The 59044-nt window shown below is 52.1% G+C and overlaps 3 protein-coding genes and 1 pseudogene across 5 annotated transcripts; 3 read left to right on the top strand and 1 right to left on the bottom strand.

Annotated features, from left to right (window-relative positions):
- Nucleotides 1-8475: 8475 nt before the first annotated feature.
- Nucleotides 8476-8888, bottom strand: LOC113881419 (annotated as a pseudogene).
- Nucleotides 8889-8936: 48 nt separating this feature from the next.
- CAPN11 (calpain 11) lies at nucleotides 8937-21817 on the top strand (the record flags this gene model as incomplete). Its single annotated transcript, XM_027524465.1, has 21 exons — nucleotides 8937-9176; nucleotides 9540-9609; nucleotides 10717-10835; nucleotides 11628-11761; nucleotides 11962-12130; nucleotides 15236-15319; nucleotides 15410-15495; nucleotides 15675-15749; nucleotides 15877-16037; nucleotides 16236-16405; nucleotides 18182-18193; nucleotides 18486-18697; nucleotides 19007-19046; nucleotides 19149-19217; nucleotides 19304-19361; nucleotides 19482-19546; nucleotides 19832-19900; nucleotides 20473-20551; nucleotides 20647-20763; nucleotides 21207-21265; nucleotides 21383-21817. Coding segments are annotated over 21 exons (2115 nt in total), but the record flags the coding sequence as incomplete, so codon positions are not given.
- A 20231-nt stretch (nucleotides 21818-42048) lies between these two features.
- MYMX (myomixer, myoblast fusion factor) lies at nucleotides 42049-45574 on the top strand. Of its 2 annotated transcripts, XM_027525105.1 has the most exons (3): nucleotides 42049-42772; nucleotides 43209-45174; nucleotides 45446-45574. In XM_027525105.1, exon 2 carries the CDS (start codon nucleotides 43267-43269, stop codon nucleotides 43519-43521), a length of 255 nt encoding a protein of 84 aa, XP_027380906.1. In that variant the 5' UTR covers nucleotides 42049-42772; nucleotides 43209-43266; the 3' UTR covers nucleotides 43522-45174; nucleotides 45446-45574. The 2 variants fall into 2 exon arrangements, with proteins under 2 accessions (XP_027380906.1, XP_027380907.1); XM_027525106.1 differs by lacking the exon at nucleotides 42049-42772 and having other exon boundaries at nucleotides 42796-45174.
- Nucleotides 45575-47577: 2003 nt separating this feature from the next.
- On the top strand, nucleotides 47578-57603 carry SLC29A1 (solute carrier family 29 member 1 (Augustine blood group)). Of its 2 annotated transcripts, none has more exons than XM_027524204.1 (14): nucleotides 47578-47776; nucleotides 50217-50326; nucleotides 51542-51624; nucleotides 53490-53571; nucleotides 53686-53888; nucleotides 53994-54133; nucleotides 54358-54492; nucleotides 54585-54682; nucleotides 54821-54899; nucleotides 55325-55422; nucleotides 55642-55750; nucleotides 56002-56087; nucleotides 56467-56666; nucleotides 56986-57603. In XM_027524204.1, the coding sequence occupies exons 3-14, from the start codon at nucleotides 51596-51598 to the stop codon at nucleotides 57095-57097; spliced, it is 1371 nt and encodes a 456-aa protein (XP_027380005.1). In that variant the 5' UTR covers nucleotides 47578-47776; nucleotides 50217-50326; nucleotides 51542-51595; the 3' UTR covers nucleotides 57098-57603. The 2 variants fall into 2 exon arrangements, with proteins under 2 accessions (XP_027380005.1, XP_027380006.1); XM_027524205.1 differs by lacking the exon at nucleotides 47578-47776 and adding an exon at nucleotides 47893-47993.
- The last annotated feature ends 1441 nt before the right edge of the window (nucleotides 57604-59044 follow it).

The raw sequence follows: 59044 nt of genomic DNA on the forward strand, positions 1-59044 counted from the left end.
GGGGAGAAAGGCCAGGGAGAGCCACAGATTCCACGCTGGTCCAGGAAGTCTTCCTGGAGGAGGAAGATTCCAGGACAGCTGCTTTCAAACAGAGATTCTTAGCGGGCTGCTCTGGTGGAGGAAAAGTAAGAAAATAGGGCCACGGGAAGGGACCAGATACTGTCATTCTTACTTGTCATTGTTGATGCCATTTACCAAGTGGTGGTTAATGTGCCTGAAATTAAACTGAGTTCTATGCTTCTTAAAGTATTTATTCAGAGCTTGCTGTGAGGTCAGCCGTGGGTTTGCTGTGAGAGTTGTATGAGATAATATATGTCAGGTGCCCACTTGGCCCAGTGCCTGGCACAAGGTAAACACCCCATAAATGTCAACTGTAATTAATACTATGCTCATTAATAGGACCTACAAAGCAGGTGTGGTTTTCCTTGTTTTATAGGGAAGGACGCAGGCGCAGAGAGGGTGTGGGGTTTGCCCAAGGATACCAGCCTGGGAGAGATCTTGGAAATGTTCTCCTGAGCATCTCAGTGAACTGGGCCCCAGCCCATCCGTCCCTTCCCCAGTAGTGCCCCCAACAGACCCTCCAGTTCAAAGCTGATCCATCCTCCTTAGAGGGTGAATCATTCATTCATTCACCTTAGAGGTGAATTTGAGATCCAACTCAAATTCACCTTCTCTAGCAAAGTTCCCATGAGCATTCTGCTCCACACCCCCTCCAGAGGCCCACAGTGGGCACAGCGTATACAACAGGAGCCAGAGGACCTGGACTCCAGTCCTGGTTCTGTCACTCACTCGCTGTGTGTCCCCAGGGGACCTGCCTCTCCTCTTTGAATCTGTTTCCTCATCAGTAAACTCAGGGAGCATGACCAGGTGACCCCAAAGGCCCTGAAGCATCCTCCTACACACCTGCCACCCACTGCCCACCAGCAGGACCTAGAAAGCAAGAAAGCAAGTCAAAGAACTCCCAGAGGGGAGAGGAGACCTCAGAGGAGGCGGAGAAGGAGGAAGAAATGAGTACCCCAAGGACCTGCAGACTGTCACCAAGAAATGGCCAACAGCGAGGACAGCAGACAGTGGAAAGCCTGATAAAGACTCCCTGTGTGTCCTGATTGTCAGACCTGCAAACCTGGGAAATGTATACCCCAGGGGTATCCCAAAGTCCTGAGGCTGGAGCTGCTGCTGGGCCAAGGGTTTGGGGAAACCAACCAGCCAGCTGCTGGATGAGCAGAAATTGGCTGAGTTTCCAGCAGGGGCACAGTTTCCAGTGGTCCCCTGAGGCTGCAAAGGGCGTCTCACCCTTGATTCTTCCATCACACCATCCTGAGGACCTACTATGCACCGGTGACAGTGAAGGGCAAGGCTGCCTCCTGGGCATCCACAACCCAGAGGACAAGACAGAGATGGGAGCACTCACTAGGTCTAGCACTGTTCTAGCACTTTCTATGAGTGACCGCAGAGATAACTGGGTTCCGTTCCAGGCCACCACAATAAAGCAAATATCACAGTAAATCAAGTCACAAATTTGGGTTCCCAGTGCACAGGCTATATATTGTCACCCTGCTTATTTAACTTATATGCAGAGTGCATCATGAGAAATTCCAGGGCTGGATGAAGCCCAAGCTGGAATCAAGATTGCCGTGAGAAATATCAATAACCTCAGATACACAGATGACACCACCCTTGTGCCAGAAAGCGAAGAGGAACTGAAGAGCCTCTTGATGAAAGTGAAAGAGGAGAGTGAAAAAGCTGGCTTAAAACTCAACATTCAAAAAACTGAGATCATGGCATCCAGTCCCATCACTTCATGGCAAATAGATGGGGAAACAACAGAAACAGTGACAGACTTTCTTTTCTTGGGCTCCAAAATCACTGCAGCCATAAAATTAAGACACTTGCTCCTTGGAAGAAAAGCTATGACCAATCTAGACAGCATATTAAAAAGCAGACATTACTTTGCCAACAAAGGTCCATCTAGTCAAAGCTATGATTTTTCCAGTTGTCATGTACAGATGTGAGAGCTGGACCAACAAGAAAGCTGAGCTCCAAAGAACTGATGCTTTTGAACTGTGGTGTTGGATAAGACTCTTCAGAGTCCCTTGGACTGCAAGGAGATCAGTCAATCCTAAAGGAAATAAGGCTTGAATATTCATTGGAAGGACTGATGCTGAAGCTGAAACTCCAATACTTTGGCCACCTGATGTGAAGAACTGACTCATTGGAAAAGACCGTGATGCTGGGAAGGATCGAAGGTAGGAGGAGAAGGGGATGACAGAGGATGAGATGGTTGGATGGCATCACCGACTCAATGGACTTGAGTTTGAGCAAGGTCCAGGAGTTGATGATGCACAGGGAAGCCTGGCGTGCTGCAGTCCAGGGGGTCGCAAAGAGTCGGCCATGACTGAGCGACTGAACTGAGTGCACAGAAAACTTACGTTTACATTGTAGTCTATTAAGTGTGCAATAGCACTATTTGTAAAAAAAAAATAATAAATCTACATACCTTAATTTAAAAATACTTTTTTGCTAAAAAATGTTAGGCATCATGTGAGCCTTCAACAAGTCGTAATGTTTTTGCTAGTGGAAAGTTCAAAATACCAAAATATGACAGAGTCACCGAAGGAGTAAATGCTGTTGGAAAAATGGCCCTGGTAGACTTGCTTGACCAAAGCAAGGTTGCCACAAATTTTCAATTTGTAAAAAATGTAATATCTTCAAACTTCAGTGAAATGAGATGGACCTGTCATTGAGTCCTCAGAGGAGCCCTATTCCAATTGATAGACGAGAAGCGTGAGGCCCATGGCCAGGATGTCCCTTGCCCCAGCTAACACAACCTGGACACAGTGGAGCTAAGGCAGGATGAAAAAAACCTTAGGATGCTATGGGAGCTTAAAGACAGGATATCTTGCTTCATTCAAACTTTTTACAGTTCAGCTGAGAAAACTGACATGGAAAGGAGAGTAATTAGTCAAGGACCCCAAAATAGGCCAAAATGACTGACGTGGTACCAGACTCTTTCCCCAGGGGTCATGGAGTTAAGCCAGGAACACCCCGTCGCCTGCTCAGAGGCATGCCAGTGGCCTAACCATGCCAAGAAGAATGTTACAGATTGAATGTCATCCCCCCAAAAGATATATGGAAGTCCTAATCCCCAATACCTCAGTATGTGGCTTTATGTGGAAATAGGGTCATTGCAGAAACAATTAGATAAGATGGGGTCGTGCTGGAAAAGGATGGGTCCCTAATTCAGTACAACTGGTGTCTTTATAAGAACAGGAGAGAGGCACAGTGAAGGCCACGTGAAGTCAGATGCACAGGGTGAATGCCATGTCAGTGGCTTCTGAAATCAAGGAGGCTTTCAAGATAAAAGACATCCGGTTGGGGTGTCAGGGACAGCCCCTACCTGGCAGTCTTGGACGGAAAAAGAGGAACTCAGACTTATCCTGAGATGACGCAGTGAGGACAGCCAGCCTGGTGGTGGCGCCCAGGGTGGGAGTGCTGGGTCTCCTGTCCCCGCAGGGAGATGGCCCTTGGACTGGTCGGTGGGGACCAGGCAGATAGAAAGGGGCCATTAGTACCAGCACCAGCCTGTGGGGGACAAGTGGGAAGGAGGCAGCTGTTAAAAATGTGCCACTGACTTAGGAATCCCAGGGGATTCTGGGAGAGTTCTGCGGGGGAGGGGTCCTCTACAAACCCCCCACCCCCAGAACCTTCAACTGTCAAGCGCCATGCAAGCTACCAGCATGCTGTACTCTCCAGGTAGGCGCTGATGGGGTTTGTCCCACTCGTGTACCTGGCAGACGAGGGCCTCCCCTGCCCCAGGAAGGGGCTGTGTGTCCTTGGGGGTGACTACTCCATCAGACTGGATGCTCCCGAGGCTCAGGAGTTGGGCCTCTTCCTCAGCCAGTCTGGGAAAGAACAGGCCACGGATGGTCAGACCCTCAGGAGAACAACTTCCTTGTCTCCGCCGAGTTGGGGAGAAGAGAGGGACCAGCCACACTGCTGTCATAGCTGCCTGGGGAACGGGCTTGTGTGAGGAGAGCCCCCTTGGCTGTGGCCATTAGGGAAATAAAAGGCACCCTAGACCCAGTCTCCAGGCTTCTTGGAAAGTGTAGACCAAGCCCAGTCTAGACATCTTCATTTACTTAATTTACTCTCTGCTCTGAGAATTAAGGTGGTGTCCCTAAATCTTCAGTCTTTCCCAACATCGGGGTCCCGTCCCAAAATTGAAGGCAAAGGGAGAAGGGGCTCGCAAAGGATAAGATGGTTAGACAGCATCGCTGACTCAATGGACATGAATCTGAGCAAACTCGGGGAGATAGTGAAGGTCAGAGGAGCCTGGACATGACCTAGCTCCTAAATCTACAAGTCCCCAGACTGATGGGAGAAACAAGACAAGCACCCAGGACAAAAATAATCCTATCTCTTCATGCCTTGCTTTCACATATTGCTCTGGCCATCTGCCTCGCCTTCCCCCAGCCAGCCTCGTCTGTCTGTCTGTCTGAGCTTGCCCATGCCTGGGCCTGAGACATTTGGGGGATAACTGTGGTGGAGTGTGTGTGTGTGTGTGTGTGTGTGTGTGTGTGTGTGTGTGTGTGCGCGCGTGCGTGTGTGTGTGTGCGCGCGTGTGTGTGAATCCTCCCTGCCAGCCCAGCTGCTGCGTCAGGAACGCAGACCAGGACAATGAGCGATGACCTCCCAGCTAGGTGATGAGCCGGAGGGAAGGCTCCAGGGAGATTAAGGAGATTCTTCACCTTGTTCTTCTCTGATGTTCTCCAGTTTTCTGGGACACCAGCACCTTCTGTGGTCCTCCCAGAACCCCCCCATCCCAAAAGCTCAGCACATCCACTTTGGGGCACCCACTTGCCACCACTTTGGGGGCAGCCCCATTGGAGGAAGGGCGCAGAGGCTTCCCTCACTACGTGGGGCTTTAGGCCTCTCACTTAACCCAGCTTTCTCACCCTCCACCCTCCTGACGTTTGGGGACAGGATAATGTTTTGTCGTAAGACCTGTCCTGTGCACCGTGGCATGTGGCAGCATCCCTGGCCTTTACCCACTGGACGCCAGCAGCCCCTGCCCCTGCTCCCCAGTTAAGGCAGCCGAAGCATCTCCTGACAGTGCCCCCGGGGAGAAGAGCTGAGTTACCTTCTCTGGGGGCCCTGGGTTCCACCCACCCAAGTCAGGGACAGCCTCTCCTGCCAGCGACAGCAACACGGTGAGGACCGGCCTGGCGGTGAAACGAGCTCGAATTCTGGGTTCGTCCTTCCTCTCAGGACACTCTTCATCTCTGGGCAAAAGAAAAAACACATCCTCCTCCTACACATATACTCCACAGATACACACATGACTCTTTACACACAGAGACACACACACAACACAGAAATACAGACACTGCATAGACACACACACACTCAACATAGACATACACACATACATTCTCCATGGAGACACACACACACACACACACACATGTACTCCACAGATACACGCATGCTCCACGTACACAGACACACCGCGTAAACACAAACGTACATTTTCCACACACACACACAATACTCCACAGATGCGCACACACACACACACACACCCCTTTCTTCGCTTTCCCCTAGTCAGAGGGAGGGAGAGGGAGCTTCCCGATCATCCCTAAGAGAAGCCCAGAGGGCTTAGGTTGGAAGAGAAAGGGCTGGAGGGGAAAGGGGTGAAGGGATAAGTCCCAGATTCTCACCCCACCCACCTACTCTCTCCCCTGCCCCCCACTCTGGTTTTCCCCAACCGGAAACCCCCCAGCCTCGGTGTCGGACACCAGGGCAATCCCAACTTTGCACAGGCCTGTCTGGGGGTGGCCTCACTGAGTGGGTGGCATTGAGCCAGGACTTTTCCCAGTGGACAGATGTGAGCATGGGGGCAGGAATGATTCCAAGCAGAGGCACCGAGGCAGCCTGTGCTCCAAGGTGCTGGGCTGGTCGGGGGCAGCCTGGGTGGGTTTGTCAGGCTAATAAGTGGAGAGAACAGGGGTCATTCCTGGACCCAGGGAAGTCCCAGGAGACACTGATGAGGGACTGAAGAATGGGTTTGCTTGCTTGGGGTGGTGAGTTAGGGGACATCAGGTAAGTTCAGCCACAAATGGCCTGTGACCTCCGTAGTTGACGAGGATGGGGAGGTGGTGCTGGGTCCCCAGGCCTTCCGGCCGGGGATACATGCCTCCCTCCAGGGCAGTGTGGTGCGAAGGTCACGAGCCTAGCCTGGTCTCTGCGGTCAGACTGAATCCACCTCAACCCTGACTCTGTGACCTTGCACCAACCCCCAACCTTGGCGCTGCGGCTTCCTGTTCTGGTAACTGTGGGTAATGCACAGCCCTCTCTTGGGCCTGGTGTGTCCTGCAGAGCAGGCGCTCAGGCCCGTCAGCTCAGCTGCTCTAACTCTTCTTGACCAGCTCGAGGGAGGAAGCACAGCTGAGCCCCCGGCTCCTGCCTCTGAGGAGCACAGCAGCCCTTTCGGGGCCCAATCCGGTCTCCCCTCTAGACAGCCCAGGACCCCCACCCCTCTCTGCAGCTGCCCCTTCTTTTCCTCACTCTGGGTTCCTCCCTCACCCCAGGCCCCACTGGGCTCTGTTTAACTTAGACCACATCCTTCCAGCCTCCCCGCTAAGTGCTTCCTTATTTCAGAAACAACTGAGAATATGGGGAGATGGGGGGACCGTCCCTGGGCGCCCAGGGGGCGGGGGGTAGGACTGCAGATTGAGAGTGGGTCTCGCGCTGTGGTCTCAGCTCCTCTTGCCCCTCCTCCATGCTCTGCCCTGGGGTTCACTGTTGGTGGCAGAAGGGAGTCAGTCCACAGTTAGGGAAGCCTCAGGAAGCGGGTAAGAGCCTGCAGTCCCAGTGCAGGAGGACGGATCCTGGGTCCCCCCACTGCTGCTGACCCAGGGTCTGTCAGCCGGCCTGACTTTTCCTCTCAGAGACTCAGCCGTGGGGCCATTCCCTAACTGACTCTCGCCGCTGAGACGCTCCTTTCCTTCTGCCCTCCTCCCCTTGACTCTCCATTATTTCCCCTCTCCCCAAAAGGCAGTGTCTGTTTGCACGGTCTAGAGATCATTTAAAAAAAAAAAAAAAACAGCTCTACTGAACTGTGATTCACACACCGTATAATTCACCCATTTAAAGTGTAGGAGTTGGTGGCTTTCAGTACATTCACAGAGTTTTGCAACCATCGCCACAATCAATTTCAGAACCTTCTCATTCTCCCCTTAAAGAAATCCCATACCCTGTAGCCATCAATTTCCAACCCCGCAACCCCCTAAGCCCCAGGCAACCATGATTATATTTCCTGTCTCTATATGAATTGGCCCATTTGGAGCACTTTGCATAATTGGAATCATATCATATGTAGTCCTTTGTGACCGCTCTCTTCACTTAGCCAAGTGTTTTTAAGGTTCATCTCAGTGCTTCATTTCTTTTCATTGTCCATGTATTCCTCATTTTGCTTGTCCATTCATCAGCTGATGGACATTTGGGTTTTTCCCCTCACGTTTCGGCTATTGTGACTAATCCTGCTTCTATTAACATTTGTGTACAGGTTTTTGTATGGACAGATGTTTTTAAATTTTATTTACTTATTTATTTTTGGCTGCGCTGAGTGTTGCTGCACGCAGGATTTCCCCAGTTGTGATGAGTGGGGCAGGTCTCTAGTTTCAGCGCACAGGCTTCTCACCGCAGTGGATTCTCTCGTTGCGGAGCGCGGGCTCGCTAGCCGTGCGGCACAGGCTTAGTTGCCCCGACTCATGTGGAGTCTTCCAGAACCAGGGATTGAACTCGTGTCCTCTGCGTTGGCAGGTGATTCTCAACCACCGGACCACCAGGGAAGTCCTGGACGTATTAACATACTTTCATCTCTCTTGGGTATATATACCTAGAGGCGAAATTTCTGGATCATGTGGTAATTCTGCGTTTAACTGAGGAGCTGCCAGACTATTTTCCGAAGTGGCTGCACCCTTTCACATCCCCCCCAGGAGAGTCTGAGAAGGCCAATTCCCCCACATCCTCACCAACACGTCTCGTTACCAATCTTTTGGAAGAGAGCTCTCCTAGCATCCTCACCAACACGTCTCGTTACCAATCTTTTGGATGAGAGCTGTCCTAGCAGGCTTCCCTGATAGCTGAGATGGTAAAGAATCCGCCTGCAATGTGGGAAACCCGGGTTCGATCCCAGGGTCGGAAAAATCCCCTGGAGAAGGGAATGGGAACCCACTCCAGTATTTTTGCCTATAGAATTCCATGGACAGAGGAGCCTGGCAGGTTATAGTCCATGGGGTTGCAAAGAGTCAGACATGACTGAGCGACTAACACTTAACTTTCAGTGGGTGTGAACTGACCTTGACTTGCATTTGTCTGGTGAATGATACCGAGCATTTTTCATGTGATTATTGGTCATTTGTATATCTTCTTCAGAGAGACTCCGATTCAGATCCTTTGTCCATTTTTTTTTCTCCCAAGGTTTATTGAGGGCATGGGGGTCTACAGGGAAGCCCAGTACCTGTGGGGAAGGCTTGCTGTCGGTCTGGAGGGCAGCGGCCTGGCAGGCAGCTGGAGAGAGGGGTCTCCAAAACCTGGGTTTACTTGAAAGTGTGGCCCTCGGCTCCACCATGCCCAAAACCTTTGGGTCTGAGCATGGCCACGTAGCAGGGCCTGCCTTCATGCTCCACCTGGTCCCTGCCCCGAGGTAGCATCTTCCCACATCTCTCACGCTTCAGGCAAGGCCAGTGCCAGTCCTTCCCCAGGGATGTCACCCGTTCAGCAAAGTACACCTCCTTGTTGCGCACAGGGCACCTGGGCACGGTGGCGCCGGATCCGCGGCAGGCAACTGGGCCGGAGCAGATGGGAGCACTGGACTCCTTTGTCCATTTTTAATGGGTTATTTGTCCTTTGATTGTTAAGCAGAGACCGTTTTTGACAGAGGGATTGCGGCCCGCATAAGCCAGAACCGACTCAAGGCCAAGGGCATGGGCCAGCACCACAACGCCCAGAACTACAACAACCAGAGCTTTGAGGAACTGCGAGCACTCTGCCTACGGAGGGGAGAGCTGTTCGAGGACCCCTTTTTCCCTGCAGAACCCACTTCACTAGGCTTCAAGGAACTGGCACCCAACTCCAAACACGTGCAGAACATCAGCTGGCAGCGGCCCAGTGTGGGCACCGGGAGGGGAGGCGTGGACTCCTGGGGGATGGGACATGTAGTGATGCCGCAGTCCCTTGCATGATTTCCAATCCCTCACCGCCCTCTCTTGGCTCTGCCCTGGATTCCACCTCCATTCGGGTTAAGGACAGTTCTGAAAGTGCTTAAGTAAAATCTCTCGGATGACCCTGGGAAGGTAACTCACTGACTTTTGCTGTCACAGCTTACACCTATGGCAGCTTCCCCCATCCGCCCCATCTCCCCCATCCACGTTTCCCCTAGAATCCAAGAGGCAGGCAGTATTCCCCGAGGAGGTAGGAGGGAGGTTAAGAGGGGATGGCTTGGGCTCTCTGAAACCTTTCTCCCTTCTCTGCAGCAAATCACAAGCAATCCTCAATTCATCGTGAATGGGGTCAGCCCAACCGACATCTGCCAGGGCGTGCTCGGTGAGTGGGGAGCGGGAAAGCCTGGGGTGTCTTCTGGGGCTGGGGAACTGGGACCCCAAGGCTCAGACAGCTCTTCTGTTTCCCTGCTTCTCCCCTAAGCCAGATGCCACCCCTACCTGCTGCCATCTGGGTCTGGGAATAAGCAGGGTGCTATATTAGTTATCGGGCTTTCCAGGTGGCTCAGCAGTAAAGAACCTGCCTGCAGAAGACCCAAGTTCAATCCCAGGTTGGGAAAAATCCCCTGGAGAAGGAAATGGCAACCCACTCCAGTTTTATTGCCTGGGAAATCCCATGGACAGAGGAGCCTGGTAGGCTACAGACCATGGGGTCACAGAGTCCAACATGACTTAGCAACTGAACAGCAACATATTAGTTATTAATTGCTCCAAGACTCAGTGACTTAAAGCAACAACAAACATCTATCATCTCACAGTTTCTCCGGGGCAGGAATTAGGAAGCAATAGAGCTGGGTGGGTCTGGCTCAGGGTCTCTCACGAGGTTTCACGGGAGCTGGAGGGTCCCCTTCCAAGATGGCACGCTCATGTGGCAGAAGGCCTCGGGTCCTTGCCATGTAGCTTCTCTGTAGGACACTCGAGCGTCCCCATATGGTAGCTGGCATCCCCCAGAGTGAGTGGCCTGAGACAGAACAAGGAGGAGGTTAGACTGACTTCACCAGCTGGTCTCAGGAGAAACAGGCGGTGACCTCCCCAGGTTCTGCTGTTAAAAGCAAACGAACCTGCAGGGACTTCCCTGGTGGTCCAGTGGTTAAGACTCTGTGATTGTCCTGTAGAGGGGCATGGGTTCGATCCCTGGTCCAGAAACTAAGATCTCACGTGCCACTCGGCCAGGAAAAAAAAAAAAAAGCATGCATGCATGCAATCCAAATCCCATGGAAGGAAAGGGGAACCAGCCTTCTGCTCTTGCGGGGAGGGTTGTAGAAGGACTTGTGGACACATTTTAAAGTCCCTGCAGGTACTCCGACTTCCTCAGTCTAAGGTATTAGGTGAAGGAGAGCTGCTCTCACGTGGGCTCTCACCACCGGTTCCCATCCTCGGCTTGGACTCTGGGGCACACACAGGGGAATGCGCAGTCCTGCTGTCTTTCCAGGAGACTGCTGGCTGCTGGCTGCCATTGGCTCTCTCACTGCGTACCCCAAACTGCTGTCCCGTGTGGTGCCCAAGGGGCAGAGCTTCAAGAAGAACTATGCTGGCATCTTCCATTTTCAGGTGAAGGACAGTTTGAAAGCCAGAGTTGATTTGTGTTTGAGGCGTGTGCATGTGTGTGCGGAGGCTGTGTGAGAGACAATTAGTACATGCTTTGAAGCTTACCTTTCCCCTTTCCTTTTGGAAAAAAAAAATGATATCTATTAGGGTAGATTTTTGCCTAATTATTAGAGAAATATCCTCTCACTAAAGAAATTGTGTAAGCTAAGCTTTTAAAGCCCCAAAAGAAAATAGTTGTATTGGTTTGTGATTCTCCTCTATCTCTTTCTCCTGCTTCTCGCTGTGTCGTGTCTTTCCTTCTCTCAGTAGAAACACACATATATGTATCAATATATGCATGTGTATGCGTGTGTTTGTCAACATCTATGACATGGGAGTTTCGCATAATTTTTGTAATCTGCTCTTTAAATTATGCAACATGTGGACAAATTCCTCGGGTCATAAAAATATTTCTGAAAGTCACGAGAGTTTTTCTGAATCACAAGACCTCAGAAATAAAAGACCAGCCAAGGTCCAAAGGCGGGTGGATCTAGACCACGGCAGAACCTGACTAGAGGCTGGAGGGCCTGTCAGATCTTTCAAGCTTTTCTGGAGGTGGGTGGGCTCTCTGTCACTGGTGTGTCATTGAATTGGCCACCAGGGGGCACTTGGGTAGCAGTCCTCCTGCAAGGAGAGGGGAATGTGTGTGTGTGTGTGTGTGTGTGTGTGTGTGTGTGCACGCGCGCTCACATTTGGAAGGGGGCCTGGGGCAGACAGACGCCCACACCCCGCTGACACCCACCTTGCTACCCCCAGATCTGGCAGTTTGGGGAGTGGATGGACGTTGTGGTGGATGACCGGCTGCCCACAAAGAATGGCAAGCTGGTGTTTGTGCACTCAGCGGAGCGCACTGAGTTCTGGAGCGCCCTGCTGGAGAAGGCATATGCCAAGTGAGTACCTAGCCAAGGGACTGGCCTGGCCTCCAAGCCTGCCCTGACCGTTGGCAGTGACGGAAGCATCTGGAATCAGGGGAAGAGGCAGGGGGACCGCGGGGCATCCCTCACTTCCCTCCCCGCCCCGTCTGAGGTCCAAGCTTACAACCAGCCGCCTCCCAGACAGAGCCCAGACAGTGCCTTATCTGTGCCCGCAGGCTGAACGGATCGTATGAAGCTCTGTCGGGGGGCAACACGGTGGAGGGCTTTGAGGACTTCACAGGGGGCGTGACGCAGAGCTTCCAACTCCAGAATCCCCCTAGGAACCTGCAGAGGATTCTTAGGAAGGCCGTGGAGCGATCTTCCCTCATGGGCTGCTCCATCGAGGTAAACCACGCTTGGTCTCGCTTCGGGGCATTTGCACCTGGTGTTGCTTTCACCTAGAAAGTTCTTTCTCCAGATACCTGCATAACTAGCCCCTTCTCATTCACATTTCCACTCCAGTGCCCCTCCCTCAGGCTTGTCTTCCCTGCCTTAGCTGTTCCTACTCCTGTTTTCCTCTCCACTTGGTTTTGATTTTTTTTCCCCAACATTTATCACAGTCAGAAACTGTCATACTTGTTAATGTGTATATTCATGACCAAACTTCTCCAGACAGTTTCCATATTCCACGAAGGCATGTCCAACTCTTTGCGACCCCATGCACTGTAGCCCGCCAGGCTCCTCTGTCCATGGGATTTCCCAGACACGAACACTGGAGTGGATACTGGAGTGGGGGATCAAACCCAGGTCTTCTGCCCTGCAGGGAAATTCTTTCCCATCTGAGCCACCAGGGAATCCCTTCCATGAAGGCAGTGACCTTATTTGTCTTTTTGACTGCTGATCCTGGGACTTCAGGTGGTGCTTGGCATACAATAGATTCCCAACACTATTTGTTCAAATAAATAAACCCAGAGTGCCACTGTGAGGCTTCCCTGATGGCTCAGCCATAAAGAATCTGCCTGCAAGGCAAGAGACGCAAAAGACTCAGTTCAATCCCTGGGTGGGGAAGATCCCTGGAGGGGGAAATGACAGCCCATTCCAGTATCCTTGCCGGGAAAACCCCATGGACAGAGGAGCCTGGCAGGCTACAGTCCAAAGTGTCACAAAGAGTCAGACATGACTGAGTGACTGAGCACAAGAGTGTCACTGTAAGACCCAGCAGTTGCATTCTTGGGCATTTATCCCAGAGAAATGAAAACTTAGGTCAGTCAGTTCAGTCTCTCAGTCGTGTCCCACTCTTTGCGACCCCATGAATCGCAGCATGTCAGGCCTCCCAGTCCATCACCAACTCCCAGAGTTCACTCAGACTCAACGTCCATCGAGTCAGTGATGCCATCCAACCATCTCATCCTCTGTCGTCCCCTTCTCCTTTTGCCCCCAATCCCTCCCAGCATCAGAGTCTTCTCCAATGAGTCAACTCTTCGCACGAGGTGCCCAAAGTACTGGAGTTTCAGCTTTAGCATCATTCCTTCCAAAGAAATCCCAGGGCTGATCTCCTTTAGAATGGACTGGTTGGATCTGCTTGCAGTCCAAGGGACTCTCAAGAGTCTTCTCCAACATCACAGTTCCAAAGCATCAATTCTTCGGTGCTCAGCCTTCTTTACAGTCCAACTCTCACATCCATACATGACCACAGGAAAAATGAAAACTTAGATCCACACAAAAGCCTGTGCCCAAATGTTTAAAGCAGATCTATTTGTAATAACCAGAACCTGGAAACGACTTAGATGTCTTTCAAAGGGTGAACAGTTGAACAGACTGCAATGAACGCATTTAGGGGATGCTGCTGCTAAGTCACTTCAGTTGTGTCCGACTCTGTGCGACCCCATAGACAGCAGCCCACCAGGCTCCCCCATCCCTGGGATTCTCCAGGCAAGAACACTGGAGTGGGTTGCCATTTCCTTCTCCAATGCATGAAAGTGAAAATGAAGTCTCTCAGTCGTGTCCAACTCTTAGCGACCCCATGGACTGCAGCCTACCAGGCTCCTCCATCCATGGGATTTTCCAGGTAAGAGTACTGGAGTGGGGTGCCATTGCCTTCTCCATGCTACTCAGCAATAAAAAGACATGAACTGTTGACACACACAATAACTTGGATGAGTCTCAAGGAAATTCTGCTGAATGAAAAAAGCCAATCCCCAAAGGTTCCATACTGTACGATTGCTTATATGACAGTGTTGAAATGACAAAATTATTTTTTTTAATCTATTTTTTTTTTTTGGCTGTGCTGGGTCTCCATTGCTGGGCAAGTTACTCTCTAGTTGCAGCAAGCAGGGGCTACTCACTAGTCCTCACTGCGGCTTTTCCTTGTTGTAGACAGGGCTCCCAGGCTTCAGTAGCTGCAGCTCTAGAGCACAGGCTTCAGAGTTGTGGCTGCGGGTTTAGTTCCCCCAAGGCATTTGGGATCTTCCCAGAACGGGGATGGGACCGTGTCTCCTGCATTGGCAGATGGATTCTTTACCACCGAACCACTTAGGGAAGGTCTTGAAATGACCAAATTCTTGAAAAACGGAGAACAGATTAGGAGTTGTCAGAGTTTAGGGAAGACAGTCATAAGAGATGATTGTTGGCTATAACAGGGCAACAATGGGATGTTAGCAGTGATGGAAATGTTCCATATTGTGATGATGGTGGTAGATACAGAACACTATACATATAATAACAATGCATAAAGCATACACAAGTGAATACTAGTAAAAGTGGAGGCAGCTGCATTAGATCAACAGACTGTGTCAACATATTCATTTTGGTTTTTATACTGTGCTATAGGGACTTCCACGCTTCCACTGCAGGGGACACAGGTTCAATCCCTGCTGGGGAACTAAGATCCTGTATGCTGTATGGCATAGCTAAAAAAATAAAACAGAACAAAAAACCTTGATATCATGCTATAGCTTTTTTTTTTTTTTTAGCAGTTTTTAAAAACTAATTACTTATTTTTATTTGGACAGCACTGGGTCTTCATTGTGGTGTGGGGGCTTAGTTGCCCCACAGTATGTGGGGTCTCAGTTCCACAACCAGGGTTTGAACCCTGGTCCCGGGCAGTGGAAGGCGGGTTTTTAACCACCAGACCATCAGGGAAGTCCCTGAGCTATAGTTTTGGAAGATGTTACTGATGTAGATCCTGTACACAGGATCTCTCTGTATCATTTCTTAAAATCGCTTGTGAGTCTGCAAGCATTTGAAAAGGCAAAGTTGAATTAAAAAAAAAAAAAGTGAACCCAGATCTAAATAAGAAGAAAGTCCTAAAAAGAGGGGATAATATATACACGTCTAACCGATTCACTTCACTGTACCTCTGAAACAAACACGACATTTATTGTAAAGCAAATCTTCTCCAATAAAAATAAGTTTTAAAACAGGGAGTTCAGAGAGTTGTCACCTGTCTTCAGGTACCCCCGTCTTCCTGACCAGCTCCTGAGTTCCTCTCAAGCCCTCTGTGTTCTGCAGGTCACCCACGAACATGAGCTGGAGTCCTTGACACAGGGTATGCTGGTGAGAGGACATGCTTACTCAGTGACCGGCCTCCAGGACGTGAGTCTGACCCCTGCAACCCCACCCAGAGGGGCGCGAGGAGAACTTCTTTGACCCTAAGCTCCTGACCTCTGCCCACAACCCACCCAGGTCTCCTACCAAGGCAGGACAGAAACACTGATCCGAGTCCGGAATCCCTGGGGCCGGATTGAGTGGAATGGAGCCTGGAGTGACAAGTAGGTGGCTCGCCAGCACTCTGGGGGTAGGGGCAGAGCACACCGCAGACCCCACCCCCACGGAGCAAAGCCAAGCCACCGAGAGATTCTCCATCTAACCAGGACTCTCAAGTGGCTCAGGGGTGAGGGGAGCCCCGGGGGAGGAACAAGCTCTGCTCCCCCACCTGTCTCTGCTCCAGCGCCAAGGAGTGGGAGGAGGTGGCCCCAGATGTCCAGAGGCAGCTGCTGCACAGGAAGGAGGACGGGGAGTTCTGGTCAGTCCCATGCCCGCCCCCTTCATCCTCCTGCCGCCCATCGCACCCGAGCTTTGGACGGGGAGGTTCTGGGGGGGTCCGTGGGTGTGGGTGTGCCACTGATGGCTCTGCGCACCCCCTACCACAGGATGTCCTACCAAGATTTCCTTGGCAACTTCACCCTCCTGGAAATCTGCAACGTGATACCCGACACGCTCTCCGGGGACTACAAGAGCTGTTGGCATACCACCTTCTACGAGGGCAGCTGGCGGAGGGGCAGCACCGCAGGGGGCTGCCGGAGCTACCTGGGTGGGCTGGGTGGGGTTGGGGGGTGGAACTCGGGGCAGGGAGTGGGTGATGGGCCACTGACTCACTGCACAACCAGGCTCAGGGGCCCGGGGCAAGGGCCATCAGATGCCACTGGGCCCTGTGAGGAGGCGGGCGTGTGGCCTGGAAGCCCATCCACCCTGGGAAGGGCAGGGCCATCCTGACCTGCTTCCTCCACAGACACATTCTGGACCAACCCCCAGTTTAAGATCTGTCTCCCCGAGAAGGATGACGACATAGAGGACGATGAAGCCGTCTGCACCTGCCTGGTGGCCCTGATGCAGAAGAACTGGAGGCGGACGAGGCCCCACGGAGCCCAGCTGGAGACCATTGGCTTCGTCATCTATTCGGTGGGTGCTCAGCTGGTCCCCTGGCCACTCTTGCTCCCGCAGTGGCCTCACCCCCTGGACCACTGCCCACCCCACAGCCCCAGGACTAGGACACCCTCCCTTCAACCACCTCCACACCCCTAGCTCGCTCTTTCTTCTCCGCTCCCCACAATGTTGTGTTAGTTTCAGGTGTACAAAAAAGTGGATCAGTGGTATTTAGACACATACCTACTCTCTTCCCACATAGGTCATTACATAGTACTGAGTAGAGTTCCCTGTGCTGAACAGGAGATCCTTATTGGTGGTGGTGTTTAGTTGCTAAGTCGTGTCTGACTCTTCAGTGACCCCGTGGACCGTCCATGTGATTTCCCAGGCAAGAGTACCGGCATGGGTTGCCATTTCCTTCTCCAGGGAATCTTCCCTGACCCAGGAATCCAACCCGTTACTCCTGCCTCCTTTCCGGCATTACCGGCAGGTTCTTTACTGATAAGGCCCTGGGGAAGCCAGGTCCTTATTAGTTACCTATTGTATTTACAGTACTGTGTGTATATCAATCCCAATCTCCCAGTTTATCCCTACCCGCCCAACCCCTTGCCCTGGCTTTTTCTTGAGTGGTGTGTTGAGCTTTTAAGGCAGGGCTGACAATTTTCTTTCCAAATATTTTAAATTGAAAACTCTTAAGGAGGGACTTCCCTAGTGGTCTAGCGCAGGGGGCATCTGCTCTATTCCCAGTTGGGAACAAAGATCCCGCATGCCACAAGGTGTAAACAAAAAGGAAAAAAAAAGAAAAGGAAAAAAAAAAAAAAACATTTAAGGAGCACTTCCTCTGTGCCAGGCATTGTTCCAAGGGCCTTTCAAATAGTAACGCCTTAATAAAAAGGAAGGAGACTGGGAGCCAGAGGCAAGGTCATGTCCAAACTCATACCGGTTTCGACACACTCAGAAATTTCCCCACAGCTCCCAAGCCTCCACAGAGTCACCCCACCAAGAACATGGAGTCTGGCCAGGAAAAACCCCTGACAAGTGTTTCCCAAGCTGTGCCTTGCAAAATCCTAGAAACGCCCATTTGTCCTTTCACTTACATAGTCAACAATATCCATGGAGCACCTTCTGTATGCTCAGGCATGAACAAAAGCAGACTTGAGCCCTGCCCTCCTCCTAGGCTGTGTGTCCCTCAGGTTAACAGACACACCCCAAGCCATTTCTAAGGTTAAATGCGACCCCTCCCAGAAAGGCTGCCTTCTCTACACCCACCCAGAGCTCCCCTGGGCCATTAGTATATTAAAGGTTCTGCAGGAACCTATATTTCTGCAGGAGAGCAATGTATTTATCTTGGTTTAAGTCACCTTTTTATAAAGCATCTTTTATAGAGCAACTTTTTAATGAGCACCTTCGTTCTCATTCCTGGGTTTCTATGAACTTCCTGGGGAAAATGAGCATTCCATGGAAAATGCTCTCCCCGTGTTTTTCCCCAGTTCTCCAACTGCTTAGCAGCGTTGAGACTGGGTGAGTTAGTTCACCACCTCTGGGGGATTTCCTTTCCATCCTTAACCTGAAGTGACAAAATATCCTCTTCGCAAAACTTGGTATAAACCATACTTGGCTGTCCAAAGCAAAAGGAAAGGTTATTAAAGCTGGAACTTAACAGCTCTTAGATCCCATGCGCCTCCCCACACTGGTGTCCCAGGGCCCTTATTAGCAGCCCCTCCCCTGCTCAACACACACAGCCTGACTTCCATGGACCTGAGCCCCTTAGCCATCCTGGGGATCTGACCTTCCTCGTTCTTCCCTTCCCAGATCCCAAAGGAGGTACCGAAGATGAGGGGCTTGACGTCCGGCAGACACCCACCCCATTCCCGGCTGCGTGCAGATGGGCCAGGGGTGGAATTCGGTGAAGGGTCTGGGGGCCACTGGGTCAGGGTTCCAGCCCCCTTGGGCCCTGGGTGGGAGTCAGGGAAGGAAACCACTTCCTTCCCTGGAGGGAAGCTACCTGCCAGCCACAGCATCCCCCTAACCTTGCCCAGCTGGGCCTCACTGTGGGGGTCCCTCTCTCCCTGCCCTCTCCCCGAGGACCCTGGACCCACCTGCAGGGCACATACAGTTTCAGAACCTCCAGGATGTCCACTTGAAAAAGGACTTCTTCGTCAAGTACCAAGACCTGGGTTTCTCGGAGATTTTCACCAACTCGCGGGAGGTGAGCAGCCAGTTCCAGCTGCCCCCAGGGGAATACATCATCATCCCCTCCACCTTCGAGCCGCACAAGGACGCCGACTTCCTGCTGCGGGTCTTCACAGAGAAGCACAGCGAGTCCTGGTGAGGGGCCCCACCTCACTACTCCAAGGCCACCTGCCCCCCACCCCGAGCTGTAGGATGTCATGCTCAGGGATCAGTCATCCGGTAGCCTCCCCCCGCCACCGACACTCTGTCCCTAATTTACAGTCAAGGAAACTGAGGCACGAGGCAGGGAAGTCCAAGGTAGTAGCAGAGTCAGAATTGGAACCCCAATCCCATGGCACCCATTCCCTATTGCTTCAGATACACATGACCTCTCCACCCTTCCCCCTGGAGTCCCTGTTTCCCTGAACCCCTGCTAACTCCACGCCTTCGTCCACTTCTGCCCAGGGAACTGGATGAAGCCAACTACGCTGAGCTTCTCCAAGAGGTGAGGGGAGGCCATGGGGTTGGGGGTTCAGGGCAGTATGTGTGGGTTGGGGTGTGAAGGAACGCTCTGGACCGTGTCCCTCTCCCACCCCTTTCCCTCCAGGAGAGCATCTCTGAGACCGACATAGACCAGGACTTCGTACGTTTGTTTCACATAGTGGCCGGTGGAGAGGTGAGAGGCAGAGGTCTGGGGGTGCTGAAAGGAGGTGACTGGGGGCTGAAGGGGCCAGACGGAGAGTTTACGGTCCCCCTTCCTAGGGCAAGGAGATAGGCATGTATGAGCTACAGAAGCTGCTCAACAAGGTGGTCTCCAGATGTGAGTCTTCCGCCCGCTACAATCCTTCCCTTAATCACCCTTAATCACCCCTGCCCTCCTCCCCATCCCAGCAACACTCAGCCACCCCTCCCCTTCTTTCTGCCCCTCCCTCCCTCACAGTCAAAAACTTCAAAACCAAGGGCTTCAGCCTGGACGTGTGCCGCTGCATGGTCAACCTCTTGGATGTATCTTCCCGTCCAGTGGGCCGTCCTGCCCAGTGCTATCCTGCCCCAGCCCCTACCCCTGAGCCTGGCCCCAAGGCGGCCACCTCTCTGGCCAGCCATGCCCTCCTTCTGGATGGGGATTAGGCTCTGGGGTGGCAAAAGACGCCAGTTCTTCTGGCCGTCACCACAGTTACCTACAGGGCCCTTTGGCCTTGGTCCCCACCTTAGTGAGCCGCTCTGCTTCCTAGCCCCTGGAATGTCCTCCCCACCCTCTCCTCTGATATCCTTGACTGCCTCTCCTCTCAGAAAGATGGCTCTGGCAAACTGGGGCTTCGGGAGTTTCAGGTCCTGTGGAGAAAAATCAAGAAATGGACGGTAAAGGGCATTGAGGGGGCAGTTTATGGGGGTGAGAGAGGTCCTTGTGAGGAATGAGGACTAGGAGGTCTAACAAAGATGAAACTGTAACAGGAGCCCCTGACTAGACATGCGCGTGTACACACACACACACACACACAAACACACCCTGGGACGGAGTTGTTGACATGCTGCCACATGAAATAGTCAAAATGTTCCCGGAACTTTCCTGACAGTCTCAGTGGTTGGGACTTCTTCCAATGTGGGGGGTGTGGATTGGATCCCTGGTCAAGAAACTAAGATCCCTACCCTGCAATGTGGCTAAAAAAAAATGAAAATAAAAATAAAATTCAATAACCAGCAGAGTCTAGGTATCAACTAACATAAAGGATACAGGCAGAGAGCCCTGAGCAAGGTGCCAGGAGCCAGCTCTGCAGTCACCAGGCGATAGGAATATGGGAGCTCAGGTGTAGGCCGGCGGGGGACGGGGCACGGGGGCTCCTGGGGGCTTGGGTGGTGGTTGTGAAGCATTTCACCCCTTGTGAAGCATTGTGCCCTGCACATGGCCCTACCACAACTGCCTGTCCCTTCAGGACATCTTCCGAGAGTGTGACCAGGACCAGTCAGGCACCTTGAATTCCTATGAGATGCGCTTGGCAGTTGAGAAAGCAGGTGGGCTAGGGGCGGGACAGGGTTTGGGGGCTGGGATGGGGGAGGCAGTGGCCAAAGGGCTGGACTCTCTCCTTCCACACCCCTCCCTCTCCCAGGCATCAAGCTGAACAACAAGGTCACGCAGGTGCTGGTGGCCAGGTACGCGAATGACAGCTTGATCATGGAGTTTGACAGCTTCATCAGCTGTTTCCTGAGGCTGAAGGCCATGTTCAGTGAGTCAGCCGGGCACCTGCCCACACCCCACCCCGGGCCATTGGCCCACCGGCCTTCTCCCGCATACCTGCGCGAGAAGCACTGCTCCAGAACCCTCCCCTCCACAGGGCGCAGACAATCTGGGTTCAAATTCCAGCCCCACCATTGCGGGCTCTGTTGCCTTGACCAAGTCACTGTATCTCTCTGTGCCTGTAAGTGTAGATAATAGTGCTGCCTACATAGGACCATGGTAGAGGTTAAATGAGATAGTATCTAGAGAGCACTCAGAACTGGCCGTGGTTCAGAGCAAGGCTTTAGGAAGGAGTCCTTATCATTAACTCCCTACTGGACTGGGGATGTAGCTGGAGAGAGGGATACCCTTTCTGACCTCTGCCCTAGTTGAAAATGGGTGACCACTGACTTACCTCCCAACCATCCTCCCTTTGCCTCCTCCCCGAAACAGCGTACTTTCTAACCATGGACCCTGAGAACACTGGCCAGATTTCCCTGGACCTGAACCAGGTACGTGGAAGGGATCTCAGGCACCCCCACCCATGGCTCCGCTAACCCTTCCCTCTCCATGGACATCATGCCCCATCCCCACCTCTCCCATCTTCTGATGTTCTTCTCACCTCACAGTGGCTGCAGATAACCATGTGGGGTTAGAGGCACTGCAGGATCCCGACTTCCTTCCACCACCAGCACCACCACCAGCCCCCACAGGGCTACTCCCTGTGGCACTCAGCTCTGCAGCCTCTGCTGATGGAATGGACCCTGGATGCCAGGCTCACTCCATCAGCGGGCCTCCGGGCCCACCCTCCCGGGCCCACCTTCCCCACTCAAAATGTTTTTCTTTTACCCCAACCAGGCTTCCAGTGGCTGGATTTACTCCACAGTTTCCTCCCTCTCCAAGTATATTTCACTACAGGTGAAGTTACACTTTCCCCAGTGTCCCCAGCTGGGGAGGTGGTCCACGCTTTCCACTCTGCTCAGGCTCCCCTGTTTCACGGCCCCTCCCTCCTCCCCCTCACTGGGTGTGGGGGGCATTAATATAATGACCAACACATGCCACTGGCTTCTGTGTCTCTGTGTTTCTACGTCAGGAAGAGGCTGGCGGGGGTGTAAGTCGTATCCTCAGCACCAAAAAGGAGGAACCCAGAGCTCTCCGTTGGGGTGGTACCACACCCCTGTCCTTGGGAGTGTTTCAGTTCAGTTCAGTTCAGTCGCTCAGTCTCAGTCGTGTCCGACTCTTTGCGACCCCATGAATCGCAGCATGTCAGGCCTCCCGGTCCATCACCAACTCCCGGAGTTCACTCAGACTCACGTCCATCGAGTCAGTGATGCCATCCAGCCATCTCATCCTCTGTCGTCCGCTTCTCCTGCCCCCAATCCCTCCCAGCATCAGAGTCTTTTCCAATGAGTCAACTCTTCGCATGAGGTGGCCAAAGTACTGGAGTTTCAGCTTTAGCATCATTTTGGAAATGCAATATTGTCACAGAGCTAGAGGGCACTGTTGGCATTTATGGGTAGTGCTGGGGATGCTAAAGGCAAGGAATGCCCCATCACAGCGTGGTACCTGGAGCAACATCCTAGGGGAGAGCTGAGCCGCCGGACGCTGAGCCTCCCCTCCCATCTCCTCCCTCAGACTGGAATCTCCATAAGTGGCACTGCTGCTGTCTCAGAGTTCAAAAGCCCTACTGGAGTCAGCCAGTCATAGAGGGAGTCAGCCAGTCATAGAAACGCACCGAGCCTCCGGGACGTGTGGCTGGGGAGGAGTGGGGGACTGTGGCCACAGATCAGTTCATTCCTGCCTTAAAAGGTATTCAAATTCATTCTTATTGTTGAAAAACTGCTGCCTGGCTGTTGTCCTCACCCGGAAGGAGGGCGGGATCCTTAGTCCACCAGTCCTTGACCTTGGAGTCTCTGCCTCAGAGGCCTCCAGCTTCCAGCCCCTAGACCCCAGCCTCCTGCTGCAGTGGGAAGACTGAGACCAGCAGCAGTACCCCCAGCTGCACTTCTCTCAACCTTCCAGATCTCCCTGTGGCTCTCTCCCCCACCCCTGCCCTGGGTAACTGTGTTTGGGAGCTTTGCAACCTCTTGCATAGACACAGCCTCTAAATTCCTTTAGAATAAAGTCTAACGAATCTAAACCCCCAATGAATTGTAATCCTTCCCCGCTCTGTGTACTTTGAGCTTCCCAGGGTAGCTGGCTTCGTTTCCTCCTGCACTAAGAACTCAGAGGCTTCCTTCTATTTGCATTAAACCCACCCATTCCTCTTAGGCTTGGGGGTGGGGGGTGGGGGTGGGATTCCAGTCTTCCTGAATCTGGTGACCAATTCCCAGCACCAGCCCTGCCCCTTGTCGCCTTTGTGACAACCACCCATTGCTCCATTGCCTCCCCCATCGCCTCGGAGCCATCATTTCCGGCCCTGCCACCCTCCTCTCCCATCCTCTGTGGTCTTGTCTGAGAAAGAGGTCACAGTTTGTTAACAAGGGTCTTAAAGACTGATTCCTCCACCCTGTCTTCCACCACCACCTTTTCTTTTCAGAGCAGCTAAGGAGCGAAGGTCCCTAGGTGGGAGCAGGAATCTTTTCGGAGAGGCTGGAAAACTTGAGTTTTTGAGAGGACCGGGCAGTCCCAGTTGGTTCTGGGGAGCCCAGCTAGATGCTGACCCCACCCCTTCCTTGTCCCTTGCCCCAGCTGGAGATGTCACCATCTTTTATCTGGGTGGCCTTGGCAAGTTATTTTATTTCTCTAGCTGTCTCCTTTTTCTCATCTGTCAATTGGGGGTGACAGGGAGTTCCCTGGTGTCCTAGAGGTTCGGATCCCAGGCTTTCACCGCCCTGCTCTGGGGACCAAGATCCTGCAAGCCATGCGGCATAACGCCCCCCCAAAATGGGGGTGACAGTGCCTGTCTCAGGGGTGCTGTATGGACGACTAAGATTAAGAGGGTGAAGCACTGTGCTTCCCACAGATGGTAAAGCTCTCATTGTCACCTGAAAACTGGGTTCCCCTCTTAGTGAATGCTAAGCCAAAAGACACAACCAACTCAAAGAGCAGAAGGAAGGATTTATTACTTGCAGCAAATAAGGAGAACACCGGAGATCTTTCCCAAAGCTGTGTCTCCCCAAACGGCAAAATCGGGCAAGTTTTTTTGTTTGTTTTGTTTTGTGTTTAAGTTAAAAAAGAGTAATTTTTAAATTTTTTATTGGAAGTTTTAAACTGAGGGTATATGCATATGCATGAAGGGGCTTGAGAGGAGGAGAATTCTGCCTGGATTACGGCAAAGGTTAACAGAGGACAGGCTTCAGTTGATCGAAGTCACCAGGGGTCAGAAAAGGTCAACCTTGTCATCCCATATGTTTCTGTTGAGCTGGTGGTTGAGCACTTCTGGCTAATCTTTACCAGTGAAACAGAACTGGAAGTCATAATTTATAACTGATTTGCCATTCTTACTTCTCTTGCCTCATGAATCATTTGTTCTTCCATTCCCTTAAGACCATCATTACTGAGACCTACTCAAGTGCAAGCATTGTGGTGGGCCTGGGTCACAAAACAGGTTTAGGCTCAAAATGCTTTCTCTTTTGTTAAAAAACAGTAGCTGGTTATTTTCCTCCAGGGACCCCCTACCCTCTCTGCTTCCGTTGTCACCATGCTGAGCAGAGCCCTATATATAGTCTGTGCTCTGAACAACCCAAGGGGGCACCATTCACCCCGAATAGGATGTGAGAGGCACCCTCAGTTTGACCACATGACTGTGCTGTACTGGAGAAGTGAGATGAACCAGCATACACTGAATAAATAATATCTAATTCACACATGCATTCAACACGTTTGCAAACATGCCTTCATCACATTCCTCCACACCCAAACTCTAAAACAGAAGTTGTCCCCCCACCCCCTCCCCCCAGCTACGGCCAGGCCTGGCTGCTCCCTCCTCTTGGTAGTCAAATTTGCTCTCTGCATGCACACCCTGACCACTCTTTCTGACTCAATCCATTCAAATACCCACTCTGACAATGCCTGGGAGGCCATTCCCATGACATCTCTGCCATCTCCAGAGATGGTCTATAATCACACTTTCTGCTCTTCTCCTCTGGTCCTCAGCATGGGGAACTTCCTCTGCTCACAGCAGTGTTTTGCTGGGGAAGGGCATGAGACCATGCTGCCAGCGCCCGGCTCAGCATGTGCTGGGTGCCTGTGACTGAGGTCACGTGGTAGAGCTTGCCTCGGGATGACTCACTGCCGCTCTCCACAGCTGCTGCCCCCGTTCCCTTCAGACCCCCTCTTCAGCCTCCATCTGTATGGCAAAGACGAGGTCACCTGGGGGAACATAGGTCCCCCAGAATAGTTCTGGAGTTTTTTCCTCTGCTCTCTGAGAAAGTGGGGTCAAAATAGACCAGAAATCCTGCCATTTGCAATAAAAGGAATGGACCTTGGCACTGTGCTAAATGAGATAACTCAGAGAAAGACAAACACAGGATGATCTCATGTGTGGAATCTAAAAAAATGTTTTAAATAACTTAAAAACAACTCAGAGGACAGATTGGTGGTTGCCAGAGGTGGGGATGAGGACTGAGTGGAAGATGTTAAAGTGGTCAAAAGGAAGAAACTTCAGTGACAAACATGTGCTGGAAGGAATTCCCTGGTGGTCTAGCGGTTAGAATTTCAGTCTTCCACTGCCCGGGGCCAGGGTTCAATCCTTACTCAAAGCACTAAGATCCCACAAGCTGCACGGGTTGGCCAAAGAAATAAAAAGAACAGAAAGTCATGGGGATGTAACATATGGCACAGTGACTATGGTTAATAATACTGTGTTGTTTATTTGAAAACAGCCAAGACTATAGCTCTTAAAAGTTCTCATCACAAGAAAAGTGAGAAAGGAGAAAAGAATGTCTAAATCTAGGAATAGGGTGGAGGGTGTGACAAGAAATATACAGGATGAGCCCAGAGCATCCTGAGTGCCAAAAAGTACGGAAATGTTTAAAAAAAAAAAAAAAAGTAACAAAAACAAAAAACACAATGATGGGAATATGTGAAAGGTGATGTGTAATTCCCCACATCTGAAGTGTGGGCAGCTGATAGTGACTTCCTTCCAAAGAGGGACAGCGTGGAAACTGAGAGAAAAGAGTACCTTCAAGGTAGAGAAACGTGGGACTTCCCTGGCGGTTCAGTGGTTAGGATTCTGTGTTTTCACTGCCGAGGGCCCCTTAGAGGAAGTGGGAACGCACGAGGGGTGCAGTGTGGCCAAAAAAAAAAGACACATCTGACAAATAGGACCTTCGACTTCAGGCAGGTGATCAAGGTTAACATCAAGAGAGAAAAACCACGTGGATAGAATATTTCTTCGATATGATGTGATGAGAATGACATTTTATGTCTATGGTTTCATTCCCCCAAACCGCAAACTCCAGGACTTCCCTGGTGGCTCAGTGGTTAAGAATCTACCCGCCAAGGTAGGCGACACAGATTCAATCCCTGGTCTGGGAGGATTCTATATGCTGAGGATGCAACTGAGCTCGTGGGCCACAACTCCGGGGCCCGTGCTCTAGAGCCCATGTTCCACAACAAGAGAAGCCTTCGCGCTGCAACGAAGAGTCGCCCCTGCTGGCCGCAAGTAGAGAAAACCTGCACGCAGGGAAAATCTGCATTCAGTGCAACCAAAAGTGAATGGTAACTAAATAAATACTAGATATTTAGTTTAAAGATGAGGCTCCAGTCTAATCGTAAGAAAAATAGCAGACAAATCCCACTTGCGGGACATTATGCAAAACTCCTGACCAATACTCCTTCAAACTGTCAACATCGTCAAAAACAAGGCAAGTATGAGAAACTGTCACGGTCAAGAGACTATATACATACAATGGAGTATTCAGTTCAGTTCAGTTCAGTCACTCAGTCGTGTCCGAGTCTTTGCGACCCCATGAATTGCAGCACGCCAGGCCTCCCTGTCCATCACCAACTCCCGGAGTTCACTCAAACCCACGTCCATCGAGTTGGTGATGCCATCCAGCCATCTCATCCTCTGTCGTCCCCTTCTCCTCCTGCCCCCAGTCCCTCCCAGCATCAGAGTCTGAAAAGACTCTGCAATGAGTCAGCTCTTTGCATGAGATGGCCAAAGTACTGGAGTTTACTTGGCCACAAAAAAGAGAATGAAATCTGGCCATTTGTGACAACATGGACGGACTTGGTATTACGCCAAATGCAGTAAGTCAGACAGAGAGAGACAAACACCACATGAGTCCACTTACATGTGGAATCTAAACAAATGAACAAACATAACAAAAACAGAAACAGAGTTATAAACACAGAGAAAAAACAGCTGCTCCTGGGGAGAAGGGTAGGGGGAGGAGATACATATCTTGGAGCTATTTTTCTATCAGTATACAGAGAGCTGCCTTATGATTTTTTTTTGTTGTCGACTATGCTGGGTCTTAGTCGTGACATGCAGGATCTAGTTCCTAACCCAGGGATCAAACCTGGACTCTCTGCATTGAGAGTGCAGAGTCTTAACCACTGGACCCCCAGGGAAGTCTCTCCTTTTGATTTATTACAGCTGCAGAGTATTCCACTGCAGCAAAGTCTCATCATTTATTTATCAGCTATTTATTAAGTTGTTTGCAACCTTTCCCTACTATAAATAATGCTAAAGTTAACACTGTCCATATGTCATCTTATATAGTGGAAATATTTCTATAGGATAAATTTCTAAAAGGGGGTTACTGAGCTCAAGAATATATAGATCCGTAACTCAGATACATATTAAATTCTCCTCCATAAAGGTAATACCAATCTAAGTTCCTACCAGCAATACGAGAGTGTCTGTTTACCCACTAGTGTTCTTGCCTGGACAGGACAAGAGGACATGTCCATGGACAGAGGAGCCTGCCAGGCTACAGTCCATAGGGTCGCAAAGAGTCAGGCATGACTGAGCCACTGAGCACACATTTCCCCATTCAAGGCAGTATGTGGTCGAACTTTTGCATATTTACAATGTGAGAGAAGAAAAGTGATTTCTGACCTTGCAATTTGCATTTCTCTTTTTGCAAACTGAAGCTGAGCAAATATTCACATTTTCCTTGCATTTCATTTTCTATGAGCGCTTTCTAGTCTTAACTCATTTTTATACTGGGCTTTTGTGTTTTTCCTTATAAAATTCTAGGGGCAATTTACATTTTAGGAAGATTTGACCTTTGTCTGCAAATATTTTCCTTTGTCATGTGTCTCTCCACTCTGTTTTTTAAGCTTGCCCCATAGACTCCACCCGTTCACTCCCTCAGAATTTCCCTCTCCAGGCCATGGGGCCCCTCTCACAGACACATCCAGAAGACCCTCTAGTTCCTCACTCTTCCTGGTGGAATTTTTTTTTTTTTTTTGATGTATTTATTTATTTGTTTTTGGCTGCTCTGTGTCTTTGTTGCAACACAGACTTCCTCTAGTTACAGTGAGCAGGGGCTACTCTTGGTCGTGGTGCCTGAGCTGCACGTTGAGATGGCTTCCGTCGTTGCAGAGCACAAGATGTAGGGCGCTCAGGCTTCAGTAGTTGCGGTGCACTGGCTTAGTTGCTCAGAGGCACGTGGGGTCTTCTCGGACCAGGGATTGAACGCATGTCTTCCCCACTAGGAGGCAGACTCTCAACCACTAGACCACAAAGGGAATCCTTCCTGGTGGCCTTTGATCTCTTGGTGACATTGGACTCTAGACTGAGACGCCTCTTGTGAGCAAATAACCTTTATTCTGTCCTTTATCGACTTTAGCGGTTACACATTCTCATTAGGACACAGAAAACATGGAAAAGTACACAGATGAAAAACAAAACTCACCTTATACTGCAGCTCCCAGGGCAACTGCTTTCAGTCTACCAGTGCCTATGCACGTTTTTAATTGCGTGTAGGTTTTTCTATTTACAAAGTAAATTTCTTAAATTTATCCAATCCCTTTGGGAGCGGATAGCTGCACTCTCCCACCTCTTGGGTTTCTCTTTGTCCCTATTCTGTCTCACAAGGAGGTGATCCCGAGGTGCTTGACATGAGGGAACGTCTCCCTCCTGCCCACCCCCAAACAGCCTCACTCTCTCTCCTGCACTTGTTTCTCCTGCCCCACCCCCCACCCGCTCCAAGTTTAACTGCTGCTCACCCTCCTGCCAGAGACGTCAAACTCTTGGTCTCCTTTGTTTTTCAGAACCACCCAGGTGGAAACCTGAGTTTATCAACTCATCCTCCCAAACAATGCTGGTTTCCCTCCTTCTGGTAGTAAAACCAGCCAGGAGTAACCTCCAAGACTCACTATACGTGGTTACTCACTATACTCACTCCAGCCGCGTCTTATCTTGCTCACCAAACATTTCCCTAATTCATCCTGCTCTGGTCTCTGGGCTTTCCTCATGCTCTTCCTCGCCTGGACACGGTCCCCTTTCCGCAGCAGGTCTCCCCAGGACCCTTTGTCACATTCTGCCCATCCTCTGCCCCAGTGCAGCCCTGGCTTCCCTGCCCTCCCGAGCCCCGCTGCCTCATAGTCCCCCCCACATCCCTGGCTCTGCTCTCCAGGGGGGGCCCCCTGTGAGGAGCCACACTGCACACACCCAGGCCCCTTGCTGGCAGGCTGCCCCATTCTACCAAGGTGCCAAGCACTTCCCCTAGAAGTGCATTTATCTCTCTGTATTGTAATTTCCTGTTTACTCCTCTGTCTCCCTACTGACCATACACCGGGGGCAGGACTGTTTTTTCATTGATGTATTTCAAGTGTACATTAAATAAGTTTATTGACGTGGAGGAAAGAAATGACTCTCCAGCTAACATGACTGCTCCCACACTGAACCCTCAAAGCTCTCCATCCAGCATGATTCCTGGAGGGCTAACTTGGCCTGGCTGGACTTGGTACCCTCTTTAGGTCTGCTATGCAAGCCCCTCCACCTGGACTGACTGCCTTCCTCTGTCACCACGGTCCTCTCGGAACCTCAATTTACTCGTCTGTCTACAGGAAAGAACACTCTGGAAAACTGTGAGGACAAGTGAACGATGTGCCTTGTAGATGGCAATGTGATGAATGAATACCAGGAGTGGGTACATTATTTTAAAAAAGCACTACTGTTCATCAAACATGTTTTCTATACCAGGCATTGTTCTAACACCCAACTATTGATATTAATGCCTTTCATCCCAACAAATTAGCTCCTTTTCATAGAAAAGTATACCAAGGCACAGAACAGTTCTTGACTGATTTGCCTTGATTCCACCCTGGCGTAGAGGACCTAGGATTTGAACCCAGGTCATATAGCTCCTCGGGCTTCCCTAGCAACTCAGCTGGTAAAGAATCTGCCTGTAATGCAGGAGACCCCAGTTCAATTCCTGGGTTGGAAAGATCCCCTGGAGAAAGGATAGGCTACCCAGCCCAGTATTCTTGGGCTTCCCTGGTGGCTTAGATGGTAAAGAATCCACAGGAGACCGGGGTTCAATCCCTGTGTTGGGAAGATCCCCTGGAGAAGGGAACAGCTACCGACTCCAGGATTCTTGCCTGGAGAATCCCATGGACAGAGGAGCCTGACAGGCTACAGTCCATGGGGTCACAAAGAGTCGGATACAACTGAGCAACTTTCATTTCGTATAACTCCACTTGCTTAACCACCACCCTCTATTGCCCATCTATTAAATAATACACTTAACATTATTTGGTCTGAAAGCTGCCTTCTTCAACTAATTAATTAACTGGGTTTTGTGACCCAGTCATACAGCTATGTTCTCCTGGCCCGATTCTAATTCCAATGGTAAATCTGTAGGTAGGTTTTTGTGTAGATAACCACTTACCTCTCAAGGATGGAGACATGTTCAAAATGTAGCTCTTAAAAAAAATTAAAATGCTGAATTTCCCTGGTGGTCCAGTGGTTAAGAATCCATTGTCTATCAATTCAGGGGACACTGGTTCCATCCCTGGCCCAGGAAGATCCCACATACTGTGAGGCCACTAAGCAGCCACTAGGCCTATACCCCACAACTACTGAGCCCATTCTCTAAAGCCCACGAACTGCAACTACTGAAGTCCATGTGCCCTAGAGTCTGTGCTCTGCAACGAGAGAAGCCACCGCAATGATGAGCCCGTACTCTGCAACTAGAGAGCAGCCCCCACTCGCCACAGCTAGAGAAGGCCCACGCACAGCAACAAAGACCCAGCCTAGCCATTAAGAAATAAAAGAACCACGCCCATGGTTTTTCTTCTTCGACATTTGTGTTATCAGATTCAAATAGAATAAATACTCATCAGTTGAATTAAACAGAGACATTTAAAGACATCTGTTTTGTCATATTTGACACAGACTTACCTTCAATGGTACTTATAGACGTCTGTCCCCAAATCCACACTTCTAGGTCCTTCAAGCATTCTGAGGATGAGGTTTCCAATCCCTTCCCTCATTTTCAGAATTTCCTCACCAAGAGAGAGATGGGGGAAGGAGGAAAGTGCTTACTTAGCCTGGGTGCAGGAGAAGAGAGATAGAAGAGTTTATGTGGATCCTTCGGTGTCTGTAGCTCAGACCATGGAGGGTGGCATGGCGACATCACCTCTATGTAAGAAGTTTCCCTAGTCTCCCTCCCTTGTCTGTTCGGTTCCCACCCTCTGATGTTAGCCTTGTACCTGGCGCAAAGCACTATGGGGACCAGAGAAAGGAGAAGGGGTGCAAAGAGGCCAGCGCTGGACACCCAAGGAGAGACTGAGACAGAAAGGAGGAGTCGCCCTCCCCAGGGAACAGCTAGAAGCAAGAGGTCTGCCTCCCAGCACCATGCCCCCTAACTGCTAGGTCGCACTGCCTTTACTTCCGGGAGGCCAGAAACTTGTTGGATGCCAGGAGTAAAAGAGAGGGCAAAAGATGAAGGAGCGTTAGAGAGATCCAGAGAAAAAGGGCAGACGTGACGGGGACCCACGTTCAGTATTAAATGATCGATAGGCAGAATTCAGAAAAGATGCAGAGGACAGCAGTTAACGTAACAGAATATGTCCATGTATTCAGCATCAAGATTAGGCAGTGTCAACATTTTGCCATATTTCCAGTAGTTTTCATTCATTTGAATTTATTTATTTGATTTTTGGCTACGTTGGGTCTTTGTTGCTGCACCGGCTTTTCTCTAGTTTTGGTGAGTGGAGGCTGCTCTCTCGTTGTGCTGCATGAGCTTCTCCTTGTGGCGGCTCCTCTTGTTGAGGAGCATGGCTCTAGGGCACTAACTTCAGTAGCTGCATCACGCGGACTCAGTGGTTGCAGTTCCCAGACTCTAGATCACAGGCTCAATAGTTGTGGCCCATGGGCTCAGTTGCTCCATGGCATGTGGGATCTTTTCAATTCAGGAACTGGACCCATGTCTCCTGCATTGCCAGGTGGATTGCTTAACACTAAGCCACCAGGGAAGCCCTCTTCATTCTTTTTTTTTTAAAGGGATAGTACATTACAGGGGCTTCCCTGGTGGCTCTGCCTGCCAATGCAGGAGATAAGGGTTTGATCTGTGGGTCAGGAAGATCCCCTGGAGAAGTAAAAGGCACAACCCACTGCAGTATCTTTGCCTAGAAAATCTCATGGGCAGAGGAGCCTGGCAGGCTAAAGCCCACGGGGTGGAAAAAAAGAGTTGGACATGACTGAGCAGCTAGAAAACAACAACAACAACATACATTACAGACACAGCTACTTAGAGCCTTTCTCCCGTCTATGTTTCTTAGGTTACTTTTTTTTATTTACACTTTTTGTATAAACCACATGGCATGGGAGATCTTAGTTCTGAATAGGGATGGAACCAGTACCCCCTGTATTGAAAGCTCTGAGTCTTAACCACTGGTCAACCAAGGAAGTCCCCCCCATCTATGTTTCAACTTTTACTACATGGGCATATGTGGGTTAGGTATCTATAAAAATATATATACTGTTGCTTATGTGTTCTACATTTTTAAATACTGGGTATCATTTGGCTTATATTCTTTTGCCATTTGGTTTTATCTTATTCAACATCATTCTTTTGAAACTTATCCCTGTTAATATATGAGAGTGCATTCATTTTATCCTTGGTAGTTGAGGGCTACTGAGCCCTCACACTACAACTACCGAGCCCTCATGCCACAGCTACTGAGTCCTCACGCCACAACTACTGAGCCCTCATGCCATGACTACTGAGTCCTCATGCCACACTGCTGGGCCGTAGTCGTGGCATGAGGGCTCAGTAGTTGTGGCGTGAGGGCTCAGTTGCTCTGTGGCATGAGGGACATTAGTTTCCCAACCAGGGATCAGACTTGCATCCCCTGAATTGCAAAGTGGATTCTTAGCCACTGGGCCACCAGGGGAGTTCCTATAGTGTCTTTTGTTAAATGTTTTCGAATTATTATTGAAGTTGGGTGATTGATACATGGGGAATCATTATACTGTTATCTCTACTTTTATGTAATTTTGAATATTACCCTAACAAAACGGTTCTTAAAAATCCATAAAGCAATTCTGTATCATCCCAAATTCCTAAAGATCAGTTCCTATATTTTATCATTTTACTTTCCACATTCAGGTCTCTAATGCCACTGGAATTTATTTTTGTAGTGGCTGTGGGACAGGATCAAATATTGTATTTCCCTCAGAGATGGCCAACTGTGTCCAGTTCTGTTTCTGATCCTGTTTATCCCTTCTCCTCTGACCAGAAATTTCCCCTCTGCCCCATATATCCTTAAGTCTGCTTCTAAGCCCTCTATTCTGTTCCTTAGTCACTGTGTATACTCTCATCTTGCCACAGTTTTTTAAAATTAATTAATTTATTTGGCTGTGCCTACAAATACAACTAAGCAGAGTCTTAGTTGTGACATGAAACATTTTTTACTTCAGTTGCAGCATGTGAGATCTAGCTCCCTACGGGCTCCCTGCATTGGGAGAGTGGTGGCTTAGCCACTGGGCCACCAGGGAAGTTCCCTCTGCCACAGTTTTAACCCCCATATTACCAGATTGGCTACAGTAGTATCTGTCAGGCCAGATTGGTATCCCTTCTTCTTTTTCTTCTTCAGATTGACTTGGCTTTTCTTAGCCTCTTTCCTTCCATACAAATTTTACGATTAGCTTACGCAATTCCAGAAAGGAAAAACAAAAAACAAAAAAACCCCCAACAGTCCTGCGTTAATTGGAATCCTGTTGAATTCCAGATTCATTTTTGGGAGAAGCAACATCTTTCTAACACGATATCTTCCTGACCATCACCTTGTCATATCCGTCCATGTACAAGGGCTTCTATTTTGATCCTTATGTAAAAATCTGTGTTTGGGGATTTCTCTGGTAGCCCAGTGGTTAAGGCTCCAAGCTCCCAAGGCAGGGGACCTGTGTTCGATCCCTGGTCCAGAAACTAGATCTCACATCCTGCAGTGAAGATCAAAGATCCTATCTGCCGCAACTAAGACTCCGCACAGTCACATAAGTAAATAAATAAATATATTTTTAAACGTGGTTGTTTTCTCCATGAGGGTCTTGTTCCATCTTTGTTAGATTGGTTCCCAGGGCCTGTGGGGTTTATGGCTGGCTTTCCCCCACCCCCCAGCCCCACATCACTATGCCAGGTGCCTCCTTCCTTACCCGTTTGGTCCACGCCCTCCCCGCCCAGGTCCAGGGAGCAGCTGTCTACTCCAACAGCTGACTGTGAGACATTGCCGAGTGCACAGGGCTCCCACCTCCCACCTCTGGGCCTGTCAGCTGAGTCTGGGGAGAGGCACAGCTGTTTCGGCAGGGACAATGAGTTGCATTCTATACAGGCTCCTCTCTAAGCCTCCCTCCCCCAGTCTGGAGCAACTGTTCTTGTGGGTAGGGAAGGGCCCCACCTGTCAGCTCTAGCTACTCTTTCGGGCAACATCCAACACCCTGATCCCTTTTCTTCATGTCTTCCACCCACCCTACCCCACCCCTTCCCACCCCACATGCAGAATCTAGCTCCCTGAATAGGGATCAAAACTGTGCTCCCTACACTGGCAGCAAAGACTCTTAACCTCCAGGGAAAGTCCCTTCTGAATGTCCTATGAGCCTGTCTCTCGTGTGTGTCTTATGGGCTGATTGCCTGTTTATGGCTCTGTCATTGCCTGAAACTGGTGGGCAGAGGGAAGGTGGTCTTGGAAACAGATCATCCGTCTCTCACCTTGGAGGACTGGCTGTTCCCACAGCATTCTCTCAGTTGTCACCACGTTCAGGTCTCAAATCCTCACAGTGGCCCCAGTTAGGTAGATTAGCGATTACTGTCGCAGGCAGAGAGGCGCTGTGACGAGTGATGAGGCTGGGACTCTACCCCTTCCCAGTGACACGTCCTACACTCGGCTGGCCTCCACACCTGCTCCTGGCACCCGCTCCCCTCGGCACTCGCTGCCCTCGGTGAGGCCTCTCTGGCCTCTTTTCAGCATCCTTGCTTGGGGGTTGACATCGCTGTCAATGGCCCACCGGCTACAGCCCAGGGCTGACTCCCCCCAGGGATGATGACCCTGGAACATGGCAGAACCAGAATCCAGGCCTCCATGGCTTCTTCAAGTGATAACTGAGCCCCAGCACCCCCTGTCAGTGGCTATTCATGGGTGTCAGGGTGCCTCGTACGAGGCCTTCAAGGAGCAACCTGTCGGGCAGGCCGTAGACACAGGATGTCCTGGGAGGGACAATGCAAAATGATGGAAGAAAGGACGTTCTTTTTTTTTTTTAATTGCAGTATAGTTGATTTACAGTGTGTGTTGATTTCTGCTGTACAGCAAAGTGATTCAGTTATACATATATATATTCTTTTTCCTATTATTTTCCATTAATATTTATCACAGGATGTTGAATATAGCTCCCTGTGCTATACAGTAGGGCCCTGTTGTTTATTCATCTTATATATAACAGTTTGTATCTACAAATCCCCAACTCCCAATCAGGCAGGAAAATGTTATTTATTGAACGCCTTCTAAAAGCCAAGCTCTGGATATCTCCCATCTCTTGATCCTGCCTGAGGCAGATTACATGATGATTACCACTGTAGGGAGGAGGACCGCCAAGCAGCACAGCGGCAAGAAGTCGCTCACACCCCCAGTTGGCCTCGCGCAGTATGCTTGGTCATCCAGAGCAGCACTGAGAAGGCCCCAGAGCCGGAGGGTGAATCCAGATTGGAGTGACCATCGGAAGCACTCTTCACGGGTCTGTCTGGGTCCTCGCAGAATGACTGGCAGGGTGGTACAAGGCTCTGAAGCCCTAGATGGAGACAGCAGACAGGGGTGGGAGGAGCAGAAGGCCCAGTGCTTCTAGGTCTCGTGAGAACCCGTCAGCTCTATTCCCAGCTCTCACCACTGAAATGGTTTGCCCATGTCCTTGTTGGTCATGCTGTTGATTCTTGATGTGTGTGTCCTGTGTCCTCAGCACCGCATACATGCTTGCTGTTGACATGAACGGCCCAATTAAATGATGTCTATGTGGGCTTCCCTGGTGGCTCAGTGGTAAAGAATCTGCCTGCCAATATAGGCGATGTGAGTTCGATCCCTGGTCCAGGAAGATCCCACATGCCTTGGAGCAACTAAGCCCGTGCACTACAACTGTGGAGTCTGTGCTCTGCAGCCTGTGCTCTAGAACCCGGGAACCTCAACTGCTGAAGCCCGTGCACCCTAAAGACTGTGCTCAGCAACAAGAGAAGCTACTGAAATGAGAAGACCGCACACTGGGACGAGAAAGTAGCCCCCGCTCATCATAACGGAGAAAAGCCCATGCAGCAACTAAAACCCGGCACAGCCAGTAGATAAATACATAAATAAAGAAAATTATATAAAAAAATGATGTCTATGTATGAGGGGAGGGGTCTCCAGGACATTTCTGAGAAGCCTGTAGATCGGGGAAAACCACTGAAAGAACCTCAGGGGTCATTTATGACTCAGCCTACAGGCCTTAACTTCACAAGTTGGCACCCAAATACATCATTTTTTTAAATTGACTTTGAGAAACAGGAATTTGGGCCAGTTTCCTTCCCTGCCAGCAGAGGACTGGGGGCAGAGGTCAGAGCCATGCATGCAGGATCCATTACACAAAGCTAAATCAGTAATTAGAAGGAACTGTTTCCTGGCAGCTCTGTTGCCAGAAGGGATGGTTATCTTTCCAGGAAAGGCTGAGGAAATCCTTTTCTGCCTTGGGGAAGGCCACTTGGTGGGATTAATCCCAGGTGAAAGTGGGAAGGAGGTGAAGTGAGTTAATCCCAAGAGGGGGTGAGGGGTAGAGAATGAACTAAAGCCAGATCCAGGCGCTGGACACAGCTGCGGCCCTTCCTCCCCCTCCCTTCCCAATCCCCTCTGGGGTTTCCCATTGTTACTGGAGACAACATCCTGTTTCTTTACCTGTCTCACTGTCCCAGGCCACTGGAGCCCCTCACTGTCTGCTGGGGACAGGGAAGGGATGGAGGTCCAGCCCCAGGCCCAGGATCCAAGGATCTCACTGTTGGATGTTTGGTGACTGTTTTCTGTGGGAGAATTAGAGTCTAAACTGTTACTAGTTCCTTAGCCCAACAGCTCTTCTTTGTTCCTACATCTTCACATTTCCCAATCACGAACTCTTGAGTCAACATTTTACTTAAAAAGACAAGGACACGGGGGCTTGTCCACGGTTTCAGAGGATCTCACATCTGTGTACACTGAGTTGGGAGGGATGGATCGTGACTTACCCAAGGTCACAGCAATTGTAGATCTGGGTCAGTGCGTGCTGGGACCTCTAAGGTTCCCTGGAGATTACATACTTTGGCAGATCCCAGAGGGAACCTACTTCCCCTCCCCTGGGCTCACCGAGGTCAGTTCCTCCCCTGAGTGGCTCTTTCCAGCTGACTGTGGCCCGCAGGGGTTCTGCACACATCCTAGAAGTGTGTTCAGATTCACAGAGCTCTGGGGCTCAACAGCACAGGCTCTGCAGCAAGCAGGCCTGGATTTGGAGCCCTTGACAGAATATATACTTATTTATTCTTACAAGAAATATTTATTGCTGAGCACTGGGAACAGAGCAGCAGACAAAACAGACATAAGTCCCTACTCTCATGGAGTTTACATTCTAGTTTACATTCTAGGACATAGACAGCAAGATGAGAAAGGAGGACATACAGTTTGTCAGAAGGATTTGCTGAGGAGGTCAATAAAGCAAAAGAGAGGATGGCGAGAAGGCAGGATGGAGTGGAGTGAATGTCCTGTTAAACAGAGTGGATGCATAACCTTTGAACCAAGATTTAAAGGAGGTGAGCAATGGAACCATATGGATGCCTGAAGATAGTGCCTTGTAGGCAGGAGCAATGGTAGGTGCAAAGGCCCTGAGGCAAAAACATGTCTGGCACAGTTAGGGAGCAGCAGGAAGCCAGTATGGCTGCCACAGAGAGAGAGGCAAGGACTAGAACCTGGAAGCCAGGGCCTGGGAGGTCACAGGTAAAGCCTTTGGCTTTAATTCTTAATGAAAAGGGAGTCATTGGGCAGTTTCAGCAGAAAAAGGACAGGATCTAACTCATGTTTTAGAAAGATCACCCTGGTCACTGTATGGAAAAGAGAAACAAGAACACCAGTTAGAAGGCTATTATAATAATTCAAGTGAAAGATGACAAACAGAGCCCTCAGGATTTACTACTGTGGGTAGTGAACTGCGATAAGAAGACAGAAGTCAAGGATAACTTTCAGGATTTTGGTCAGAGTAAACAGAAAGAGGTAGTTGCCTCTTACAGATATGGGAAAGGCTGGAGGAGAGGCAGGTTTTGGTGGGGTGACCAGGCCATTTATCCGCTGTGTGATCTGGGGTAACCTCTCTAAATGTCAGTTTCCTTATCTGTACAAAGGTCATAATAGTCATTTCCCTGAAGAGCAATGGTGAAAATTGAGTGAGATCATGAACTCCTTGCCTGCTCCTTGGAAGAAAAGCAATGACAAGCCTAGACAGCATATTAAAAAGCAGAGATATTACTTTGCCTACAAGGGCCCGTATAGTCAAAGCTATGGTTTTTCCAGCCATCGGAAATGAGAGCAGGATATGAGATGAATGGATATGATCAGATCAGTCATTCAGTCGTGTCTGACTCTTTGCGACCCCATGAATCGCAGCACGCCAGGCCTCCCTGTCCATCACCAACTCCCGGAGTTCACCCAGACTCATGTCCATCGAGTCAGTGATGCCATCCAGCCATCTCATCCTCTGTCGTCCCCTTCTCCTCCTGCCCCCAATCCCTCCCAGCATCAGAGTCTTCTCCAATGAGTCAACTCTTCGCATGAGGTGGCCAAAGTACTGGAGTTTCAGCTTTAGCATCATTCCTTCCAAAGAAATCCCAGGGCTGATCTCCTTCAGAATGGACTGGTTGGATCTCCTTGCAGTCCAAGGGACTCTCAAGAGTCTTCTCCAACACCACAGTTCAAAAGCATCAATTCTTCGGTGCTCAACCTTCTTCACAGTCCCACTCTCACATCCATACATGACCACAGGAAAAACCATAGCCTTGACTAGACGAACCTTTGTTGGCAAAGTAATGTCTCTGCTTTTGAATATGCTATCTAGGTTGGTCATAACTTTCCTTCCAAGGAGTAAGCGTCTTTTAATTTCATGGCTGCAGTCACCATCTGTAGTGATTTTGGAGCCCAGAAAAATAAAGTCTGACACTGTTTCCACTGTTTCCCCATCTATTTCCCATAAAGTGATGGGACCGGATGCCATGATCTTCGTTTTCTGAATGTTGAGCTTTAAGCCAACTTTTTCACTCTCCACTTTCCCTTTCATCAAGAGGCTTTTTAGTTCCTCTTCACTTTCTGCCATAAGGGTGGTGTCATCTGCATATCTGAGGTTATTGATATTTCTTCCGGCAATCTTGATTCCAACTTGTGTTTCTTCCAGTCCAGCGTTTCTCATGATGTACTCTGCATATAAGTTAAATAAACAGGGTGACAATATAGAGCCTTGACGTACTCCTTTTCCTATTTGGAACCAGTCTGTTATTCCATGTCCAGTTCTAACTGTTGCTTCCTGACCTGTATATAGGTTTCTCAAGAGGCATATCAGGTGGTCTGGTATTCCCATCTCTTTCAGAATTTTCCACAGTTCATTGTGATCCACACAGTCAAAGGCTTTGGCATAGTCAATAAAGCAGAAATAGATGCTTTTCTGGAACTCTCTTGCTTTTTCCATGATCCAGCAGATGTTGGCAATTTGATCTCTGGTTCCTCTGCCTTTTCTAAAACCAGCTTGAACATCAGCAAATTCACAGTTCACATATTGCTGAAGCCTGGCGTGGAGAATTTTGAGCATTACTTTACTAGCGTGTGAGATGAGTGCAATTGTGTGGTAGTTTGAGCATTCTTTGACACTGCCTTTCTTTGGGATTGGAATGAAAACTGACCTTTTCCAGTCCTGTGGCCACTGCTGAGTTTTCCAAATTTGCTGGCATATTGAGTGCAGCACTTTCACAGCATCATCTTTCAGGATTTGGAATAGCTCAACTGGAATTCCATCACCTCCACTAGCTTTGTCCGTAGTGATGCTTTCTAAGGCCCACTTGCCTTCACATTCCAGGATGTCTGGCTCTAGGTCAGTGATCACACCATCGTGATTATCTGGGTTGTGAAGATCTTTTTTGTACAGTTCTTCTGTGTATTCTTGCCATCTCTTCTTAATATCTTCTGCTTCTGTTAGGTCCATACCACTTCTGTCCTTTATCGAGCCCGTCTTTGCATGAAATGTTCCTTTGGTATCTCTGATTTTCTTGAAGAGATCCCTAGTCTTTCCCATTCTGTTGTTTTCCTCTATTTCTTTGCATTGATCACTGAAGAAGACTTTCTTATCTCTTCTTGCTATTCTTTGGAACTCTGCATTCAGATGTTTATATCTTTCCTTTTCTCCTTTGCTTTTCACTTCTCTTCTTTTCACAGCTATTTGTAAGGCCTCCCCAGACAGCCATTTTGCTTTTTTGCATTTCTTTTCCATGGGGATGGTCTTGATCCCTGTCTCCTGTACAATGTCTCGAACCTCATTCCATAGTTCATCAGGCACTCTATCTATCAGATCTAGGTCCTTAAATCTATTTCTCACTTCCACTGTATAATCATAAGGGATTTGATTTAGGTCATACCTGAATGGTCTAGTGGTTTTCCCTACTTTCTTCAATTTAAGTCTGAATTTGGCAATAAGGAGTTCATGGTCTGAGCCACAGTCAGCTCCTGGTCTTGTTTTTGCTGATTGTATAGAGCTTCTCCATCTTTGGCTGCAAAGAATATAATCAATCTGATTTCAGTGTTGACCATCCGGTGATGTCCATGTATAGAGTCTTCTCTTGTGTTGTTGGAAGAGGGTGTTTGTTATGACCAGTGCATTTTCTTGGCAAAACATATGAGAGCAGGACAACAAAAAAGGCTGAGCACCGAAGAATTGATGCCTTTGAACTGTGGTGCTGGAGAAATCTCTTGAGAGTCCCTTGGACAGTAAGATCAAACCAATCAATCCTAAAGGAAATCAATCCTGAATATTCATTGGAAGGACTGATGCTGAAGCTCTAATACCTTGGCCACGTAATGTGAAAAGCCAACTCAGTGGAAAAGACCCTGATAATGGCAAAAAGTTGAGGGTGGAGGAGAAAGGGGCAACAGAAGATGAGATGGTTGAATGGCATCACCAACTCAATGGACATGACTTTGAGCAGACTCCAGGAGATGGTGAAGGACAGGGAAGCCTGGTGTGCTGCAGTCCATAGGGTCACAAAGAGTCAGATACAACTGAGTGACTGAAAAACAACAAAATGAACTCACAGGCATGACACACACACGTACTCAATACATGTCCCAACCGTAGTCCAGGGAAGACACTGACCAGCACAACTCCTCTGGAACGGACAGGAAGGGACAGGAAGGAAAGGAAGACCACATTTATACATCTGTACTCTAGCTGCCCCCCACTCCCTGCTTCCTCTGGGTAGAAGGAGGATAGACCTTATTGACAAAACTGAAAGTTTTCTTTCTTCAAGGTTGTTGATGGTGGAGACGTGGAGATCATGGTGATGCTAAAGGTGGGTGGTGACAGGTTGATAAATGATCATATTCCCATGTCCTTATTCTACAAAATACTTTCATGGCCATTATCGCATCTGAGTCCATCAAGGCAGAAATTATACCAATTTTAGGAAATAGAAGAATGAGGTATTTATCTTATGTACTATTTAAAAAATTTTTTTATTTTATATTGGAGTATAGTTGATTAAGAATATTGTCTAGTTTTGGTTGTACAGCAAAGTGTATACCTAAATATATATATACATATACATATACAAAAAATTCTTTTTCAAATTTTTTCCCATTTAGGTTATTATGGAGCATTGAGCAGAGTTTCCTGTGCTATACAGCGGGTGGTTGTTGGCTATCTATTTCAAATATAGCAATGTGCACGTCAGTATGAGGTATTTAAAAACAGAATAAAACAAATCTGGACCGTCTCTACCTGGCTATCTCATGGAACTCCATTTAATCTTCCAGAGAAAAATGTGGAGAGGGTCCTGACATGGGTATGCCTCTTCCCATCCCTGAGTGGGAGTTCCACCCAGCTGTGTCCAGCTATGATATGGACTCTGACCCTACTTCTCCACTCCCCAGGAGACAGCCCACAATGCCTGCCCCCATCCTATTCTCTGTCTGGGCCGCTCTGAGTATGCCCGGTGTGTGGGTTGCAGCCTTACTACTTCTGAGGTTTGGGTCGGTGGGTCTCATACATTGTCCCATTCCAGTTATTCCTCCCAATTATTGAGGTAACAGATAAGGAGCCTGGAACCTAGAAGAATCACTGTGCCTCAGATCACACCATTAGAAAGTGCAGTCTGGGTTTAGACTCTGAGGTCTGCATCCGGTAGGAGAAATTACTGCATCTCTTCTTCCAGCCCAGCTGCCCCCTCCCTTCACTTACCAGATACCAGAACACAGCTGTCTCTCCCTAAGCTGTTCTGGGTGGGGCTGAGCTGGGTGGGGCAGCCCTGTGTAGTGTTCAGTGAAGATGTGGCCCCTATAGGCAAATTCAGCCAGACGTTGATGCAGAGCAGCAGTTCTGACTGGTGAGAGCTGCTGCCCATGGGTGGGGGTGGGGAACTGGGAGGGTAGGAAGTGTCAGGTCTGGTTGGATCAAGGTCCCTGAAAAGAGAACTTAGAATCGTCTAGGAAAGAATTCCTGCTGGATTGAGGGAGAGGGGTTAGGGAATGCCAGGTGACTGAGGGTGTGCAGGAGAGGGTGACTGACGGAAGGGAGGATTCCAGGGACAGTAGGAGCCCCAGAGGCTGGGAATGGCAAGCTGGAGGTCCCAGCGCGGGCTTCACTCTTGCCTTGACTCCATCTCCATCCGTGCTGTGATGAGACTCCTCCGGCCCCAGCCATCCTTCCCAGAGAAAGGGCTTCCAGAAAGCTAAAACGACCCATGAACTGAGATCTGGGGGCTGGCGGGTGTAAACTGAAGCAGGAGTCTACTCCTGCCCACCTCCTTGTGTCTTTGCCAGGTGAGAAGGGAGCAGAAAGGAGAGCCTGGAGTCTGGATCGCCTTGCAAGTTGCCAGCCATGCCCGCTCCTCTGCTTCCGCTGCTTCTCCGCACGCTGTTGGCCCGCCTGCTGCTGCCCGCTGCCCGCCTGGCCCGCCAGCACCTCCTGCCCCTGCTGCGCCGGCTGGCCCGCCGCCTGGGCTCCCAGGATTTGCGAGAGGCTTTGCTGGGCTGTCTGTTGTTCGTCCTCAGTCAGAGACGCCCGCCGGACGCCGGGGAGGCTTCCAGAGTGGCCCGCCTGGAGAGGAGGGAGAGGCTAGCCTCCCAAAAATGAGCCCATGAATCCTGGTAGCAGCTGTGCCCCCTGAAATGCTTTATTTCGGAGTAAGACAGTCCTGGCTCCATCACTGACTGCAGCCTGCCCAGTGGGCAGAAGACGTGGTGGGGGACTGAGCATGAGAGGGGTCCAGCTAGGACATGCCCCCCACCTCCCAGCAGAAAGGATTGGAGGGATGCTCTGTTTCCAGAAAACAGATCACCGTCCCTCCCTCCCAGCATTCTTCCCAAGACCTGCTCTAATCACCTCTGGCCTCTGGTGGGAGGGGTACTGACACTCCTCCACTACTCACACCCCCAGGCAAATGGAGAGAGGAGGTCCTTGAGGGACAATGCTTAACCCTGGGACAATGGACAATTCGGCTAATCCAGACTGTCTCTGGTTTGAGATTTCCCAAATAATAAGAACTTGGTTCCCTACTAGGGAGTTAGTCCTGCCCCCAAAGCCCAGTATGCAATAGGGGCTCAATAAATATTTGTTGCCTTTAATAGGATGCCTTTGACAGTCCTGTCACACTCCTGCACTGCAGGACAGTCGAAACTGTCCAGAGACGGGTGGGGGAACACCTCAAGCCTTCCTTTTGCTACCTCTGTCATTGTCCCTCTCAGTCCCAATGCCCTGGAAGCTGTTTCTCTTTCTAACTTGAATGTCTCACACTGGGAGTCAGCAGTCTTGGGTCTTGCTGGGAGCTCAGGGTAAGGAGGTTAATGTCCTCCGGAGAGTGTGAACACTCTTCTTAGCTAGTGGTGTGGGAAGAGGGAGATTTGTTTTCGGAGGGACCCTGTGGGCAGCAACCCGCTCCCCCTCAGAAGCGGACTAGAGATGCATACCCCTGAGGGGTACTCTGCCCAGGATGGGATCTAGGGGGCACAGGGTAATCTGAGGAATTCACCTCTTCATTTCTCTTCTCCAGTGGGAGGCCCCTCGGGGATCTCAAACAAGAATTGTCAGAGGCATTTTGCAAACCTGCCTCCAGATACTTTGCTTACTATTCTCCTGCAACATTTCCCCCTCCTACCCGCCTCCACCCAGCCCTGGGCTTCCGGCTCAAGGCGGTAAAGTGAGGACCACAGGCGACAAGCCCCTTGCAGGACCCTCATCCTGTCTGCACACCCCATTAGAAGGCTGGCCTGGGGGGAAGACTCCAGATCAGAGCTGTGGGCCCCCAAGCCGGCCCCGCGGGGCTTTCCGCCAGGCCCCGCTTCCCTACACCCGGACACCATCTGCTTCCTCCAGGGGTCATCAAAAGCCAGTGCACGTGCTCGCACCCCCCACCCCCCGCCGCCCACTCAGAAAGGTGGCCTGGGGGAGGAGCGGGATGAAGGGGATTCGAACCCCTGGTCCCTTCCAAGGCCCCGGGCGCCTTATTTATTCAGCCCGCTCCAGGCTTCTCCTCCCGCTGGCCTCCCGGAGAGTTCCTCTCTTGGGAGTCTGCAACCGTGCGCGGGGCGGACGCCGGGGTAGTGCGTTGCAGCCCCTTCCCCGCCCGGTGGCACAGACGGGTCAGACCCGGAGTGGTCTGCAGTTTCCGGCCATGGCGAGGACACCAGTCCCGCATGGAGGAGGCCAAACGGGAACCAGGGGCCAACTGGCCCGGGAACTTCCGTTCCCGATCCCTGACACCGGAGGCCCCCTGGGAAGTCCCAGCAGGTGCGCGGGACAGCAAAGGCGGGCAGCAGAGGCGGGCAGCGGCGAGGGGGGCGGGGCAGCGGTGAGGGGCGGGGCCTGCTATTTCCCCGGCGGGCGGGGCGGGGCGGGGCGGGGCGGGGCGGGGCGGAGAACGGAGTGGGCAGGGCTATCGTGGTGCGGGGGTGGGGGGTTGGAAATCAACGGAGTTTGCATCTGCGGTTTCTGGCGGAGGTCATTTCCCCGGACTTTTCAGGTCGTGGTGAGATAACTGCCCTCCCCTAATCACTTGCAGATGTGTCCAGGGTCAGAGAATTCGGAGCAAAGGATGAGGCAGATGTTTGAGATATGAAGCTGGAAAACCAAGTTCAGTCTTCTTGAACCCTGACTCCCTTACACACCCAGTAAGGAAGGTGAGGGACTTGAGGTATCTTACTGAAAGGGCTTGATTCTGTCTTCATCTTGGCTGATATTTTGTTCGTCATGGATTTTTGTTTCTTGCATTCACTTTGATTTTTTAAAAAAAATATTGTATTAAAACATTATCCGGATTCTGGAATATTTGGGCTCCCCCTTAAATATTGCATCTCAGACAAGTTGCCTCTTTGGCCTCTCTCTGGCCCCAGCCCTGCCACAAGGCCATGGAGATAGACTCACAAACACAACTGAGAACATACAGTCATGAGACACATTGACGACAAAGTGCAGAGCCAAGCAAACACACAGCAAACACAGATGGAGGCAGGGCTAGGAAGAGATAGGACTGTGTGTGTGAGGTGATGAGGCACCCTTGGGGCCTGGAAGGGGGAGGAGGGAGTCACAGGTCACAGCCTCACAGAGGTGCGGGATCGGGTGGGGGTGGGGGTGCAGCTGGATCAGCGCTTCACACCCTACTCCTGTACCCAGGACCTGAGGGACCCAAAAGATTGGGCAGTGAATGACAAGCACTGGCCTGGTGGGCACAGGCCACTGTGAATTGGGCTCCGAGGTTGTCCAGAAGAGGGCCCTGGCCCTCAGCAACCATCCCTGCATAGAGAGGTGGTGCTGGAGGGGTGTGGGTGCTGGCTGGGGGCCCAGGCAAGGAGAGTGCCAGACAGGCTTCTGTCCAGCAATAACAGCCCTGCCTGTTGACATCTACTAGCAGGCTAGGCTTCAGCGGGGGTGGGGAGGAGAACCAGCCTTCCCCTGTCTGGTCTGGGACCCTCACCACTTCCTCCTAATCTCTTTCCGCTTACAGCCCCCTTTGCACACAACTGCAGCCACTGGCCACCAGCCTGGCTATTGATGCCGGATCCATTTGGCCACTAAAGCCTGCCACCCCCACAGGCTCAGAGACGGGAAATGAGGATGCGGAGAGAGACAGGGGCCAAGAAAAAGGGGAGAGGAGGGCCCGGAGAGGTAGAGAGAGGCTGGACAAACACAGGGTAGGAATGCAGTGGGGGAGACCCAGACATAAAGCTGCCCTCAAGATGTGGGGCAGTGCCTAGAAAAACACTACTCATACCCCTCTTCCTGCCCTCTGTTGGTTAAGGCCAGGGGATGATTGTGTGTCATGTCTCTGTGGGTCCCTGAGCCAGTAGGCTGGCAACAGCTGTTCCGAGTATCTTGGGTTGAATCCACCGATCAGTCCTAAGAAGAAAAATTACCCTTTGCCTCAAAGCCCAGTCTGTTCACTGGAGAGAGAGTGTGACTCTCCCTTATCCCTATGATGTTAGTACTGCTAATGGTTAATTAGTGTCTGTGACTTTCTCCAGGGTAAAGGCCCCTTGGGTAATTGGGTTCAGGGAGTGGGACTGGACTGGATTTTCTGTCCTCAGCATCTCTCTAGCCTTTCGATTGTCCCCCTGTACTGAAGGCTGCTGCAGGAGCAGTGATTCCCCTGTCCCCCCAAATTTACTGACCAACCAAAAAGGAGGGAATCCTTCCTCCTTCCTTGCAGGTACAAGAAGGACCAATCATCCCTCAGCGTGCCCACCCCCTTCCTCCTCAGATTGGGAAGATGTGGGGCTCAGCAAGGCTTCCCTCCCTGAGTATCAAGATTACAGGATTCACTCAGGATGTAAGGCTTTTCCCGTTCCCAGAAGTGCCTTAGCTTTTCCAAAGTTCTGGATTTAGAAAGGGTGAATCATGAGAGGGCTACAGTAGGGCTGCCACCCCACCCCCAACATTCTCCTCCACCCCTACACACATATCTCTCTAAAGTGTGAGCGGATCTGTAAGTGTTAGAGGTGGGAAAACCCTGGTCACACATCATACTGATTCGGTCAGAGGGATGCCCCGGCATGGGGACTGAGAGGATAGTTCCAAACGAAGAAAGTGGCACTGAAAAGGGAAGGGGGCGCCGGAAGGAAAAAGGTGCGGTGTGAGAGTGGTGTATGTAGGAGGCAGCTTCGCGAGCCATAACGGAACATTTGAGACGGTGTTTGGACCGGCGGTGGTGGGGGTGGGGGGCTCCGGATCTGCCTGAGCAGGATTGTCGCTGGGAGAGTCCCGAGACGGCCGTGTAGGAGTTTGTGTAACCCCAGCGAGGAGACCAGGGATACACTCCGTGATGGGGCAGCGTTTGGCGGGGCAGGGCCCCCAGAAGGCCAGTCTATAGAAATAGTACAAAGTGTGGACCAGTCAGGTACGGGGTCTCGGGTTTGGGGGTTCCTCGTGGCTCTGGGCTGACGTGCGGGGGGCGGGGAGGGGGCGGGGCCGCGGCGTGCGCGGGGGAGCGGACGTGGGCGGGGGCGCGCCGGGGCGGGGCAAGCGGAGGGCGGGTTTGAATGTGCTCGCGCGGGCGCGGGAAGCTGCCCGGGAGAGCGCGCAGACCTCCACGCGGGAGGACTCCTTCCCAGCAGGTGCTGCCCGGGAGGTGGAAGGGGATCGGGAAACGGCGCGGGGGCCCGGGGGTCGCCGGGGCGGAAGGCGCGCCGCTTTTGCCTGCTGCCACTCGGGCAGGGAGGCTGGGCCTGGCAGCTGCGCCGCCGAGACTGGGGGATGCTGGGTGGGGCCCCCGTGCGGAGCCGCGCGGCACGTGGCGCGCCGGGGCCGGGCGTAGGGTTACTGTGCGGGGACCTGGACCCCAGCAGGCGGGGAAGACTTGGCTACCGGGCCTGAAACTGCCTGTCGCCGAGCTGACCTCCCCAAGGGGCAGGCGAGTTGAAGGTTAATCTCGATCAATCTTGTCGTTGGTACCGGGAGTGGTCGCACCGTTAACTGCGCTGGGTGCGGGGAATGGCCAGGAGAGCACGCGGAATAGAGGTGGAGGCGCTGCCTCTTTAACACCCGGCCTCTTATTGGCTGAACCCTTGTACCTGGCCTCCCTCCCTCCTTTCCTGGACGCGTCCTCGTTTATTCCCAGAGAGAACACCTTTGCTTCACCTAAAAGGACATCCCAGGTTTTCTTCCCAGGGGAAAGCTGTGGCGGATGAAGGCTGCTCCCACCCCTGCCCCTCACCCCTGTTCGGGCCACTCCTTTGCCCATTCCTCTCGGTCACGGTCAACTCCAGATCCTCTTGCCTTGCTTTTCTGTCTGTGTGAGCTCTCTTTGCCAGGATGTGTGTGTAATGGGGTGGGGGAGCGCCTTACACCCGACACAAGTCAGACTGGAGATGACCTGACCCCCACCTTATTTTTTAACCCCTTAGTTGGAGTAGAGTTACTCCACCTCCCAGTATATGAGGCTGGCTGGGAAGCTGCCTTTAAACCTCCCTCCCTTCTCCTGAAGGAGCCTAGAGTAAACTTGACATTGAGTTTTGAATTCCGACTCACTCGATTACTAGCTCTGTTGCCTTAGGCAAATGATTCAACCATTCTGAACTTCAGCTGTCCTCATCTGTTCAATGGAGACAATCTATATATTTTATGGTGGTTGTGAAGGCAGCCAAGGGCCAGAGAGGGTATCTGTAGGTGGTGGGTGCCCCATATGGGATCCATGGAAGTGGTGAATTTGATGCTACCACAGAGATGTCTCTAGAAGCTGGCGTGGGTGAGAGGTGTTGGGGGCCAGGGAGCCAGGGAGGTGCCCGGTTTGGTGGCTGCTATCAGGGCCCCATCTGGGCAGGCCAGGGCATGGCTGGAGGGAAACCAGATGTTCTGAACTGGTATCAAATCCCTGATTGGGCCAAGGCAGACAAAAGCCAAAGGGGTGACTGATCTTCAGGATGTGGGCAGGAGGAGTGGGCTGCCCCTGGAGTTGAGTTGTGCTTAGGGCTGGGGTTGGGGACAGCAGAGAGTAGGGGTGTAGCTGACGGGGGTGGGGGGATGGGGCGGTGAAGAGGAGGGCCAGAGGGCAGAAAGGAATACTCCTCAGCCTAAAACAGATTTTCTGAGAAAGAGGAGATACTCTGTCCGCCACCCCAGTCTCCACCTGTGTTGAAACTGTACCTGCTCTTTACTGCCTGGAATCTTGCCTGTGGGTAGAGAACAGGGTTGGCCGAAGTGAGAAGCTGGGGTTTCCTTCCTTCTACCTAATAGAAAACATGAGTCTCTCACCTCCTCTGCCCACCTCGCAGAGTAGAGCCCTTTCACCGCCCCCACCCCCATCCTTCTAGAAAACGTAAAAACTGTCGTTCACCAGTCTCCCAAGTGCCTAGAACATTGCCTGGCTGGCATGCAGGGGTCCTAGGTAAATATCTGCGGAAAGGAAGGAAGAGTGAAAGAAGCCGTCTGCCTCCTTCTGGGGTGTCTGGGTCTGCCTCTGCCCTCCCTGTGCTATCATCGTCCAGGTGTGGTTGGGGGAGGAGGGGAGGAAGGCCTTTGGAGAGGCTGGAGTTGACGCAGGGAGGGGTGGAGAGGAATTTTGGGGAGGAGCAGAAAGGCCTGTCCAGGTCCTTTCTCAGAGTCCCCAGGGCTGTCCATCTCAGGCTGGGGCTGGAGTACTGGCTGCACCTGGGAGTTGACCCACCCCCTCAGCTCTCCTGCTGAGACGCTGGTGGGAGGTGAGGGCTGGGTTTTATCTCCCTGGCTGTGATAGTTGAGAAGGCTTCTCAGAATGGAGGTGCTGCGTCCCCCGGCAGGACCTGGGGGGTTCTCTCCCAATACGCCCGCTGCTGCAATTTTCACTCTGGACCCTTATTCAGAAGGAGCCCATGGACAAGACCTGCCGCCTGCCTCTGAGCTAGGACCACCTCCCACAGACTGCCTGGGCCCCCTCTGCCCCGACCCTTCTGCTGGCAAGTCTGGGCATCTGGTGAGTGCTGGTCCAGGTGGGCAAGGAAGCCAGTCCTCACCCAGAACGGCAGAGCTGGCTCCAGAGCTCGCACCAGAGCTGGCACGTGGGGGACAGGCCCGCCCACCCCTGCCTGGCTTTCCATGCCATCCAAGGGAAAGCTGGTTCCTCTCCTAGTTCCAGGGGGCCACGCTCCCCCTGCCCCCCCACCCCCCACCCCTCCTGAGCGGGGAGCAGGGAAGGGGTACGAAGTGAGGAGGCTGGGGACTGGGCAGGCCCGCGCTCCCATCCCTCCATCTTGCCTCCAACTTTGCTCTCAGAAAGGGGAAGAAGCCAGGGGCCTGGGAATGAGTCAGAGAGAAACCCAGTGGGGGTGGGGAGGGGGAGATGGGATGTCCCCAGGGGTCAAGGAAGCGGCTGTGTCCCCAAGCGCATCCTAAAGTGTTTTCCTGGAAAATGGGCCAGGAACCAGGAAGCCCCTGAGCATTGGCTGGAAAGGATGGTTAAGGTGCCACCCACAGAGAGGCTGGCATCTAGGGTGCCTGCAGGGGGGACAGGCTCTCCAGAGCCCGCACTAGCCATGAGCCCAAGGGCTCCTCGGGAAAGCCCAGAGAGATCAGAGGGAGAGCCCCAGGGAGGGAGGCTGCCCTGGGAGGGAGGCAGGCGGGCAGGCCGGCCTCTCTGGCTGGCCTGGTCATCACGCCTGAGGCTGCTGCTACTGCAGCAGATCTGTTTGTTTTGCGTCCTCCTCCCGCCCTCCCTCTTCTCCCTTATCTCTTTACTGTTTCCCTCCTCTTTCCCCACTTCCGTCGTTGTCACTGTCCCTGACCCCTCTTATCCTCTCATGACCCCCCTCATGCCTTTGCCTGTTTTTTCCCCTCCCTCTCAGCCATACTTCCTCCTCCTCCTCCTTGCCTGCTCTCTACCCGCCCCTGTTTCCCTGCTCACAGACAGCCTCGGCTGCTGGATAAAAATAGCGGAGGCAGTGGCCAAGCCAGGCCGGGAGCCAGGTAGCGTCTCAGCAGGCAGGGGGGCTCAGCAGGACCGGCCCAAGGGGGTCAAAAGGAGCAGCCTTGAGAGGCAGGGGCAGGAGTGGGGCCTTCGGGACCCTACAGCCTGCCCGCTCTGTCTGCCCGGCCCTCTTCACCCACCTGCCTGCCCACCCCCACCAAGTGTCTGAAGAGGCCTGTAGGGAAGCAGGGCCACGACAGGGCCTCACACTGCTTCTGCCCCCAGCAAGCACCGGAGGGAGGAAGCTGTCAGCCAGGCATAACCAAGACCGCCGTCACCATGACAACCAGTCACCAGCCTCAGGACAGGTACCAGGGAGGGAGACCTGGGCTGCGGATCCAGGGGAGTGGGAATGGGTCTTCAGGGGGGACTGGGTGCTGTATCCTTTGGAATTTGGGATTGCCACTGACGATGAGCCTTCCAGTCAGGTAGCTACGAGTCACGTTTGCATCAGGGGGTCCTGCTTGTCGTGGCTGGGTGCTGAGAGCAGTGTCTCCAGGGAGGCCCAAGGCGGTGGTGGCGGCCCCTCCCTGGCCTGTCAGAGTTCCCAGTGTTGTTCTTCGGCAGCTTCCGGCTCCTCCGGCCAGCACCGTGGGGAGACATTTGGCAGCACCCCTCATTCCCAGGCTGGCCAGCCAACGGAGCTGGCCTCGACCTCAGATGACTTTGGCCCGCCCTGGTCCTCGCTCTGACCTCCCTCTCACTTCCCCACCTCCGGAGCCTAGGACTTCCCTCCAGTTAGACCCACAGCTGTGGCCATGCGTGTGTGTTCTGGGGGAAGAGACCGTAGCTGGATTCAAGCTCTTCCAGGAGTCTAGACCCCAAGAAAGTTGATGAAGCCTTGCCTGGTGCCCAAAACATCTTTCCATCGCAGTCCCACAGCCCCATCCCCTGCTCATCCCAGCCCTCTGTGCCGAAGACCACTTCTGGCGGTGGGATCTTAGGCACTTAGCTTTCTCTCTCTGGAACCGCCTCCCACTTGTGAAGCAGAGGTGAGGTTTATTTGTATGGGAGGGAATTTAAGGAGACATAGTAAGTACAGGCCCTAGGGGTTGTTTGGTTGGATCCCTCCTGGTGTCCTCCGTTCCCAGGCTGCCTGCCACCCCATCCTAGCACCCCCGTTCTGGTGGCAGTCCTCTGTGAACCCCTCTGCCTTCTCCAGTGGCCCCACACTGGGTCCCTATCCTGTGGGACCTTGGCTGAGAGTTGCTCCTTTATTTGGGCCTCTGAATCCAGGCCTCACCTCTCTTCCTCAGGGTGGGGACTATAGGAGGGAGGTGGGAGGGGGCTGCAGTTGTCAGGACTCAGACCTGCCACCCAGGCCCCCACCCTGTGGGGCCAGGCCCCGCTGTCTGACCTGACCAGTCTCCTCATTGCCCTGGGCTTGTCCCTGCCAGCTCTGTGAAGACAGCAGTGTGGACAGTGGGGAAAGTATGGCAGACACATTTGGGGACCACAGGGCTGCCTGGGAGAAGCTGTCCCATCCCAGACAGGCCCCGAGGTGTAGGGCTTGGGGCAAGTGAGTGTCCTGACCCAAGCTGGGAGGCTCTTATTTACAGTCTGGAGCCAAGATGACGTTTCATGGCCCATCCCTCCCGGCCTCCTATGTGGTGCAGCCTACAAAGCTGGTTCTGTCTGGGCCAGGAAAAAACAGCTCCCTCGCTTCTCAGCTGTCCCAAGACACCCGCATCCCTGTCCTCTTAGATCCAGAATGGTCTGGGAGTTTCCTGACCTCAGATTCCTCTTTGGAAAGCCACACAGCCCTGCCCAGACAGTGTAATCACTTCCAGCCTGCCCAGCGGGGGTAGAAGACTTGTGTTTTGCTTTCTCACTCACCCGCCCACCCCCCCACCCCCCAGCCTTTAGCAAGATTTCCAAAACCACCTGCGGATGTGTGGGTCACATCGGTCCCCAAGCCTGCAGAGTCCCCCGAGTCTTTGGGACTGAGAGCCGAGATCCTTCTGGCCATGCCCTTCGGTCCTTTGTCCCTGGTCCCTCTCCCTCTTGGGACTCATCTGTGCCCTCTCCCCATCCCAGGCCACCTCCTCCTCTGTATGTTTTGTGCCCTGGGACAGCTGGAGAGATGGAAGGGGGTGGGGCTGCCCCAGGTTTGATTTGGGAAGGAAGGTGGGATGGTGGGTCACCTGGCCCCACTTTCCTCCCCCATCCCCAGGTACAAAGCCGTCTGGCTTATCTTCTTCATACTGGGTCTGGGGACGCTGCTGCCCTGGAATTTCTTCATGACAGCCACTAAGGTGAGATGTGGGAATGGGCTCCCAGGGGCTCATCCACGGGGCATTTAGGGCCTGGGTACGCGCTTGCAGGCACAGGGCGAAAGGTGCCAGCACTCCTCTCTGCAACCCTCACAGTATTTCACAAACCGCCTGGACATGTCCCAGAATATGTCCTTGGGCCCTGCTGAAGTAAGCAAGGACATCCAGGCCTCAGCCAGCCCCCTGGCACCCTCGCCAGAGCGGACTCATCTCAGCACCATCTTCAACAACGTCATGACCTTATGTGCCATGGTGCCCCTGCTGATCTTCACCTGCCTCAACTCCTTCCTGCATCAGAGGTGAGCCCCCAGGCCCCCACCCTGACCCCCTCAGTGCCTCCTGCCCTCCCTGGGCTGGGCCCCCAGCTTCACCACCCATCTCTGCCACCGCCTCCTCTCCGACAGGATCCCCCAGTCTGTGCGGATCCTGGGCGGCCTGGTAGCCATCCTGTTGGTGTTCCTGATCACTGCCATCCTGGTGAAGGTGCCCCTACACGCGCTGTCCTTCTTCGTCATCACCATGCTCAAGATCATGCTCATTAACTGTAAGCGGGGCTGGGTGGGGACCTGGGCAGAAGTCCCACGGTTGGTCAGAGAGGAATCTTTTCCTCCCTCTGGGTGGTGAGGATTCAAGAGCCTGAGCAGGGTTAGGAGTGGGAAGAAAAGGGCTGCTCAGCGTCAGGACTTACTGGGAGTCAAGCAGGAATTGCCAAGACCCCATGACCCACCCGGCTACCCTCTCCCTTCTGCTGTCCACCCTGTTGCACAGCTTTCGGCGCCATCCTGCAGGGCAGTCTGTTTGGCCTGGCCGGCCTCCTGCCCGCCAGCTACACAGCCCCCATCATGAGTGGCCAGGGCCTGGCAGGCTTCTTCGCCTCCGTGGCCATGATCTGCGCCATCGCCAGTAAGTCCTGCTATCTGTCTGCCTGTCGCCCTGGTGGTTGCGGGGAGGAGGGGACGGGGCCGGCCTCTGATCACTGACACCCTCCGCCCCAGGTGGCTCCGAGCTGTCGGAAAGTGCCTTCGGCTATTTTATCACAGCCTGTGGAGTTATCATTTTGACCATCATCTGTTATCTGGGCCTGCCACGGCTGGTGAGCACTCGAACCCCAGGTTTGGAGTTCTTGGCGGGGAGAGAGGGGGTCCAGGGCTCCAGACCAAGGGGACGAAACCTGTGGGAGGGAGAAGCTCTGGAGATTCTGCTTCTGAATCCACCTTCCTTCCCTTGATAGGAATTCTACCGCTATTACCGGCAGCTCAAGCTCGAAGGGCCCGGGGAGCAGGAGACCAAGCTGGACCTCATTAGTAAAGGTCCGAAGAACCTGAGGAAGCTGGGGTGGAGGGTGGCTGCTCAGCAGAGGGGCAGCATGAGCTGGGGGCAAGAATGAGCCTCCTGCAGTGATGCCAGAGGGATGGGGGGGGTAACACCAGTAATCGAGGGCTGGGCTAGAGAAGCTGGGGGAGATCCTGGGAGGCCTTGAATGCAACTGGGAAGCAATTATGGATTTCTGGGCAGGGCGTGACCTGACCTGAGACTCCTGGGAGCGGTCCTGACCCAGAGGACTTGGGCAGTGGGGGTTGGAGGCCATCTGGGCTAAGTCTTGGGTGGAGCTGTGCACTGGTTTAGGGGGGTGTCCACCCTCAGCTGACCCCAGCCCTTTTGGGGATTGTGTCATTTCCTGTTGCTCTGTTTCTCCTACATCTTGAAGACTCTCTCACCACCTGTCACCCCCCAGGAGAGGAATCAAAAGCAGGCCAAGAGGAGACCGGATTCTCAGCCCCCAGCTCTCAGCCCGCCAAGGAAAGCCACTCTGTCCGCGCTATCCTCAAAAGTGTATGTGGGGCTGGGGCATCCTGCCTTCTACCCCTCCCTTTCTTCCCTTTTTTTCTGATCCTTTCCCACCCCATGCCCGTCCCCTCCCTTTCTGACTGGAGACTGGTCACTTTCCTGGACTTTCCTGCATGTATGTGTGTGGGCATGTGTGTGTATTGGGGAATCTTGATTCTTTAAACAAGCACCATGAAGACACAGACCAGGGTCCCTTTCCTCCAGATCTTAGTCCCGGCTTTCTCCGTCTGCTTCGTCTTCACCATCACCATTGGGATATTTCCTGCTGTGACAGCTGAGGTCGAGTCCACCATCGCGGGCACCAGCGCCTGGAGTGAGGAAACCACGGGTTCCCAGGATGGGGAAGGACAGGGGCTTGGGAGCAAGGCTAGGAGCCTGGGAGAGGGGAGCCTAGGCTATCGCCTCTGAAGCCAGGCTCTGCTGGCCCACTCACCCTTCCTCGGCCTGGAAGCATCTTCTCCGTTTCACAGCTGGGAAACCAAAGTCCCAGTGAGAGTCAGGGTTGCTAGATCCTGCCTTTCTTGGACCCACTAACCCTCTCCTAATCTACTCTTTGTCTTCCAGAGGCCTACTTCATTCCCGTGTCCTGTTTCTTGACTTTCAATGTCTTTGACTGGCTGGGCCGGAGCCTCACAGCCATCACTATGTGGGTAAGTGAAGGAGGGTCACCAAGCCCCTGTGAGACGGGAGTCCAGACTGAGACACCCAGGGAGGGAACCAAGAAAGTATGGTGGAAAGGGGACCATGCTTTTTTTAAAAACTGAGACATAATCTATGTATAGTAAGGTGTACAAGTTGTAGAGGTACAGTTTAATGACTACACACACATAAACATACACACACCCCTGATGACCACCACCCAGGTCACGCTGTAGCACATGGCCAGAGGCTCTATCTACCATGGCCACTCCCGATCAGTACCCTACAAGGGTAACTAGGCTTGGAGGTTTCAATTCAGATCCTGAGGGCCTCCGAATGGAGCCCCGGGGGCCGGCCCAGCCTGACTGCGGCATGGCCTGGTCCCCGCAGCCTGGGAAGGACAGCTACTGGCTGCCGAGTCTGGTACTGGCCCGACTGGCCTTCGTGCCCCTGCTGCTGCTGTGTAACGTCCAGCCCCGCCGCAACCTGCCGGTGGTCTTTGAGCACGACTCCTGGTTCATCATCTTCATGGCTGCCTTCGCCTTCTCCAATGGCTACCTTGCCAGTCTCTGCATGTGCTTTGGGCCCAAGTGAGTGGGGAGTATGGTGGCCTCGGGCAGGGTCTAGTGCTCCAGCTGGGGACCCTCAGCAGAGGGAGAGTGGGCGGAAGGAGATTCCTGATCGCGGAGCTCAGGATTTCCAGGCTAAGAGAGGAGCCCACTGACCCTCGGGGCCCAGGTAGTGGGAGGGGAGGAGGGGATCCCAGAGAAAGATAGAGACAGCCTCAGTACACATCCCCTCACCAAGAAGGAGAGGAAGACAAGTGGGCCAGCAAAATGAGATGCTCTGGGTTGGGCAGGGGACTGGCGTCAGGGACGTCCTAAGGTCGGCTCGCCCTCCCTCCTTTAGGAAAGTGAAGCCGGCTGAGGCGGAGACAGCTGGAGCCATCATGGCCTTCTTTCTGTCTCTGGGCCTGGCGCTGGGGGCCGTCTTCTCCTTCCTGTTCCGGGCAATCGTGTGACCGCGGATGGATGGCAGGATGGCACCGGCTGCCTGTTCCTGCCTTCCCCTTTGGGGGTGGGCAGGGGTCCTCTGGAGGTTTTCTTGTCTAGCCATCTTCTGCTTGCTCATGGCCTGTGCTGGGCCTGGCATCCAGGCCCCGAGGAGAGAGCCTCTGTGGATGGACATGGGGACACTGTGGGCTGGAGGGTCAGAGCCAAGGGAGGGGATGCAGTCTCTTGGCCCTGACCAGTGCCTGCCCAGGCAGGGGTTCCTAGGCTCAGAGAGTGAGTTGTGTGTCTTGTCTGTCTGCCTGTACCAAGGGTGGCCGGGGGCCAGGACTGCTTGTTCTGAAGTCTGGTCTGGTATTTCCGCAGCCTCCTCCTCCCCGTGTGCCTCTCCCCCCACCTCTCCGTGTTCCTACCCATCATGAACCCTGTACATTTGCCATTTTACTGCCTTTTTTATACTCAAACCAGGTGCCTTCAAAGGCTGATTAAATAAACTTTTTTTTTTTTCCTCCCTGGCTCCCTGTGTCCTCCAGCCATGGCTTCACGCCCTGGAGAGGCTAGAGGGATGGCAGCCTGAGTCTGGGGGGATGAGCATGACCCAGATGGGCCTTGGCCAGCACTGGGCCTGGGTCCAAGGCATTAGGGATGGGGTGGGTCCTCTTTAGTCTCAGAGGCACTACAGTGCCTCCTGCTGGGGCCACAGAAGAGAGACAGGCCTGGAGCCAGGACTCCCAGACTGTTGGCTGAGATGGAGAAAGGCTATTTCCTTTTGCCATTTCATTCCTCCTTTCGGGAGGCCTGGGGGTGGAGACAGTGCGCCATCTTTCTTTTGTCTTCAGAGTCACCCCCTCCACTCTGTCCTCACCCCACAGCCTGAGGAGGGAGCTGTCTAAAAGCAGCCAGCTCCACCTCCCCACCCCCACCCCACCAGCAGGAAGAGGCTGTAGCCGGAGGGTTCTGCCCTGCCTGGCACTAGGCCCTGACACCTAAGTCAAGGCAGGCTTCATGGCGAACAAGGGGCCTGTGTGTCCTTGTTGAAGCTGGGCCCCTTTCTCTTCCCAGACTCTGGCCTAGGGAGGTGTGCAGTGGCTCAGGAATGAGAGAGGCCTCGGTGGAGGGGGCCATACCACTGGAGTCCCCCTTCTCAGAAAGAGCTCTTCCTGATAGGAAGTGAAACCAGAGCTCTGGGCGCTGAGCTGACACTGACCCCCCCACCACCACCACCGTTCCCCCACGCCCCCACTTGTGTCAGGGCTTTATTTCTGACAGTTTAATTTAATTGAAGGCTTCAGGCTTCATTAAGGGTTGTTGGCACATTTTTAAGGGTCTTTGATTAGCTCTGAAGTCCTAACAGGAGAGTTAAGTATTATCATATGGGGAACTGGAGTCCACAGATATACCCCAGAGTACACGTCAAACCAGGACACAATCTGAGGCGGGTGGGAAACAAACTGTTCCTTTCATATCAGTTTCAAAAGCAAGGGGTGCCCTGAGTCTTCACTCATCCCTGCAGAGCCCTTTGGTCACAAGGCTGAGAGAAAACCGCACCCTTTCTCTGCTCCCTCTCCTCAACAGACCCATGGTACCCACACCGGACAGTCCTGCTGGGTTCCCTCCTCAGCACCACAGCCCTTCAGGGACCCTGTGCTTCTTCCCTGGGCCCCTTCCTGCCTCTTGCCTGGCCTTTCAGGACTCCAGCCAGGTCTACTGCGGCCATCACACATGCAGCTGCAGAATAATCTGAAAAGAACATGGAGTCACAGGCTGGTCTCTCCTGGAGCACGCCAGGCATTTCCTGATCTTCCTCTACCACCAGCAGCCGCATTTCCAGTTCCTTCCCCCTCTGCACCTTTTGTAACTGTGGCTTATGCTCTTATCTTACTCCAGCTGCCAGTCATGTTTTTCAAGTTCAGGTCCACATCCTACGTTTTCACTCTTAAGCTCCCAGAGATACTCAG

The sequence above is a fragment of the Bos indicus x Bos taurus genome, chromosome 23 (genome assembly GCF_003369695.1).
Source record: "Bos indicus x Bos taurus breed Angus x Brahman F1 hybrid chromosome 23, Bos_hybrid_MaternalHap_v2.0, whole genome shotgun sequence".
Lineage (NCBI taxonomy): Eukaryota > Metazoa > Chordata > Mammalia > Artiodactyla > Bovidae > Bos > Bos indicus x Bos taurus.

Excerpts from the sequence above, each read along its gene's own strand:
- SLC29A1 (XM_027524204.1), top strand. The coding sequence starts at position 51,596 with ATGACAACCAGTCACCAGCCTCAGGACAG. Across the intron at positions 54,493-54,584 it reads CATGATCTGCGCCATCGCCA|GTGGCTCCGAGCTGTCGGAA; the intron begins GTAAGTCCTGCT and ends CCTCCGCCCCAG. Across the intron at positions 54,683-54,820 it reads ATCTGGGCCTGCCACGGCTG|GAATTCTACCGCTATTACCG; the intron begins GTGAGCACTCGA and ends TTCCCTTGATAG.
- MYMX (XM_027525105.1), top strand. The coding sequence starts at position 43,267 with ATGCCCGCTCCTCTGCTTCCGCTGCTTCTCCGCACGCTGTTGGCCCGC.